Genomic DNA, 72,089 nt, shown 5'->3' with positions numbered 1-72,089 from the left:
CAAGTGCTTCATTTAGAACCATTTACAACCCCTTTAACATGGTCAAGCTGATCCCTGAATAACACTTTAAGGCTAAAGATAAAGTGCTTATAAACTATTGGAGCTGATCTCTGAATAACACTTATAGGGGTTGTAGAGGAAAATCCTGAAGTGGCACATCTGTAGTTGTCCTCAACTTCTACTTTCACAGATACAGTGGGACCTGAACTCTGAGCAAGATACTTTTCAGGAAGTGTAAAAGAAAACCCGTTCTAAAGTAGTAGCAGCAGACACACTTAACCACGTTCACTACTTTTACACAAAAAAAAAACCTCACAGATCGGCTGTTACAATGTGTATGTACAATCTGGTACGACAAAGGGCATTCATTTCACAAGGAAAATTTAAATATGGAGTGTTTCTTCCTGATTGTTTTGTTATGTAGTGTGTGTGTGTGTGTGTGTGTGTGTGTGTGTGTGTGTGTGTGCGTGCGTGCGTGCGTGCGTGCGTGCGTGCGTGCGTGCGTGCGTGCGTGCGTGCGTGCGTGCGTGCGTACGTGCGTGCGTGCGTGCGTGCGTGCGTGCGTGCGTGCGTGCGTGCGTGCGTGCGTGCGTGCGTGCGTGTGTGTGTGTGTGTGTGTGTGTGTGTGTGTCAGTACAGACATGTTTTAGAGTTCCAGCTGATCCTTCAAAGTTTGAACCTTGTGTGGCAGCGCACCTCTACCCACATTGAGCATTACCTGTTGAATGAAGTGGCATGTATGTTTCATGCACTTTGGGTAGTCCAGGTGCAGGGCATAAATCAGACCGAAAAGAACACAGACGGCCTGAGGCACGTCGGCCACCTCCATCGCCACACTCCCTTCCAAGATAATCCCCACTTTGGATGGGCTGAGCTGATGACTTTCCGAATAGAGGGTATGCGCATGCTTAAAGTGAATGGCACGTCGAGTGGCAAATCGAGTGGCAAAGCAACATGTAAAGTGAGTTTAGCATTGTTTAATGTTGTTTAATGCAATCAGATAGGACTTTTCTGTTTGGATGCATGGGTTGTCAACGCCATTAAGTAGTTTTTTGCCACTAGTTTTTTTTGCCACTAGTTTTTTGCATTCCTGCATAACTTCCGGGTTTGATGATGATGTCACGCGCATACCCTCTATTGTTGTAGAGGATTCCCACTGGCATCTCGTTGTATTGAGAAGATTAATTTACATCCTAACAAACACAGAACAAGGACAGGACATATCCATACCATTAGATCATGTTGTGCAAATATATAATGCTGTGAAAATATAGATCTAAAGAATTGCACAATATAAACAGCACATTAATTACTAAAATGACTATAATACTGATAATAAATTCCTGTACATTTCCTGAAATGAGAAATATGGTTCTACAACTTGGCATCCAAAATAATCTGATATTGTTTCTTCTGTTCAAAAAATAACTAAACCTGCATCATTTACAACAAATTATGTTACTTACGGAGCAAGACTTGAAGAAGACAGCCGGATCGTCCCCCAAGATGATTGGCAGTCCGCGAAGACAAAGAGTTCTCACAGCTGTTGGCTCTGTAGTCTTGAAGGCAGGCGGGCAGGCAGTCAGTAGGCAGGGCAGGCAGGGAAGGTAGTCGGTAGGCAGGGCGGGCAGGCAGTAGACAGGGCAGGCAGTAGGCAGGGCAGGTAGTCAGTAGACAGGGCAGGCAGTAGGCAGGGCAGGTAGTCAGTAGACAGGGCAGGCAGGGAGTAGGCAGGGCAGGTAGTCAATAGACAGGGCAGGCAGTAGGCAGGGTGGGCAGGCAGTAGGCAGGGCAGGTAGTCAATAGACAGGGCAGGCAGTAGGCAGGGCAGGTAGTCAGTATCCGAGTATTCCGATCCGTGTTCCGAGTCAGTGTATTCAGAGTCGTGGTACAGTATGCTCAACAATGCGATTTTTTAAATTTGTGCAACAATCTGTACAGTATTTATAGTGTCTTTCAGCCAATCACAATTCTTATCGTAAATAATATTGTGCAATTGTTGTGTGTTATTGTATCTGCTTCTTCTTCTTCTTCTTTTTTGTCTAACGTGTATATCCTTGCAAAACAGACTAAGTGTCAGAGCAGGTGTTTAATCCATTTCCAGCCACAGGCAGGAGTTAAACAGTATTAAGAGCATTTGGTGTATGGTTACAGTCATGTGTCCCGTGTCTGATCACATATCAAAATACTGGTGGATTTATTGCTACAGTTGGGTGCCACCGATATTGTCCCTTATTATTTGACCTATTTAGGCCTGACCTCAAAATTAAAAAAAAATCCTTCTAAATCCTCCAGTTTTCCGAAATAAATATTTTCACGATTCTTCAAAAATAGCAGACCTACAAGCTCGTAGCGCGCCACTCGAGCTTGTATATCTGCTATTTTTCAATAGCTAAATTATAACATAATGTTTAAAACACCAAAAGGGGTTCCTGCCCAAAATGGGTTAACTGTCCTTGTGCGCAGATCACACAAACCTCAGCAAAAAGAAAAGGACAATATCGATGGCCTCCAACTGTATCAAAATACTGGTGGATTTATTGCTATCAACCAAAATTGGAATCATGGGTGCGGAGAAGTGGATCATATCCTAGCTATAGCAGAATCATGGGTGCGGAGAAGTGGATCATATCCTAGCTATAGCAGAATCAAATCCTACGGGGCAAGAGGTGGCCGAAAGGTTGGAGGAGGGCATTTGGTGCCCGCACAGGCAGGAAAATCACATAATTGACACTTTTATGATATCAACAAGAGGACATAATATTCCAGAAGAAGCTCTAAAACAAAATTCAAAAGACAACAAAGTGCATGGTAAATGTTCTTTATTGTACTTTATTGTACTTATTATATATTAAGACTTAGAAAGTAACTTTTCAATGCACATTATGGAGTGCCGGGCTGGCCGGGCTGGCCGGGCTGGCGCTGGCCGGGCTGGCCGGGCTGGCCGGGGTGGCCGGGGTGGCGCTGGCCGGGCTGGCCGGGCTGGCCGGGCTGGCCGGGCTGGCGCTGGCCGGGCTGGCCGGGCTGGCCGGGCTGGCCGGGGTGGCGCTGGCCGGGCTGGCCGGGCTGGCCGGGCTGGCCGGGGTGGCGCTGGCCGGGCTGGCCGGGCTGGCCGGGCTGGCGCTGGCCGGGCTGGCCGGGGTTGCCGGGCTGGCCGGGCTGGCCGGGCTGGCGCTGGCCGGGCTGGCCGGGCTGGCCGGGGTGGCCGGGGTTGCCGGGGTCCCCTTGACATCCTTTGCCGTAGCACGGCTCGCCGGGGGTCCCTACACATCCGGCGCCGCGGCACGGCTCGCCGGGGTCCCCTACACATCCGGCGCCGCGGCACGGAAAGCCGGGGTCCCCTACACACCAGTCGCCGCTGCACGGATCCCCTACACACCCGTCGCCGCGGCACGGATAGCCGGGGTCCCCTACATCCAGTTGCTTTCAGAATAAAAGTGTGGTTAATTAAATGACCTACAGGCCATAAGTACGGGAGCCCCCCAAGGCTGTGTAAGTTCGCCATTTCTGTTCATAGTAAACACAAACCAACTGAGGAATCAGCATCCAAATGATTATATCATAAAGTTTTCGGACGACACAGTAATCCTTAGCTTATTGAAAAAATCCTCTAACATAGACTTATATAAACAAGAGATAGCAGGGGCTGTAAGGTGGTGTGAGGAGCAAAACCTTATTTTAAATGTTACAAAAACAAAGGAGATCATCTTCGACCCAAGGTCTGTGGGGGATCAAAGCCCAATCCTCATCCACGAGGAGAGTGTGGAACAGGTGACCTCATATAAGTACTTGGGCATTTATTTTGATTCTCAGTTAAACTGGGCCAACCAAGTTGACTCCGTCTGTTCTCGAATTAACCAGCGCATGCACTTTCTGAGAAGGCTCAGGGTCCATGGCGTGGCAACAAACATCATGCTACTGTTCTACAGGGCAAACATAGAATCTGTTATCCGTTATGGTTCACCACATGGTTTGGTAACCTGTCCGTCAAACTCAAATCCCAACTTCAAAACCTAGTCAAGAGGGCTGGGAAAATCATAGGCACGCAGCCCCCATGTTCTCTTCAAGAGATATTTGAGAGTATAGTGAAGAAGCAGGGCCTCAAAATCACCCGAGACCCGAACCACATCCTCCATAAGGAATATGAGTTGATGCCATCTGGCAGACGGTACAGATCACCATTTTGCAAGCTAAACAGATATAAATTCTCTTTTGTTCCACTTTCAATCAAAGCACTCAATAGCAGCTACTACTGGGAGAGTGCAATACTGCAATACTTGAACCTTGATATATTTGCACAGTGTGGGTAGGATAATTATTTATTGTACTATGAACTGTATTTTTTGCACTATGAACTGTGTGTGTATGTATGTATGTATGTATGTATGTATGTATGTATGTATGTATGTATGTATGTATGTATGTATGTATGTATGTATGTATGTAATGTATAAACGCTGTCTCTTGGTGCCCAAGACAAATTTCTCCTCGGAGACAATAAAGGCTATTGAATTGAATTGAATTGAATTGAATTGAATTGAATTGAATTGAATTGAATTGAATTGAATTGAATTGAATTGAATTGAATTGAATCCCTAAACAAATTTTTGCCATTTTTTTTACTATTTAAAGGTATATTCAGTGATTTCGCTTCATTCAAATATCACTTATTTATTTATTTTATACTATAGAGTGTGCTGACCATATAAGGAGTTCCTCCCTGTCCCCAGTGAGCCCCTGGGGTCAAAAAACCCTAGTTTCAGTTTTGGTGGCGGGGGGCAAAGCCTTCATCCAATCAGGATGAGAGGGGCTTTCCTCCAATCATGTGTGGGGGCGGGCCTTGGTGCACATGCTGTTGCACTTCCCCCCACTGTAGAGCGTGTGCATGTGCACATTTTGTTACCGGGGCGGACTGGGTGGTTTTCCAAATCACTGAATGCTCCTTTAAAAAAAAACTTTAACCCATTTTGACCTGAGATCAGATTCTAAAAATGTCTTCTACATCCTGACAGTTTTCTGAAAAAGCTATGTTTGTCAGTGGTTCTTCGATTTTTCAAAAATAGCAGACCTACAAGCTCGTAGCGCGCCACTAGGTGGCGCGCTATGAGCTTGTAGATCTGCTATTTTTCAATAGCTAAAAAGCACAACATAATGCTAACACCAAAAGGGGTTCCCGCCCAAAATGGGTTAAAATAGTTAAAATAGCCGATCTACAAGCTCACAATGTCTCGATGTAGATCGGCTGAACTATTTTAAAAGGGTTTTTTTTAAATAGCAAAAGAATGGCAAATTAGTTAGGGATAAGGGTTTCTATACTGACCATTGAAATATCCAGGCCGTCACCGATATCCTGCAGAATAAAAATAAAATTGACATATCATAAATGATATAATACAACATCCATAACATTGCATGTGATACAACCATCCTTTGCACAGAGTATGCAGTCCATAATGTTTACTGACCTCTTCAGTCCCGATGCCAGGAGGAGGAGACATAGCCTTCACAAGCAAAGCAAAGATATTATTATTATTATTATGAACACAATGCAGTATCATAGTGTTATGAATAGGCCTATCTCACAGCATTTCCCCGCCCCCTTTTTACGCCCCCTTTTGTTGATAGTGGTGTTATTTTTTTTGCGGTCCATAGGCTTCCATGTTAAAAGAGGTATTTTCACAAGCCACAAACTACCGTTTTGTAAAGGTAAGGTTTATTCTACTTATTTGAGTTGTTATACCATTGTGTTTTCTTCATATTATTATCGGTCTTTGACATTTTAACATTAGGAAATGTACTTAGATTCTCCAGAGAAAAAAAGTGGTAATGCCTAATGTTAAATGACACCACTATCTACCGGAAGTGGGCGTGGAAAGGGGGCTGTGAGATAGGCCTATTCCAAAATGTCCTTATTGTAATGCATATAATGATACATTGCATTCATATTATTGCCACGTCTTACCAAGCAGCTGGAGAGAAGTGCCAGGAAGACACCAAGGGCAATAGTCTTCACTCCAAATGCCCCCATCTACAGACAGACATAAAACAAATATATATATTCATTCATCTCAATAAAACATGAAAGTACTCAGATTACTTTACTTTATTACATGGCTTGGTTGAATGCTTGATTCTGATTGGTCAATCGCTTAATTCAGCGGTGAGTTATCTCATGATAATGACCGCTCCGCTGTATAATGACCGCTGCCTAATCAAACCCTCTGAGCACCACCAGCTGCGCGGCTGCGCCCGCTTGATTTACTGCCGTTTCCAACATAACAGCCATGTAAACACACACACTACTGACACACAATGTAATTTACAGCTAAACATTGCTCTTAAAAATGTTTTTGAAAACATTTGAGCGAGAAATAGACGAAGCAGCTGGACCCGAAAATGGATTCTATTTGATCAACTCACTTCCTTGTTTTCCGACAGTGCTTCAGCCCTGCAGCTGGGCAGACGCAGCCAGCGCGAAGTTATGGAATACTTTTTTTGTTGTGTTTTGGATCAATGGATTAATTTATGTTAGTTAGCCATGTAATAAGCGGGATAATATCTGGCTAGGTGGTCATTGTCGGGATATAATTCACCTTCAGGGAGTGTAACCACCTCGGCTTCGCCTCGGTGGTTAAACTCCCTGTCGGTGAATTATCTCCCGACAATGACCACCTAGCCAGATATTATCCCTTACATATTCTATTCCTATAACTCCTATTCCGCATCCCCAGCCCGTGTAGGACTATGTGCGCAAACAAACTTGACCCTCCCCGCCCCGGCTGTCCTCCCCCGAACCTAACGCGGCCAATTGCGTCTATAATATGGACGCTCAGCCAAACTGGATGCTTCGTGGTGGATTTAAACCCTCATAGTCTACGGGTTTTCAACCATTTTCATATCGAGGCCCATTATTTATTTGGAATTTCAGCCATGGACCACCTTTGATGAGATTTAGTTTCTCAATATTTTTGTTGTCGTTGTCGCATAGGATTTTGTCCACAATTCCATGCTGTATTAATACAATTGATGTTTGTAAAGGCTACCATTAGGAGACACAACAGGCGTTGATGAAAATAACCATGATTCTACATTATATTATTGTGTAGACCAGGGGTGCCCAAAAGGTATATCGCGATCTACCAGTAGATCACAAAGGCTGTGAAGGTAGATCACATGACATGCCCCTAAATAATATTTGATTTAAATATAAAAAAAACTATTTTTGACATCTGCCACTTGAATAAGGTTGACTTGATTGATTGACATAAAAAAGGGCCTGTAAGCCCATAATGCAATACTTGGTTTTCAAGAGTGTTGCTGCTCACAAATGTCAGTAGAATTACAAATTAAATCCAAAACCCTTACCTATTCAATTTTCTCCCTCTATTTACCATTCCAAGTGCATTCATTGTCTTATACGTAACGCCAGCGCCGCTATTCCAAAGCCGCCGGGCCCCAGGTACATTTTTAAACTACAGTATTTCAGTAATGGAATTATAATTTTTTCGGTGGGTAGATCTTGTTGAACTCGTCATTTTCAAAGTAGCTCTATAGACTATAGACTTCTCAAGGTCAAGGTCAAGTTTATTCATATGTCCCAAACTGGGCACTTCGTTTTACAGCAGATAATAAAAGCTCTCAAAGACATTACAAACAGTACAACATACATAACAACAGACATACGTATACATTATCACAAGATACAGATGTTACATTCAATATAAAGTGCAACCAGGGCTAAAGTGCACCGAGTGTAACTACATCTACCTCCTCCTGCTTCCCTTGTTAATGGCTCGGATGGAGTAGATATGAATGAAAATATGTACCTGTTTGTTTTTGTAACAGGGGTCTTTAGCCATTGGCCGGATGGCAGGAATTCATATTCCCGGTATTTCTGGTAAATTAAGTAATGCAGATGTTTAATTTTACGCTCAGTTAAATATCTAAGTAAAGGTCCATTTGGTTGCCAACTCTCCATCATTTAGCTGGGGACCACCTGGAACTCCCTCAAGGACAACTGGTGGTCCCCGGACCACTGGTTGAGAACCACTGCTCTAGCAGATGTACTGTACAAGCTAGCAGAGAGGTGGCTATTTCTGAATAGTCGACGCAAAAATCGAATCTATTAAAAACAGATGCTTTCCTGATCTTAAATGCGTTAATGGTTACCAGAAAGTATACCTTGATCTTGTTCCGTTCCTAAAAGTCCTTGAAGGAGCTCCTTGCTGCGATGCAGTCGTCAATGCAACACACATTTCCATGACGGTATATATATAGTGACATTCAGCCAATCACAGATATCGTTGAGGATGTTTACAATTGGGGTGTTATACTCGTTGGGTGTTATACTTGACATTGAGTTGTCTGGGTGGAACTGTTGACCGTGCAAAGAACAAATACAAGTTTGAGCAGCTCATTACATCTCATGGAGTTACAAAGAGCAATTAGAAAGGACTGCGTAAACTGTCTGTCATGGTTGGTTGGTTATGCACACCTTGTTGTGACCGACAGGATAATGTTGCCATAAAATAAATAGTGTGGGATAGTATAGTGGCTATAGTATAGTGGCCCGTGCTGCCATTTCAAAACAATGCAACTCTTAACCCCAATAAGTTCAATAAACGTAAAGTTTTAATGGAAAGTGGTTGCACAAACAATTGTTAAGTTATATAATTGAAAAACTTGAGTGATGTTAACTAAAAAATACAAATTCCTGAATTGAAGCAGTCAAGTTAAATAAACTTAAGTCCCTTGTTAACTTAACTTAGAATCCTTTGTACTATAACTAAGAATGTTACATTCATTGCACTTAAAATCCTTTGTACTACAACTAAGAATGTTACGTTCATTGCACTTAACACCCTCCGCGCCATTGCCGACGATTAAAGTCAATTAAACATTAATTTTGATACTGGCGCTTAACGCCATTGCCGACGGCCAACGGCAATTGAGCTTTTATAGCGCGTTTGATTGCTCGAGCCAAAATGCTACTCACGTTAGCCGGTTAGCTAGCTGTGTTGTTAGCACAGCGCTGGATCGCCCATCTTAGATCGTCGTCGCCATAAGCATCCATTCTATCCATTTCTTTCAATCGCCTGTATCTCCTATTCCTTGTCCCAGATGGCATTTTTGGTCAAAACAGCGTTTCTTTGACGGCACAGAGCTGACAATCTAGAACTCTCCGGAGCTCCGGCCTGGATTCACATTGTAAACAAGGCCCATCCAGCTGTGTGAAAACTCCTAACTTAAGACTACCGGTTGTGGACCGGAAATGGCGGCTTTTCAAAATAAGAGCTCAAATTAAAAAAATGCTGGCGTGAATTAGATCCTAATTTTTCAATAAATGATAGCGGTCTAAGTGTTAAAATCATTTGTACTACAACTAAGAATGTTACGTTCATTGCACTTAGGTTGCAAGGTTGATTTAACTTAAATTATTTATAATATACATTTAAATTATTCCACTTCAAAATATTTGCATCAACAATTAAATAAGAAAACACACCATATTACTTTTTGTAAATTTATTCAACCATGAACATTGGTTTCATAATTCCCAGAATCCCTGCATTCACTTACAGAATGTTTCTTTTTTTTCCCTGAACATTTTTTCCCTTTCACTTCACATTTGTGACTATTAGGGGGGATTCACAATATGGTCCCGGATGCACTCTCGGGACCACTTGTCAGATGTTGTGGTTAGTGTGAATGCTGTGTTCCGTTCCCAGGAGCGGATCGCCCAACCATTCCCGGGTCCGACTCGAATACGTTTCGGTGCAATGTGAAAGCATTGAATAGTTGAATGAAAGTGTACTTGGGTGCGGAAGAATCAAGGCCAATGCGAATCATGGCCAGCGGGGACCAGGTAACCGTATTCGGGAACAAACGCACTAAGTGTGAACCCCCCCTATAATGAGTAATGACAAGCACCACATTATGTTTGTCTACTCATATCCTGGGACATTACATTTTCACATAAACATGACAAAGTACACCACATCGTTTAACAAAACGCATTGAACATGAACAGTATTAAAGTCAATATTGCAATGAATCACACTCCATGGTTTGATGACATTGTTGCTAAATCGGATGGATGAATATCAAACCATGGAGTGTATGTGATTCATTGACCCTAATACACAAAAACTAAATGCAGCATTGGTTTGATATGGTTGCCATCGGGTAGAAGCCTCATATATCCAAAATGATTGATTTTTATTATAAAGCTGTTGCTTTTAAAAAGCATTTAAAATAGTGAAAATTGCTGATCTACAAGCGCTGTGAGCTTGTAGATCAGCAATTTTCACTACTTGTGTGACATATTATAAAAAATATGGCCTAAAAAGCGGAAACATTTGCAAAATGCGGATACAAGGATTCTGCCCGACAGCAACAATATGTTACAGATATAAACAGACTGACTGCTCAGCAGACCAGTGACTTAAAATGGAACAATCCTAAGGCTAAAAGTGTAATGGCAGTTTTAGAATGTCAATTATAACTATTAAATATTTAAGTAGTACCTTGTCTTCCATTCAGTCAAATAGGATGGACTATCACAAATACGCATTCGGACTGACCGACAGCTGTCACCTGACAGCTGCCTGACAGCTGAATCAGTTTCCAAGCCAGGCAGCTAGGTGTTACTATTGCCAAATAGATATATACATCTCATCTTTCCATCCTACTGTAAAACACCATGTCAGCAAATATACATTGGGATAGCTATTCCTGTAATTCCTGCCAAAAAGAGACTACCAACACAGCTGTCAGATTTGACAGCTGGAGTTCCCATGCTCACGAAGACCATTGTCAACAAAGGTGTTGCTAGTGGTGTGCTCTCTCATCTTAGCTTGGATGAGAATAGCATGTTGTTTCCTGCTTGCTTAACTCCGACCATAAACGGAGATGTTGTATGACCACCCGTTATTGACTATCTATTTCCTGTATACTGGGGCTTGCTTGACAATAAAAGGGGGTTGTATGTGATTGATGGGGAGAGGAGTGGGAGAGTGCTGCTGGACGGTTAACCATTCTGCTGTACTGAGATGACCTACTGAGATGATGAATAAAGAAAGATGGAGATGCCTGACTCTTTGACGCTGTGTCGTGCCTTCGCCTCTGTCTGCTGATCACAAATGATGAGACCATAGTTCTCCCATAACAAAAGGAACAAAGCTTAAAAGCTTAAAAGATGGACCAAATACAAACCCTTTTATACACATACAGTATGCTGCAGCCTATATGCTCCACCTACAGTCTACAGGAATAAGTGAAGACATGCATAAGTAGTGCGCACACATACCAACGCCAAAATGCATCAATGTGTATGTAACAAGACTGTACTGTATGAGTATATACACTTCGTTTGTACTTGGTGTATAAACAGTGTGTCACTATACATTATATAAAATAAAGCACACTGACAGTTGATGCGTTAATACCGTGAGAGAGTTATCTGATAGTCCAATAAACAGGCAGTAAACATAAGTCATGGAATCATATATTTAATGATTTCCCGGGATACTTATCCCAAAATGAATGGGCATGGGATATGCATATGAACAGCAAAGGCATAGATGATAGCAAATACGACCTGTTATGAAATCATTAAAAAGGGTGGGGAAATGAATTAATATGAATACCAAAAGTTTTAAAAAAAACTCCCGGGATTATGATTGCTGGGATTATGATTACTTATATTGATTAAACATATATGCATATATGTATGCATATATCTATATTTATTTTGTATTTTTCTTTACAGTTTTTGTGCCTTTATTGATTTGTTTTGTTTTTTGTATTTTTGTATTTGTTTTGTCTTCTGTGTATGTGTGTGCTATCCTATTCTCTATATACATTTTGTGCATATATACTCTATCCTTGCATCTGTTTGCTGTCTCTGGACGGGGGGAAGGGGAGGGGGTACAGGGGAGGGGGGAAAAAACGGAACTGTTTTGACTGTCTGTATTAACCTGTAAAAAGAAATAAAAACAAAGTAAACACATACAAAAATAAATCCCAGAGTGAAATTAACAGTGCTTTCACTAGCACATTCACTAGTATTTTGCTCAATATGAAAACCAGACAAGAGACATCAAAATGCATGTTGACATGTTCTTTATTACATTCACAGATGTTAAACAAGTATTGCTTTTTACAAGTCATCACTTCATTGTGCTCCTCTCTATCGCCCACCAGGAGGAGGAGGTGGTGGAGGAGGTGGGGGTGGTGGAGGAGGGGGAGGAGGAGGGGGAGGAGGAGGAGGAGGAGGGGGAGGAGGAGGAGCCGGAGGAAAGAATCGCCGAAACATGAGCAGGCGTAGGAATGATTGCTGGGGGAAAAAAAGAGAAAACAAGATGGGATTATATGACCGCCGACTCAAGCAAAGATGACGTTGATGACATTGTAATGTGATATAGAATCATCCGCGACCACAACTCACCTCTTCGCTTGAACTTGAACGCTTCACGATGACATGACCGGTGTCACCATCGGCCTTTTAAAAAAAAAGAAATATTGTTAAAAAATACAGAAAAGATAAACGGGTTACAGCTCATGAATGCCCTCCCCTTCAGCCCTGAAATCCTCTTGCAAGATTCAAGAATGACCTTAACCCATTTTGACCTGAGGACGATTCTACAAAATCTCCTCTAAATTCTGAAAAAACTCCTGTTTCTATGTCAGTGGTTCTCAACCTTTTGCATGTCAAGGACCCCCAGAATTATCTTTTTGTTATGTTTATCTTATTGTTCCAGGGACCCCTCCAGAAGCAAAGATTTGAGTTAAAAACATTCGCTCTGAAAGAATATATATTCAGATTTGCGCCACATTTTCAAGATTTTTCAAAAATAGCAGATCTACAAGCTCGTAGCGCGGCTTGTAGATCTGCTATTGTTCAATAGCTAAAGTATAACATAAATACATAATGCTTAAAACACCAAAAGGGGTTCCCGTTCGTTAAATCATGGCTCCATCTTCAAACTAACTGGTCATAATAGTTAGATCCCGACTCTGGATACCCCCTCCCTAGCTCCCATAGGTATACCTCTTGTCTTTCATGTATAGCTCCCAGCTTTATGTATAAACCGTGGCAGCGGTGGCCGAACGGATTGCGGAGCGGTCTTGATACCGGAAGGTCGCCAGTTCGAATCAGCGGTCCGACACGTTAAAATTACCACCGCTGAAGTGCCCTTGAACAAGGCATTGAACCACTACGATGAAATGTTCTATGAGCAGGGCCTGGCTGGAAACAAGTTCTTGAGCTTAGCCCAGATACCCTGGGTAAATATAGTAATCATCATCATTCAAGGATCTTTTATTTGTTTCATGGTTGTTTCTGTTTGTACAGTTTGTGTGGTGTTTTATGTCAAAGGATGGACCACAATGGAAACAAGCTTCTGCTTCTTTTTGTGTATAGTCCATGTTGGCGTTTTCTAAATTGATGCCACTTTTGTATTATATTTTGTATCTATATCTATAGCCTATATCATTGTTGTGATGTCTGGCACATTGGGAAAAAGGCTTAGTTAGTTACCTCAGAGCTGGAGAGAAGGATGAGGAAGCTGACAAGAGCGAGTATCTTCACTCCAAACAACTGCATCTAAAACATAAAACAATGACAAAAAACATCATCAAAGAAAACTCTCAAAAAGATAGTTTGGAATGAAACCGATATTATTCAGAGCCTAAACCATAGCTTACCTTCTTGACTGTCGCAGTATAACTCTCCTTTTCAAAGTCCTTTCTGTTGTCATCGATTAATGCAAGTCCAATATTAAGACCAGCATATATATACTGCCGTTCAGCCAATCACAATTCATATTATAAATCAAGTTTATATACAGTATTTTGCAATTTGTTGGCTTGTTGTCTGAGTGCAACATGTAACTGCGTGGTTTTGCAAAACAACATTCAGAGACACTTATTAATCCATGTGTAGCCACATAGAGATGACCATTAAGAGGATTGGTGTACGGTTGCATGCCCGCATGACCAGTTGTGTATCTTCATGTGACCGATAACATTTTAAAAATAGTTGTGGATATGTTGCTCAAAATATTACTGCAGAATGATGTGGGTCCAAAAGTTCCAAACACTGCATCATAATGCCCACAAGCATTATAAGCATGTATACATTACAGTAGGCCTACCAGATAGTCTTAATGTTGACCATGAACAAGTCTGTGAAATAGCTGCGGCCATAATTATTGCTGCACAATTAATTAAATAAGTGTTTTTTTTTGTTTTTAGCACTTTCTAACTTTTAACTGCAGGTTTTTTTCTACTATCAAATTGTTTTTTAAATGTTTACATGGTCATGTTTCACCTTTGTTCTCTGGACTGGTTGATAGACTTCTGAGCTCTGGTAGAGCAACCACACGAACCTCAACAAGTGGTAACTGTATTGTTCCCAGGTGTAACAACAACTCATTCGGACAGTCTGCCTTCTCAGTAAAGGGAGCAAACCTATGGAACTCTTTGCCTACGGTTCTAAAACTAGAGTCGGATGGTAACGTGTTCTACAGAGGACTCAAACTAAAGGTTGAAATCAAATCAACTGTGTATAGCTTGACTGGTTACTAGAGTGATTATGTTTACTTGTGTATTGGAGATTATGTAATGGGTACTGTAATTTTGCTGTAAATATTATTAGAATGTATATTTTTTTGTATTTGATTGGGTGTTTTTTTTAAACTAGTGTCACTGTATTTTTTAGAAAAGTCTCCTGTGGACAAGTGGTGACAACTAGCACATGTGCTAACACACTGTAAACAATGCATCTACAATTTGTACAACTGTGCAATGAGCAATGTAATTGTTATGTCCATATCAAATAAATAAACATAAACATAAACATATACCAACTTTGCAAAGTCTGTGTCTCAAAAATGAACACATCATTTTTGCGCAATTCTTTATTGTACTCAAATAAAGAAACTCATAATGAGATAGACTCATATATCACTTCTTCGAGAACATTTCCGCATCACGCCATTACGTTGTGTTTCCTCTAGCGTCCTGGAGGAGGTAGGGGTGGTGGGGGGGCCCACGCCTGGAGATACGGTTGGCATCACGCCATTACGTTGTGTTTCCTCTAGCGTCCTGGAGGAGGTAGGGGTGGTGGGGGGCCCACGACTGGAGATACGGTTGGTAGTAAAGCATGTGTAGGTATCTGTAGTAGCGCTATAGAGGGGGTGGGGAAAAAACGCCATACGTTTGTAATAGCAAACTACCACAAAAAAACACAAAAAAAGATGCAGCTTTGAGCTTTCAAAGACGTTTAAAACCCATTTTGACCTGAGATCAGATTCTAAAAATGTCTTCTACATCCTGACAGTTTTCTGAAAAAGCTATGTTTCTATCTCAGTCGTTCTTCGATCTTTCAAAAATAGCAGACTTACAAGCTCATAGTGCGCCACTCGGTGGCGCGCTATGAGCTTGTAGATCTGCTATTTTTCAATAGCTAAAGCATAACATAATGCTAACACCAAAAGGGGGTCCCCGCCCAAAATGGATTAAGCAGACTGCACACATTCATAACAATGCTGACCTTGTAACCGGAACGCTTCTCAATGACATGATCGTGGTCACGATCATCGACCGCCTTTAAAAAAACATGCAGAATCAATGAGTTACAATGTGATGCAATCATCCTATCAAGGGTCATCATCACCATATGTTGGCCTGTATATATATGTATAAAATATTTAACCAATGGAAAGTAGTAAAAAAGTGCTTTGGACAAAACCTCTTAACTCCATTGAACCCTCAAAATGTCTGCTAAAGCAACGATAACTCCACCACCTCTCCCCCTCTCATGGAAGTAATTGACAATATATAAAGTCACAACACTATAACTTTGATGAGGCTGTATTGCTTTGTTTTAAAAACATTGTTTATTTCCCGAAAAATGAACATTTTGGAGTTATGAGGTTTCCTCCCGACAGCAGAGATATAGAGCTAGTCTGAAATACATGTCTGAAATTGACATGAATTTAATGCATGTACATGCTGTAACATATAGGTGTAATGTTAGAGTCCACAGAAGTGAACCTTTCAAGCCTGTTCTCTCAACTCGCTGTTTCTCTGCAAGACATCACTCTATAAGCCATATCTCCAAAACTGGTGAACAACCAATATGTCAATTTGAAGCTATGATTCCCTGCTTTCATATGACGTAAAAAAAAAAAAAAACGTAGCCTCGGTCAGAAACGGTCACAAATGTCCTTGTTGTCATGTCCCGTAAGTATCACCTCACAGCTGGTTATGAGGAAGCTAAGTATGAGGAAGCCGACAAGCCGACAAGAGCAAGAATCTTCACTCCAAATAACTGCATCTAAAAAAGAGAAGATTTAGCACAGGCACAATATATCTATTAACAGTATTAGACATAGTAATTTAATGTGGAATATATCTAATATATTATGCTCTCTCTTTCTCTCTCGCTCTCTCTCTCTCTCTCTCTCTCTCTCCTTGTACGACCATACTAATAATAAACAATCTGCAGTCTGATCCTGAAAATGGAACAACCCTGCAAATTATGATATAGAATGAAGTATAATGTCACTAATATATTACCTTCTTTATTATAGCAGTGTCCTGATCTGATTACAAAATCCTTCTATTCAGAGTTTCTGTATACTCAACAATGGAAGTCTTAAGTTTGTCCACAATTATTCTGGACAGCATTTATATAGTGCCTTTCGGCCAATCACATTTATTATTTTATGTGTTATTGTGTTATTTTTTGGCCTTGCAAAACAGACAGATAAGTGTCAAAGTAGCTTTTTAATCCATTTTCAGCCACAAGCAGGAGTTAGAAAGTATTAATACTTTCAGCGCCATTGCCGACGATTAAAGTCAATTGAAGCCTAATTTTGATACTGGCGCTTAACGCCATTGCCGACGGCCTCCGGCAATTGAGCTTTTATAGCGCGTTCGATTGCTCGAGCCAAAATGCTACTCACGTTAGCCGGTTAGCTAGCTGTGTTGTTAGCACAGCATTGGATCGCCCATCTTAGATCGTCGTCGCCATAAGCATCCATTCTATCCATTTCTTTCAATCGCCTGTAACTCCTATTCCTTGTCCCAGATGGCATTTTTGGTCAAAACAGCGTTTCTTTGACGGCACAGAGCTGACAATCTAGAGCTCTCCGGAGCTCCGGCCTGGATTCACAATGTAAACAAGGCCCATCCAGCTGTGTGAAAACTCCTAACGTAGGACTACCGGTTGTGGACCGGAAATGGCGGATTTTCAAAATAAGAGCTCAAATTAAAAAAATGCTGGCGTGAATTAGATCCTAATTTTTCATTAAATGATAGCGGTCTAAGTGTTAAGAGCATTTATGCATTTATGGTTGCATGCCATGTGGATGACCACTCATGTGTCTCGTGACTTATATAACATTTAAAAAATACTGTATTTATTGCTATCAACCAAAATGTAGTTATGGGTGTCACCGGAGAGCTGCATCATAGATCCCTGCAGCGGCCTCGAAAACCTACACATCACTGGAACCTTATAAATAACAGAAATAATTTATATTTTTAATGCTATAAACTGCATTTTATTTCCATTTTCTACATTTGTATCAACGAGATGATGTACAGCATATAATACACCCCCAAAAAAATCTACAAATGCAGACAGACAACAACATAGCTTATCTTAAAAGTTCTTTATTGTACATATTTACTGAAATTCATTATTTGATTCTGATATTAACCCATTCTGGACTGGGGACCCGTTTTGGTGTTTTAACTAAGCATTATGTTATACTTTAGCTATTGAAAAATAGCAGATCTACAAGCTCATAGCACGCCACCGAGTGGCGCGCTACGAGCTTGCAGGTCTGCTATTTTTGAAAAATCGTGAAAATGTGGCACAAATCTTTGAATATATATTCTTTCAGAAGACTTTTTATTTATTTTTCGACGTCAGGCCTAAATTGGTTAAAAATAATGTTTCAACAAAGGTCATGATCATTTCATGCAGAAACTATAGTAAAATACGCACATCACTTCATGGAGGTGCTGGGTTCAAAAAGTAACATAGGAAAAGAGAGGAAGCCGCACACTCATATGCTCCGAAGGATAAGTTTATTGACGACGTTTCGAGCCAAGGCTCTTCATCTGGTCAAACTCAAGATGTCAGTGATCCACCCACTTAAGTAGACACCCACGGGTCACGTTACTAGTGTGGGTGGAACCAACACAACATGGTCATTAGATCAATTAATGAAATATCATTAAATATAGTGTTACACATTTCTCAAATCCACAACCGTGGAATAAGCAAAAGGACATCATGATTATTACAGAATCTAGGATAGTGATTCACATAATCAGGTATTATTACTTAGGCAACAATTCGAATATATACAGTGTACAATAAAGAAATTATAAAAAATGGCTGATGGGGAAGTCCTCGTTCATTCCCTTTGGGGACATTGTATTCAAAGTGTAAATCCAAAAGGATTCACGTTGTAGCAATAGTCTATTTAGATCCCCTCCTCGCCTGGGGCATTTTACATGTTCAATCCCCTGATATGTGTGGCCACAGTATGTTTAGCGGACAAAAAATGCATTGCAACCGGGCTTTTTGGATCTTGGTTGCGAATGCTACTTCTATGCTCGCTCATGCGTGTTTTTAACGCCCTGTTGGTCTTGCCAACATACCCTAGACCACATGGACATTTGAGTAAGTATATAACATTTTTGGTTGTGCATGTTATAGTGCCCTTGATGTCATAGTTTTTACCTGTGAGTGGGTGCGTAAAAGTGTGGCTCTTAGTGGTGAAGTTGCATTGTGCGCAACGGCCGCATTTATAATTACCATCGGGGATTTGAGTCAAAAAGTTAGATTCTGGCGAGATAGGAGTGAGATCTGATTTGACAACAGTTTGCCTAATATTGGGAGGACGTTTGTAAACAACCCTAGGTATTTCTTTAAAAGTATTGGCCAGTTTGGGGTCGCTGCTGATGATGTACCAATGTTTCTTTATAGCACATTCAAATTCTTTTCCCAGGGCTGAGTATTGCACAATGCATAGAGGACCGTTACTTGAGGGGGAGTCCCGTTTGGATTGAAGAACTTCCTCTTGTGTGCAGTCGCTGAATCTGTCGTGTGCCTTTTTTAGCCATTCATCTGGATAGCCTCTGCTTCTGAAGCGCGCATCTAGGAGATCTGCCTGTGTTTTGTAATCTGCGTCTTCACTACAGAGTCTCCTCATGCGGCTATGTTGGCTTATTGGAAGGCTGCGTTTCAGCGGTAGCGGATGGAAACTATCAGCTCGGAGCAAGGCATTACTGTCTGTGGGTTTTCTATAAACATCTGTTTTGAAACCTTTGCCGTTGCGTATGATGCGTATGTCCAGAAAACTGATTTCCTTTTTGTCAAAGGTGATAGTGAATTTCAGTGATTCATTGCAGGAGTTGATATAGTCAAAAAACATTTTTAGATCATGTTCACTGCCGCTCCATAATAAAAGGATGTCATCCACATAGCGTCGCCAAAGTTTTATGTAGGTTAGGAAGGGATTATTGGGCCCAAAGACTGAATCTTGTTCAAAGAGGCCCATATAGAGGCCTGCGTAATTAGGGGCCATACGGCTTCCCATTGCGGTGCCACGTGTTTGGAGATAATAGTAATTCTCAAACATAAAGAAATTCCTTGTTAAAACTAATTCGGCCAGCTCTCTGATGCAGTTTGTACTGGGTGAGGGGTTTTCACGTCGGTTCATATAATAGGTGAGCGCTTGCAATCCCCCTGTGTGTGGTATACAGGTGTATAAGCTCTCAACATCCAAAGTGACCATGATAACTTCTTCAATTTCCCCCACATTCTTTAGGGTGTTAATCATGTCCATGGAGTCTCTTATATAGGCTGGGAGAGAAGTGACACCATGGTTTTAAAAAATGATCACATATGTGGAGATTTTCTCTGTGAGCGACCCGATTGAGGAGACAATGGGTCTGCCTGGAGGCGATTCAAGGCGTTTGTGGATTTTGGGCAGCGTGTATATGACTGGGGTGACAGGGTATTCAACTTTCATGAACTCCAATACATTTTTATCAATTTCCTGATTGTCAAAAAAATGCTGTAGTTTTCCATGTATTTCTGTTTTGAACTGGGCTGTAGGACTGGATGGCAACTTTTTATAGAAAGATAGATCTCCTAGTTGTCTTTTTATTTCATTTTGATAGTCCACCCGGTTCTGAATGACTATAGCGCCGCCTTTAACAGCGGGCTTGACAATCACATGCACATCATTTTTCAAATCAATCAAAGCATCTCTCTGTTCTTTTGGGAGGTTATTCATTGTTTTATATTCCCGTTTTTTATTTAGGATTTGAGTTACATCTTTTTCAACCAATCTACAATAAGTCTCATAGAGAGGCGTTCTTATTCCTGGGTGGACAAAAAGTAGATTTGGCACGGAAGGGATGTTTTGCCCTGGTCACATTTTCACGAGTGTCATCTACCTGTGTGAGCTCATTGGAAGTGTGTTTGGGGCTAAAGAATTCCCTTAGTCTGAGAGTGCGGAAAAACTTGTGAAAATCAATGATGGTGTTAAAGTCATTGCGGCTGTAGCTCAGGAGGTAGAGCAGGTCGTCCAATGATCCATGGGTCGGCGGTTCGAATCCCGGCTCCTCCTGTCTACATGTCGAAGTGTCCTTGGGCAAGACACTGAACCCCAAATTGCTCCCGATGTGCTGGTTGGTACCTTGCATGGCTTCCGCTGCAATCGGTGTATGAATGTGTGTGTGAATGGGTGAATGTAATGCACAATCTATGTAAAGCGCCTTGGATAAAAGCGCTATATAAATGCACCATTTACCATTTACCATTTATTGCATTGTGTGGTAGAGACAAAAGAAAGGCCTTTACTGAGGGCTAACTCACATGGGGTGCTTATGGATTTATTGGACAAATTGATCACATTCAGTGATTCTGGCTGCTGCGTGTCCAGTAGGGGGAAGGTTGCCTTTTTCCTCTTGCTCCTGCGGCATTTTCTCCAGGGACGTTTCTGCCTCGTTGGCCTCGCTGTCCTCTTCGTTGTGGTCTCGACATTCCTCTGCGTCCTGCGCCTCGTCTGTCTAAAAAAGGTCATTTCATGGCCAGTTCAGAGCAGCCGGGGGCAGCTGGGGCAGCCGGAGCAGGGGCAGCCGGGGCCGGAGCCGCGGGGGCTGGAGCTGGTGGATTCAGTCTCTGGTACAAACTCCAGAGATAGAGCATTTGCAGGTAGCTACTGAAGCCCTACACAGAAGGAAAGCAACACAACAACATTATAATACAACAATACAATGTATATAACCTTTGCGTGTGGAATGAATGACCCGTTTAGACCTGAGGCTGCGTCGGTGTCATCATTATTTCAAACCTTAACTGTTTAAAAACAGCAGATCTACAAGCTCATAGCGCGGCACCAAGTGCCGTGCTATGAGCTTGTAGATCTGCTATTTTTGAAAAATCGTGAAAATGTGACACAATCTTTGAATATATTCTTTCAGATCAAACGTTTTTAACTCAAATATTTGCTTCTGGGGGGGGGGGGGGGGGGGAGACAACGTTTTTCAGAAGATTGTCTATTTCGAAGATTTTTTTTTTAGAATCGTCCTCAGGTCGAAATTGGATTAACTCATATATTTGCTTCTGGGGGTGGGTCCCTGGAACAACATATTTTGAGATGGGGGTCGGCGGCCAAATACAGATCATTCTGGGGGTCCTTGACATGAAAAAGGTTGACCACCAGTGACACATAGAAACATGGGTTTTTCAGAAAGCAGTTTTGTAGAATCAGCTCATACGTCTAAATGTGATAAAGATTATCTGTGTGTAATGCAGTCCAAACGACACTGACCTCTTCACTGGAACGCTTCACGATAACATGTTCAGGGTGTGGAGCAGCTTCACGATAACATGTTCAGGGCGTGGAGCAGCCTTCAGAAGAAAAGCAAGGTTTTAGTCACATGAATAAATGCAGCGCGAGCCGTGGTTGTGAATTCCAAAATGTCCTTCACCGGAAGGTCGCCAGTTCGAATCAGCGGTCCGACACGTTAAAATTACCACCGCTGTGGTAAGTGCCCTTGAGCAAGGCATTGAACCACTACCATGAAATGTTCTATGAGCAGGGCCTGGCTGGAAACAAGTTATTGAGCTTAGCCCAGATACCCTGGGTAAATATAGTAACTTTGCTTTGCTTTGCTTTGCTATAATAGTGATGCCTGCGGCTGATACATTAATTGCATTGGACTACCAAGTCCTACCAAGCAGCTGGAGAGAAGTGTCAGTAAGGCAGCAAGGGCTACAGTCTCCTTCACTCCAAATGCTCCCATCTGAGAACGATAAATGCATGAATTCATCTCAATAAAACATTAACCCGTTTAGGCCTGAGGACGATTCTACAAATGCCTTCTAAATTCTGATAGTTTTCTGAAAAAACCCTATGTTTATATGTCAGTGGTTCTCAATATTTCATATCGTCACCTTATTAAACTAATGGCCTAAGTCATTTTTTGCCGAAAATGAGTTTTTGGCCTAAATCAACTCCTGGTGATGCTGGCCACCTCTGGTAAAATCGCCTAAGCCCTAACGTAAAAGGCCTTCCTGTTACACCCTATTAAAAAATGGCCTATGTCAAGAGTGAGACTTAGGCCATTTTATTTTGCCTAAGTCATAATAAAATGTGACTTAGGCCATTTTAACACACCTTTCAAAATGGGAGTGAATGGAAGTGAATGGGAGGTACTGTTACTTTGGGACTGATAGAATGGGACTGAATGGGACTGAATGGGAGGTACTGTACTATGGGACTGATACTATGGGAGTGAATGGGAGTGAATGGGAGGTACTGTTACTATGGGACTGATAGAATGGGAGGTACTGTTACTATGGGACTGATACTATGGGAGTGAATGGGACTGAATGGGAGTGAATGGGACTGAATGGGAGTGAATGGGACTGAATGGGAGTGAATGGGAATGAATGGGAGTGAATGGGACTGAATGGGACTGAATGGGACTGAATGGGAGGCACTGTACTATGGGACTGATACTATGGGAGTGAATGGGAGGTACTGTTACTATGGGACTGATACTATGGGAGTGAATTGGAGTGAATGGGAGTGAATGGGAATGAATGGGAGTGAATGGGAGTGAATGGGACTGAATCGGAGTGAATGGGAGGTACTGTTACTATGGGACTGAATGGGAGTGAATGGGGGCTACTGTTACTATGGGAGTGAACTGGACTTAATGGGACTGAATGGGAGTGAATGGGAGCTACTGTTACTATGGGACTGTCACTCCCATTCATCCCATTCACTCCCATTCAGAGTGAATGGGAGTGAATGGGAGTGAGTGGGAGTGAATGGGAGGTACTGTTAGTATGGGACTGTCACTCCCATTCATCCCATTCACTCCCATTCAGTCCCATTCACTCCCATAGTATCAGTCCCATAGTAACAGTACCTCCCATTCACCCCCATTCAGTCCCATTCACTCCCATTCACTCCCATTCACTCCCATTCAGTCCCATTAAATCCCATTCACTCCCATTCACTCCCATTCAGTATCAAATGTCTTTGTGCTCTGATATTATTTTAAACACTGATACTGATACTATGGGAGTGAATGGGAGTGAATGGGAGGTACTTTTACTATGGGAGTGAATGGGAGTGAATGGGAGTGAATGGGAGTGAACTGGACTGAATGGGAGTGAATGGGAGCTACTGTTACTATGGGACTGTCACTCCCATTCATCCCATTCACTCCCATTCAGAGTGAAAGGGAGTGAATGGGAGTGAGTGGGAGTGAATGGGAGGTACTGTTACTATGGAACTGTCACTCCCATTCATCCCATTCACTCCCATTCAGTCCCATTCACTCCCATAGTATCAGTCCCATAGTAACAGTACCTCCCATTCACTCCCATTCAGTCCCATTCAGTCCCATTCAGTCCCATTCAGTCCCATTCACTCCCGTTCACTCCCATTCACTCCCATTCAGTCCCATTCAGTCCCATTCACTCCCATTCAGTCCCATTCAGTCCCATTCAGTCCCATTCAGTCCCATTCACTCCCGTTCACTCCCATTCACTCCCATTCAGTCCCATTCACTCCCATTCACTCCCATTCACTCCCATTCACTCCCATAGTAACAGTACCTCCCATTCACTCCCATTCAGTCCCATTCAGTCCCATTCACTCCCATAGTAACTACCTCCCATTCAGTCCCATTCAGTCCCATTCAGTCCCATTCAGTCCCATTCACTCCCGTTCACTCCCATTCACTCCCATTCAGTCCCATTCAGTCCCATTCACTCCCATTCACTCCCATTCACTCCCATTCACTCCCATAGTAACAGTACCTCCCATTCCCTCCCATTCAGTCCCATTCCCTCCCATTCAGTCCCATTCCCTCCCATTCAGTCCCATTCAGTCCCATTCCCTCCCATTCAGTCCCATTCAGTCCCATTCCCTCCCATTCAGTCCCATTCACTCCCATTCAGTCCCATTCAGTCCCATTCCCTCCCATTCAGTCCCATTCAGTCCCATTCCCTCCCATTCAGTCCCATTCAGTCCCATTCCCTCCCATTCACTCCCATTCACTCCCATAGTATCAGTCTCATAGTAACAGTACCTCCCATTCACTCCCATTCACTCCCATAGTATCAGTCTCATAGTAACAGTACCTCCCATTCACTCCCATTCACTCCCATAGTATCAGTCTCATAGTAACAGTACCTCCCATTCACTCCCATTCACTCCCATAGTATCAGTCTCATAGTAACAGTACCTCCCATTCACTCCCATAGTATCAGTCTCATAGTACAGTACCTCCCATTCACTCCCATTCACTCCCATAGTAACAGTACCTCCCATTCACTCCCATTCACTCCCATTCAGTCCCATTCACTCCCATTCACTCCCATAGTATCAGTCTCATAGTAACAGTACCTCCCATTCACTCCCATTCAGTATCAAATGTCTTTGTGCTCTGATATTATTTTAAACACTGATACTGATACTATGGGAGTGAATGGGAGTGAATGGGGGATACTGTTACTATGGGAGTGAATGGGAGTGAACTGGACTGAATGGGACTGAATGGGAGTGAATGGGAGTGAATGGGAGGTACTGTTACTATGGGAGTGAATGGGAGTGAACTGGACTGAATGGGAGTGAATGGGAGTGAATGGGAGGTACTGTTACTATGGGAGTGAATGGGAGTGAACTGGACTGAATGGGAGTGAATGGGAGTGAACTGGACTGAATGGGAGTGAATGGGAGCTACTGTTACTATGGGACTGTCACTCCCATTCATCCCATTCACTCCCATTCAGAGTGAAAGGGAGTGAATGGGAGTGAGTGGGAGTGAATGGGAGGTACTGTTACTATGGAACTGTCACTCCCATTCATCCCATTCACTCCCATTCAGTCCCATTCACTCCCATAGTATCAGTCCCATAGTAACAGTACCTCCCATTCACTCCCATTCAGTTCCATTCACTCCCATTCACTCCCATTCACTCCCGTTCACTCCCATTCACTCCCATTCAGTCCCATTCACTCCCATTCACTCCCATTCAGTCCCATTCAGTCCCATTCAGTCCCATTCAGTCCCATAGTAACAGTACCTCCCATTCACTCCCATTCAGTCCAATTCACTCCCATTCAGTCCAATTCACTCCCATAGTATCAGTCCCATAGTAACTGTACCTCCCATTCAGTCCCATTCCCTCCCATTCCCTCCCATTCCCTCCCATTCAGTCCCATTCACTCCCATAGTATCAGTCCCATAGTAACAGTACCTCCCATTCACTCCCATTCAGTCCCATTCACTCCCATTCACTCCCATTCAGTATCAAATGTCTTTGTGCTCTGATATTATTTTAAACACTCTGTGGCTGACCCTAAACCATGGTCTATTCAAAATAATTGGAATAAAAACATTTTGCCTAAGTCACTTACTGCAGAAGTAATTTGGCCTAAATAAGGTTTATAATTGCCTAAGTTAAAATGGCATGTTCAGATATTGGCCTAAGTCATTTTATCCTTACATGTTACATGATTGACATACACCTTTATTTGTATGTCAATAGTCATATTTTTTCATATTTTTTGGAATTGAAATAATTAAGAAATATTATATATTCTACATTTGGCACAGTTTTTTGTGTTTCCTGAAAACCTTGAAAAAATGACTTAGGCAATTAGTTTAATAAGGTGACGATATCAAGGACGCCCAAAAATATATGTAATTGGCCGCCGACCCCCATCCGAACATATGTTGTTCCAGGGACCTCCCCCAGAAGCAAAGATGTGAGTTAAAAACACGCTGAAAGAATATATATTCAAAGATTTGAGGCACATTTTCACGATTTTTCAAAAATAGCAGATCTACAAGTTCATAGCGCGGCACTCGGTGCCGCGCTATGAACTTGTAGATCTGCTATTTTTCAATAGCTAAATTATACCAATGTTTAAAACACCAAAAGGGGTTCCCACCCAAAATGGATTAAAGTACTATTATTGAGCAAAAGCAACAATTCTCTCATTGAATCATACCTTCTTGAATGGTGTGGTATATATATAGTTTCCAAGTCAACTGAATTAATTCTTGCTGTGATATGGTCGTCAATGCAAGACACGTTTTTAATATGGTATATATATACTAGTGTTGTGTATTTCAGCCAATCACAGCCATAATTAATCATATCTTTTGCAATGTAGAGTTATTCATTGAGTTGTCTGGGTGGAACTGCATGTGACCAAACAAATACATGCTTGAGCAGCGTGTATTAAATCTCATGGAGTTACAGAGAGCAATTAAGAATGACTGAATAAATAAACTGACTTGTTGACGGTTGACTGATAAGATTTAGAAATAGTGTGGAAATGTTGCTGTAAAATCTAAATAGACGTGTTATGGGTGTGCACTGCAACGCATGATATTACACATCGTATACCAATAATGATGCCCAGCTTACTCTACCAGCACGCACTCATAGGCAAAGGTATCTGAAATATAGCATCACAACACAGGTGACTGGACGCTGCTCATGCATTTTATCGCTCTATTTTATTTATTTTTATTACAGAAACCTGCATTTATTTACTCTTTTACTGCTGTACAACTCTTATACAGGCAATGGAATATTTTGTTGTAGTTGGGCGGCGGTGGCTCAGGAATAGAGTGGCCGAATGGGAACCGCAAGGTTGCCAGTTTGAACCCACGCTCCCCCAGAGTTAGTGTCGAAGTGTCCTTGAGCAAGACGCTGAACCCCAAAATGCTCCCGGTGTGCTGGTTGGCGCCTTGCATGGTTTCCGCCGCCATCGGTGTATGAATGTGTGTGTGAATCTATGTAAAGCGCCTTGGATAAAGGTAAAGGCGCTATGTTAATGCACCATTTACCATTTATATTTGCAAATGTATTTTTATGTTAGCCAGCTAATTAGGCTATACTGTAAGTTGAACCTTGTTCTCATTGCATTACAGAAAACATGTTTTAAACGCAATGTACAGTTGGAGGCCATCGATATTGTCCTTTCTTTTTGCTGAGGTTTGCGTGATCTGCGCAAAAGGACAGTTAACCCATTTTGGGCAGGAACCCCTTTTGGTGTTTTAAACAATATGTTATAATTTAGCTATTGAAAAATAGCAGATCTACAAGCTCATAGCGCGCCACCAAGTGGCGCGCTACGAGCTTGTAGGTCTGCTATTTTTGAAAAATCGTGAAAATATTTATTTCAGAAAACTGGAGGATTTAGAAGGATTTTTAAAAATGTTGAGGTCAGGCCTAAATGGGTCAAATGATAAGGGACAATATCGGTGGCACCCAACTGTATCATGTTCAGGGCTCAACGGTGAGATTCCTGGAAGTAAAGACCCCAATCAATGTTCTCCATAGATAATTGTATTATCTGCTACTGGACAGGTGGGGCATGCATTCCTAACTTTCCTCCCTCGGGAACGAAGCCAGTGGGGAATACAATACATGCCCCACCTGTTTATGCAATACCTGTTGCATTTGTTTGTCAGCAGCCGTTGTGTCAGTTCTCAAAGTTATACCCAGAACGGTACCCTGCACTACCATACGAAGGATCGTCTAAATAATTGTGGAGATTTTTAGGAAGAATTCAACATTGAGGTGCCCACAATGTGAACATTTTGACACCACAGCAACAATGAAACAGGCATTATGTTATACTTTAGCTATTGAAAAATAGCAGATCTACAAGCTCATAGCGCGGCACCGAGTGCCGCGCTATGAACTTGTAGGTCTGCTATTTTTGAAAAATCTTGAAAATGCGGCGCAAATCTTTGAATATATATTCTTTCAGCGTGTTTTTAACTCAAATCTTTGCTTCTGGGGAGGTCCCTGGAACAACATATGTTCGGATGGGGGTCGGCGGCCAATTACATATATTTTTGGGCGTCCTTGACATGAAACAGCGTTAGCCTGGCATGGCATGCCCAGACAAATACATATCACTGCGCAGATATTAGTCTGGAATCTCTGTGTGGAACTCACTGAATTTTTAAAAATGCCTCTGGTGATAAACCCACCCCATATCTATCTAAATGTATCTATAACGTTCGCCCCACCGACTGACACAAGTGTTCCACACCCCCACATGGAGTGCAGTGCCCGGTGTCGAGTCCCTCGGATCGCCGGTTGTCCAAAACCAGCATAAAAAAAGCCTCTGCCCGCTCGGACTCTGGACTCTGGACAGGGCCCAAATCCAGTTCACCCCTAGATCTCCATATATGGAGCTGCGGTCTGTTCTGACGTCACAATGGTGTTCTGACATCGCCCTTTATTAGCCAATTGATCACACCTGAGCACCCCCCAATGCCAACGGGCACTGTTCTAGTTTGCATAATGGGCCAGGCCCTGATTGGTCCCTCACAGGGAGTGAAAAAAAATTGATTTAATCAAAAGACAGAGAAAGATACAAGAGAGAAATTGAGAGATCGACATTTTTTGTTGAATCAATACATTTTGTGGACAGTTCAATTCTAGAGATAATTCGACGAACGCCTGGTTTCATATTATGGACATGCCAAAAACAACTTTACTACAAGTGGTTTCATTTTATTTGTTATAGCTGAGACTAAAACCTGCAATATGACATTAACATAAAACTCACTCTTACTCAGTTACTGATGTATTAATATACATTTTAAGGACTGACGACATACTTGTAATTTTTACAAATTTTTTATTGCTTGACATCGACTTTTAGATTTCCATAAAAATGTCCAACAAAATGCAATGCGTACTGGATCCCTGACGAGCACAATGAGAGCAGACATGCAGGGCATTATAAATACAAATAAATAAAACACTGATTCAAATGCAACAAAGGTCCCGGAGGGAGGCGTTTCCAGTTTCAAGCATCTCCCCTCGGATCGGTCACGGGGGCAGCTGTGGTGACGACCGGGGCAGCTGTGGTGACGACCGGGGCAGCTGTGGTGACGACCGGGGCAGCTGTGGTGACGACCGGGGCAGCTGTGGTGACGACCGGGGCAGCTGTGGTGACGACCGGGGCAGCTGTGGTGACGACAGGGGCAGCTGTGGTGACGACCGGGGCAGCTGTGGTGACGACCGGGGCAGCTGTGGTGACGACCGGGGCAGCTGTGGTGACGACCGGGGCAGCTGTGGTGACGACAGGGGCAGCTGTGGTGACGACAGGGGCAGCTGTGGTGACGACCGGGGCAGCTGTGGTGACGACAGGGGCAGCTGTGGTGACGACAGGGGCAGCTGTGGTGACGACAGGGGCAGCTGTGGTGACGACCGGGGCAGCTGTGGGTTCAGGCTCCGGGGCTGGAGTAGGTGGGTTTACTGGTGGTGCTGGTGGTGCTGGCCGTGGCCAAAAACCAGGCCAGAAGGGGCGGTAACATTTTGGCACACGGAATCTGTAGGAATCTGTGCTCTATAGTGGGCAAGAGAAAACAAAGAAAGTTACACTTTTACACGTCTTTCCAATTTGTCTTTCTTTATTGTTTTATCCTTTTCACCTCATCACTGTCAGAATTACTTCTATGCACACGTCGACCAGAATTCTGCAACAAAACCAAACGGTTTTACGGGTTCTGATATTTTAGTTTACACTAATCTGACATCATTTTAATTTATTATATAAGAGAGGGCAATAAAGTCTAGAATGATTCCACTTACAGTCGCACAGCAACCAATGAGGACGATCGCCAGCAGCATAAACTTCATCGTGTTCTTGAAACTGAAAAAGAGAATGATAATTCTTTTGAGAATTCCTCATCATTAATCGTTATTTCTCCACTGAAAAACATAGAACACAATACCAAGAATACACAATACGCATGAATACATTTTCACATAATTTACCTTGCAGCTGGTGCTTAATGGAACTCTCTTATGTCTTAACCTTGAAAGTGTGATCTCACAATGTGTCCAGAATCACTCTGTATAAATAATGCAGATGAAGGCGTGAACATTATCCAGCTTACTCACCGGTGTTTCGAAACATCCTGTTCGTAATAGATTTGCAACAGATGCTGACACATGGATGCATTTACCGGGTCACCGTCTCTAATCCTAATATTTCCCCCTCAATGGGGTTGAGCAATTATTGAGCTTGCACATTGACTATTACATGTCATGGGGAAACTTAATTAAACTTAATTAAGCTGCTGTTTATTAGCGTTTATTGAGATACAGAGTTGTACTGGGGCACTTTTTTCACACACACCAGGGGGGGGGCGGCCCGTATTCCGGTGAGCCTTCCCGCGTCCAAAACGGTCGAGAAATGGCAGAGTTATCGCGTGGGGGTCCCCAGGGGGTCCCCCCCAACATCCAGACCCCCAGGAACGTGCCCAGGGGTGGCGGCTCGGGTTCCGGCGATCCTTCCCACGTCCAAAACGGTCGAGAAATGACAGAGTTATCATGTTGGGGTCCCCGGGGCGTCCCCCCAAACATCCAGACCCCCAAGAACGCGCCCAGGGGGGGGGGGGGTGGCCCGGGCTCCGGCAAGCCTTCCCGCGTCCAAAACGGTCGAGAAATTATCGTGTTGCAGCTTTTGTGCTGGGACGCGTACTCGTACACATACATACTGTACATGGGGACACACATAGCTCCGTAATGGAGCAGAGGCACCGCTCAAAAACTTTGCATATCAATATAGTTTGGTATGGAGTATATATATATTATATATATTTGCTAATTTGTGTGTTATGGTATCTCTTTTAACATAATATGCCCTTGCAAAACATAGTGTAGCGCAACTTTATTTTTGTATCTTTATTCAGTCAGAAACAATTAATGTTTTTGTGTGCATACAGTATACGAAACAAAATAAACCCTGTGCACTGTAGCGCAACTTAAGCCATGCAGCCACAGGCCGGAACTAACACAGTATCTAGGCTGCATGTGTATATGTGACTGATAACATAAAACGGGGGTGGGGGGGGGGGGGGAAGAAGATTTCATGAAAAAAATATGAATTTTGGGTGCCAAACTGGATCATATCCAGGGCCGTTTGTAGCATATACAGTATGGGGGGGGGGGGGGGGGGGGGGGGGGGGCGGGTGGGTGGGGGGGGGGCATCCGTGCACACGTCACAGAGCATTTTTTTAGGGGGTCAAATCCCTGTAACCCCCCCGAAATGCATAGAAAACTATACCATCATCAGTTATCTATCTATCTATCTATCTATCTATCTATCTATCTATCTATCTATCTATCTATCTATCTATCTATCTATCTATCTATCTATCTATCTCCTTCTTTGACCAACAGTAACCCAACCCAATTTCCATCAGCACCCTGTCGGTTCACACAGCACGGGATGGCAAAGTGTTCAGGTGGATCTAAACTTCTCTGAAAATGATGCCCATCAGAAATGATAAATGATACAGATACTTTGAGGTATTTTTTTTATATTGGCTAAAAATAAATAATTCCCCATAACTTTTGATTGGGCGGGTCTGGGTACGTGGGCTCTGCTCTAATCGTCCGTTCACACGCACGTGCACACAGACTTTACTAACAGTATGGCTCATAATGCGCCAAAAAGCGATATTCGCGGCTTGTTATAAGACCCCAATTTGAGATCACACGATCAATAATGAATTGCTTTTTTATTTGCATTTTCAATAACGATCAATAACTCAGATCAGATCAGACGACGACGGACACAACGGACGTCTGTGGTGGCACCAAAATGGCCGAAATTTACCTCCGGTTCAAACGGAAGACAACAAGAGCTCGTCGTCTTTGCTTATTTCGTTCATTTGTCTGGAAGTCGGCACCTACCGCCCACTATGGTACCTGGATATAGGGAGTTAATTGCGAATTTGAATCCCTTGACTCCTTCAAAACGGCTCTCAAAGGGCACCTATATTGACGGCTGCAATTCGAAACTGGCCCCCTTAAAATCTGAATCCCCCACCCACCCCCTTTTCCCCCTCACTGTATATGTTTTCTTTTCCCTTTTTACCTCCTTTATGATTATGATTTCCTGTTTTTTTTGCTATATAGAAGTGTATATTTGTATAGGTCTCTAAATGTTATGATGAATTGAACAAGGTCAGGTGGACCCTCTTGTAAACAAGTGTAATGCTTTATTGGGTTGTCCACTCACAGTTAACAGTTTTTTGTAATGAGTTGTGCTTGAACGGTAATTATATACGAACTGTTAATAAACACTTCAATCAATCAATCAATCAATCAATCAATCAATCAATCAATCAACCAATCAACCAATCAATCAATCAATCAAATTTCCAAAAACCTCTCAACTTTATACACAAAGACAACAAAGTGTGTCTTAATATTCTTTATTGTATCCGCTAATATTAAGTTAGTGTTTCACACATTTCCCATGGTGGAGGTGGTGGAGGTGATACAGGGGGTTGGTTGGTGGTGGTGATAGTGATGGTGGATAGTGGTTGTGTTGGGTCTTAACCCAACCACCACCAATAGTAATAATAATACATCCATTCCTACGGAAGAAAAACAAAAACATGAATAAACAATAAATGTATTATAACTTCTAACTCGTGTACTGTACGTGACACAACCATCCTTTGCATGCATATATATACTGCAACCCATAGACTCACCTCACTCGAACGCTTCTCAATGACATGATGTTCGGGGTGTGGAGCAGCCTTCAAAAAAACCAAAGCAAACGCATTGTTACGTCATTGCAGTACCATCATGTTATGATACATTCCAAAATGTCCTCGTTGTAATATATCTGGTACGTTCCATTGACAGTCTTTTTTCTTTTTCCTTTTTACTTTTTTTTTCAAAGAGTATGACATCATATGCAAGTTTCACAGAAAGAAAATACAACTCTTTGTTTTTATATTTTCTCCCACAACTCCTTTCCCAATCCTCCCCACCCACCCACCATCTTTCCCCACGAGGCCAGACATACAAACAACATAAATGATATACAGGTATAAAACCAATAAGTTGAGTACATAACTAAGATACACACAACATATATACATTGGCAGAGTCTTACCAAACAGCTGGAGAGAAGTGCCAGGAAGACAGCAAGAGCAACAATAACCGGTCCAAATGATCCCATGATCCTGGTGGTATAAATGAACCCATATGTCAGTGGTTCTCAAACATTTTCATGTCAAGGACCACCGGAAATATATGTTTTTCGCCGCCAACCCCCATCTGAAAAAACATTCCAGTGACCCCCCCCAGAAGCAAAGGTACGAGTTAAAACCGTTCGCTCTGAAATATATTCAAAGATTTGTGCCACATTTTCACGATTTTTCAAAAATAGCAGACCTACAATTAAGCTTGCGCTATGAGCTTGTAGATCTGCTATTTTTTAAATAGCTAAAGCATAACATAATGCTTAAAACACAAAAAAGGGTTCCCGAACTTCCCGCCCCAAAATGGGTTAAGAATCAGAATCAGCCCAATTATCACATCACAGTTTTACAAAAAACAAAGACAGGGAGATCAAGGCAGGACAAGAAAGAAATAAGTTTGAGCGCTTTTGCCACAAAAAGTACAGGTTTTCTTCTGTGCGGGTCATAGATATTTACAAGCTTTATTTGCTACAAATAGTACAACCAATTTAGCTACAAACTGCAAAGCCGAAACAAAAACAAAACAAAAAGACAACAAAAACATATTTACACATGAGGTGCATAGCAGTGGCTATACTAGCTGTGCAAATAAAGGAATCTCAATAAAACATGAAAGTACTCTAAAATAAATGATTATACCCTGACTGGTATTTAAGGATGATCATACCTTCTTGAATGGTGTCGTGCAACTCAGTTCCCAAGTCTTGAATGTGCTTATTATATATATAGTAGTCATCAATGCAAGTCTCAATACGGTAGCCCATATATATATATACATATACAGTGTCTTTCAGCCAATCAAAGTTTGAATTAATGCGGTTTATATCTTTTGCAATGTAGTAGCTGGGTGTTATAGTGAGTTGTCTGGTTGACACTGCAACCTTGTAAGTAACACAAATAATACTTGAGCAGCTTATTATTACAACCTCATGGAGTTACAAAGAGCAATTAAACATTACAGTATAAGTGCACTGTTCTGGTTGTTATGGGTGCAGAGACACATAACAACGCTGCCCCAGGCATTACAAAACAATGCATGCCGTGTATTGTTTGTGTCCATTTGCATTTTGTACATGTGTAAAGTGCATGTACACTGTAAGTACTAGTATGTAGGAAGCATTTAAACAAATATTCATACCAGGAATTAAATGAAAATAACATAGGCCATAATTCTGTACACCCCCAGAGGTGCTGGACATTATGAAATAATTCATGTGAAAATATCCCATACATAAATGCACCCACAATGGGCATTTATTTTTATTTTTATTTTATTTCCACTGGATCATTCTCACACGTCCCCAGGAATGGGTGGACCAAAGCAGAAGTTCCCATATCCATCCCTGAACACACCCTTTACGTCTGTGTGTTAATTGGTTGAAGTAATGGAAAGTACAAAAAAACGCTTTGGACCATTGGGCCCTCAACGTGTCTGCTAAAGCAACTAACTCCACCACCTCTCGTCCTCTCAAACTGTCTGCTAAAGCAACTAACTCCACCACCTCTCGTCCTCTCAAACTGCCTGCTAAAGCAACTAACTCCACCACCTCTCGTCCTCTCCCCCTCTCAAACTGTCTGCTAAAGCAACTCACTCCACCACCTCTCAAACTGTCTGCTAAAGCAACTAACTCCACCACCTCTCGTCCTCTCAAACTGCCTGCTAAAGCAACTAACTCCACCACCTCTCGTCCTCTCCCCCTCTCAAACTGCCTGCTAAAGCAACTCACTCCACCACCTCTCGTCCTCTCCCTCTCTCAAACTGCCTGCTAAAGCAACTCACTCCACCACCTCTCGTCCTCTCCCCCTCTCAAACTGTCGGCTAAAGCAACTCACTCCACCACCTCTCAAACTGTCTGCTAAAGCAACTAACTCCACCACCTCTCGTCCTCTCAAACTGCCTGCTAAAGCAACTCACTCCACCACCTCTCGTCCTCTCCCTCTCTCAAACTGTCTGCTAAAGCAACTCACTCCACCACCTCTCGTCCTCTCCCCCTCTCAAACTGTCTGCTAAAGCAACTCACTCCACCACCTCTCAAACTGTCTGCTAAAGCAACTAACTCCACCACCTCTCGTCCTCTCCCCTTCTCAAACTGTCTGCTAAAGCAACTCACTCCACCACCTCTCAAACTGTCTGCTAAAGCAACTAACTCCACCACCTCTTCCGCCTCTCCTCGTGCAAGTAATTGACAATGATATAAAGTCACAACACCAACTTTGATGAGGCAGTATGCTTTGTTGTCAAAATATAAGGTTTTATTCATTTCATGAAAAAAAAACATGTATATTCTTTTCATTTTCTGAAAAGAATTAACATTTGGAGTTGTTTGTGTTTGTGTTTTCTTCCCAACAGCAGATATGTGATCATTGCAGTGTATACACACAGCAATTTGCCGACCGCGGCCATGTTTCCATCAGAGTTTGGAAGCACTCGTTTTCAGAAAAGCAATGTCCTGCGGCCTCTAGCATTATTTGCTAATTCAAAACAGGTGGTACATAGGTTAGAAAAGAGAGGTAACAGTAACTATAGGCAAAACACCTCATGATATGTCTTTACTATTGTGGCAGTAGGGCTACTGTATGTATACGATAGACTACAAGGTCCAGCATGCTTTGCATGTATCAGACTTCCGGTGACTAGTAAAGTGTTGTACAAGCTACTAGCTGTGTCCTGTGTCCGTCATTTAACATTGTGGCAGTAGGGCTACTGTATGTATACGATAGACTACAAGGTCCAGCATGCTTTGCATGTATCAGACTTCCGGTGACTAGTAAAGTGTTATTTAACAACTATTAAGTACATTTTATTTAAACAGTAGAGCACATTTCATGCAGACATCAGAGTCACAAATAAGTGCTTCACAACATTAAAAGCAATGTCAACCATAAAACAAAATATAAAGCAAGGAGACTAGAAAACAGAACATGGTGAAAATCTAGAAATCAATACAGGACTATATTTGGTACGTTACAAAGGCCCGTCAGGAACAGGTGGGTCTCAGTGTTATTTTTGGCAGCAAAATTAGATTTTCGTTTCTAACATTTTAGTCTAGTTTTTATTTGTTGTCGAAATCGTCAGTATAGTCTTATAGTTTTAGTCATCATAGCTCAGTTTTCATGTAGTTTCCATTTAGTTTTCGACAGTGGAAAAAGTTAGTCGACGAACATTTTTCGTCTTAGTTTTAGTCGACGAAAACAACACTGGTGGCTGGGTCCCCGACTTAACCCATTCTGGGCAGGAACCCCTTTTGGTGTTTTAAACATTATGTTATAATTTAGCTATTGACAAATAGCAGATCTACAAGCTCATAGCGCGCCACCGAGTGGCGCGCTACGAGCTTGTAGATCTGCTATTTTTTGAAAAGTCGTGAAAATATTTATTTCAGAAAACTGGAGGATTTAGAAGATTGTTTTAAAAATGTTGAGGTCAGGCCTATTGTGCTCCCCAGTCTCTATCTGCCAGGAGGAGGGGGTGGCACCGGTGGAGGAGGAGGCGGAGGAAAGAACATGAGCATGCGTAGGATCGATTGCTGAAAAGAGATAAGATAGTTGTTATGACGACAGGCCAAAGATGTAGCTTCATCGTGACAATGTGATGTTAAACAAATCGAATCAAATCATCCGCAAATGCTGACCTCTTCGCTTGAACTTGAACGCTTCACAATGACATGTGACGCGGCGTCACCATCGGCCTTTTAAAAGAAGCAGAAAGATTTTTTTTTTTAAAAGATTAGCACAGATATTTTACAGTTCCTGTAGCCTGTACAGTTCCTGTTCGTACTGTATGTATGTATGTATGTACAGTGGTGATGTCTGGTATATATTGGCGGTCTCACCTCACAGCTGGACAGAAGTATGAGGAAGCCAACAAGAGCAATAATCTTCACTCCAAATAACTGCATCTAAAAATACAATAATATAAAAAATAATGAACAAAGAAAATGTCATAATTCAAACAATTACAGAAACAAAACAACATAGTATGAAAAATCCTACCTTCTTGACCGTGGCAGTGCTCTCCTTTCAAATAAGTCCTTGATTTCAGTCTGGTGTACAGTAATCAATACAAGTCCAATATTCAGTCCAGTGACAGTCCAGTATTTATATAGCCTTTCGGCCAATCACAACTCATATTATTAATGGGGGGGTTATATTATTTTGCAACTTATTTGTATGTTACTGTGTATACAGCGTGTTGTCTTGAGTGCAACATGTAGCTGCTGTGGCTTTAGCAAAACAAGCTTATCAGAGGAGCTCATTAATCCCACGTTCAGCCACAGAGAGGAGTTAGAAAGCATTAAGAGCATATCGCTGTATGGTTGCATAATTATGCCACGACCATGCAGCCATATGTGTCTTAATGTGACCGGTAACATTTAAAAATAGTTTTTGATATGTTGCTTAAAATTATACTGGAATTATGTGGGTGCCAAACACCGGCATCATAATGTGGCTGCCATTTACCAAAAACAAACAGTACAGTACAGTACAGTACAGTACAGTACAGTACAGTACAGTACAGTACAGTACAGTACAGTACAGTACAGTACAGTACAGTACAGTACAGTACAGTACAGTACAGTACAGTACAGTACAGTACAGTACAGTACAGTACAGTACAGTACAGTACAGTACAATTACACTTCTATGATTGTTTACAACCACCAAGTCTAATTTAAATTTTTATCCCGTGATTTTGTAACCCATTTTTCACCCATGCAGTGCCCAATGCCTAAGCTGTTAACCCTCGGCGCTCTCCCGTCCGTCCAACCTGGGGAGAGCCCCGAACTGACCTCATGAATGCTTCCTTCAATGCAATTCAATTCCTAAACAACCGCCAAGTCTATAGACTTAGAAATAGTTGTGGACATAATGAATTAACGCTTTGTGTGCCCACTTTTTACATTCATTTTTTTGACTTTTTTTTACATATTAAAAAAAATAATAAAGACATTTTTTTTTTGTTGCAAAGACGTCCACAGACGTCTTTGGGCACTACATACGGGACGTTTCCCAGGACGTCAAATATTGCCAAATGTACGTACTAAGCAAAACTAGGTTGTTTACAACAACCATCAGCATAATATCATGACAAGAAACACAGTATACCAACTTTGCAACCAGTGCCTCAAAAAACAACAGACGCCAAAATGCATTTCACGTGTTATTTATTGTAATTCAGCCTATCACTCATTTAGACCTGACGACGCATCTGTGTCACCTTTTATAGCTTTTAACCACTTTAACCATTATTTTAAACTTTCAGCTGAATGAAAAATGTGAAAATGTGTGCAAATCTTTGAATATTATATTATTTCCCAGCAAACATGTTAAACCCATTTTGGGCGGGACCCCCTTTTGGTGTTTTAAACATTATGTTATAATTTAGCTATTGAAAAATAGCAGATCTACAAGCTCATAGCGCGCCACCGAGTGGCGCGCTATGAGCTTGTAGGTCTGCTATTTTTGAAAAATCGTGAAAATATTTATTTCAGAAAACTGGAGGATTTAGAAGATTTTTTTTTAAATTTTGAGGTCAGGCCTAAATGGGCCTAAACTCCAATATTTGCTTCTGGGGGGGGACAACATATTTTCAGATGGGGGGGCCTGTGACCAAATACAGATCTTTCTGGGGGTGTTTGACTGAGTGCACCACTGATACGTTTTTCAGAAACATGTCATGGAGACATTTTGTAGAATGTGGTCTCGGGTCCTAGCTCTATCGTCCTGGTGGTGGAGGGGCCCACGCCCCCCTCAGGTATGGCAGAGAGTACAGCATGCGTAGGTAAGATGAGCCGTAGCCATAGTAGCGCTACAAAGAAGGAATACATGTTTAATTGTAATAGCTAAATATTCAAATACCAAATTACCAGACTGCACAAGTTATCCATCACAACATAGTGAACATACTGACCTCATAGCTCCCATATCCGGACCGCTTCTCAATATGATGGCCATGGTCACCGTCAGCCTTTAAAATCATGCAGAACAGGTTTTACTTTTTATTTTTTTTAAATAGATATTTACAGTTTACATGTCATTGTTGTGATGCCTGGTACCATTTGTTTATCAGGATTTTTATGAGAGAGAGAGAGAGAGAGAGAGAGAGAGAGAGAGAGAGAGAGAGAGAGAGAGAGAGAGAGAGAGAGAGAGAGAGAGAGAGAGAGAGAGCACACTTTCTGAGTACTCCTAGAAGTACTCTATAGGGCTACTAGTAGTGCATTTGTATTAGAGAAATGCTGACCTCATGGCTCAGACGCTTCTCCATGACATGATCATGGCCACGATCAGCCTTTGAAAGCAAGCAGAAAGACTGTTCAGTAACTCAGTGAACAGATCAGCCTTTAAAAGCAAGCAGAAAGACTGTTCAATAACTCAGTGAACAGATATTTACAGGTCCTGGTTGTCATGTCCCGTAAGTCTCACCTCACAGCTGGACAGAAGTATGAGGAAGCCGACAAGAGCAACAATCTTCACTCCAAATAACTGCATCTACAAAAGAGAATGACAGTATATAATAATAATAATAATAATAATAATAATAATAATAATAAGATCAACATTTCTGTCTAAAGTGTTACAGTATATACTGTACAATACCGTTCCCATTTCATGGTCTGACTCTTTTATGCTTATATTAAATGTTTCATGTTTTATATGATGTGATACCTTTTCTCTGATCTTGTTGTACAGTATGTAACTAGTCTGTGTCTAAGAACAAAGCACCAAGTCAAACATCCTTGAATGTGACCAAACCTTGCCAATAAACAGCTCCAGCTCTGATTCCAAAAAATGCAGTAACTATGCAAAAAATACAAAGGTATATAATAATTAACTTCTATATTAATTTACCTTGAAAAGTCGTGTTCCGATCCGTGTTCCGAGTCAGTGTATTCAGAGTCGTGGTACAGTATGCTCAACAATGCGATTTTTTTAATTTGTGCAACAATCTGTACAGTATTTATAGTGTCTTTCAGCCAATCACAATTCTTATCGTAAATAATATTGTGCAATTGTTGTGTGTTATTGTATCTGCTTCTTCTTCTTCTTCTTTTTTGTCTAACGTGTATATCCTTGCAAAACAGACTAAGTGTCAGAGCAGGTGTTTAATCCATTTCCAGCCACAGGCAGGAGTTAAACAGTATTAAGAGCATTTGGTGTATGGTTACAGTCATGTGTCTCGTGACTGATCACATACAGTTGGGTGCCACCGATATTGTCCGTTATCATTTGACCCATTTAGGCCTGACCTCAATTTTTTTTTAAATCCTTCTAAATCCTCATATTTTCACGATTTTAAAAAAATAGCAGACCTACAAGCTCGTAGCGCGCCACTCGGTGGCGCGCTATGAGCTTGTAGATCTGCTATCTTTCAATGGCTAAATTATAACATAATGTTTAAAACACCAAAAGGGGTTCCCGCCCAAAATGGGTTAACTGTCCTTTTGCGCAGATCACGCAAACCTCAGCAAAAAGAAAAGGACAATATCGATGGCCTCCAACTGTATCAAAATACTGGTGGATTTATTGCTATCAACCAAAATTGGATTCATGGGTGCAGAGAAGTGGATCATATCCTAGCTGTAGCAGAATCAAATCCTTCTGGGCAAGAGGTGGCCGAAAGGTTGGAGGAGGGCATTTGGTGCACAGGCAGGACAATCACATAATTGACACTTTTATGATATCAACAAGAGGACATAATATTCCAGCTCTAAAACAAAATTCAAAAGACAACAAAGTGCATGGTAAATGTTCTTTATTGTACTTTATTGTACTTATTATATATTAAGACTTAGAAAGTAACTTTTCAATGCACATTATGGAGAGACGGGGGGGGGGGGGGGGGGTGTACAGTATATGGTGGGGATGGACGGATGCACAGATCTGCACAGGGAGGAGAAGGTGGAGGTGCGGGTGGTGGTGGAGGTCTTTTAAGGAGCTGGTGGTGGTGCAGGTGCAGCTCCAGAGGGTGGAGGCGGTGGAGGTGCGGGCCCAGGGTGGCGCGGCCTAAAGGGTCCCCGGTGCGGAGGTGGCGGGCGTCCGAAGGGTCCGGGTGGAGGTGGCGGAGGTACGAAGGGGCCGGGGTCCGGTTGACATCCGGCGCCGCGGCACGGCTGCGGTACGCCGGGGTGGCCGGGGTTGCCGGGGTTGCCGGGGTTGCCGGCGTGGCCGGGGTGGCCGGGGTGGCCGGGGTGGCCGGGGTGGCCGGGGTGGCCGGGGTGGCCGGGTTGCGGAGGTTGCGGAGGTTGCGGAGGTTGCGGAGGTTGGCCGGGCTGGCCGGGCTGGCCGGGGTGGCCGGGGTGGCCGGGGTGGCCGGGGTGGCCGGGTTGCGGAGGTTGCGGAGGTTGCGGAGGTTGGCCGGGCTGGCCGGGGTGGCCGGGGTGGCCGGGTTGCGGAGGTTGTGGAGGATGATTGTCCACTTGCGGAGGTTGCGGAGGTTGGCCGGGCTGGCCGGGCTGGCCCTGCTGGCCGGGCTGGCCGGGCTCGCCGTGCTGGCCGTGCTGGCCGGGGTTGCCGGGGTCCCCTTGACATCCTCTGCCATAGCACGGCTCGCCGGGGTCCCCTACACATCCGGCGCCGCGGCACGGCTCGCCGGGGTCCCCTACACATCCGGCGCCGCGGCACGGCTGCCCCCTAGGGCTCCGTCTTTTTGACAAATCTAGAGCTTCCTGTTTGAGAGATAGAGAGATGAACTGTATTTTTTGCACTATGAACTGTGTGTGTATGTATGTATGTATAAACGCTGTCTCTTGGTGCCCAAGACAAATTTCTCCTCGGAGACAATAAAGGCTATTGAATTGAATTGAATTGAATTGAATTGAATTGAATTGAATTGAATTGAATTGAATTGAATTGAATTGAATTGAATTGAATCCCTAAACTAATTTTTGCCATTTTTTTACTATTTAAAGGTATATTCAGTGATTTCGCTTCATTCAAATATCACTTATTTTTTCTTTTTATTTGGATAATCCTCCATACTATAGAGTGTGCTGACCATATAAGGAGTTCCTCCCTGTCCCCAGTGAGCCCCTGGGGTCAAAAAACCCTAGTTTCAGTTTTGGTGGTGGGTGGCAAAGCCTTCATCCAATCAGGATGAGAGGGGCCTTCCTCCAATCATGTGTGGGGGCGGGCCTTGGTGCACATGCTGTTGCACTTCCCCCCACTGTAGAGCGTGTGCATGTGCACATTTTGTTACCGGGGCGGACTGGGTGGTTTTCCAAATCACCCAAATCACTGAATGCTCCTTTAAAAAAACCCTTTAACCCATTTTGACCTGAGATCAGATTCTAAAAATGTCTTCTACATCCTGACAGTTTTCTGAAAAAGCTATGTTTGTCAGTGGTTCTTCGATTTTTCAAAAATAGCAGACCTACAAGCTCGTAGCGCGCCACTCGGTGGCGCGCTATGAGCTTGTAGATCTGCTATTTTTCAATAGCTAAAAAGCACAACATAATGCTAACACCAAAAGGGGTTCCCGCCCAAAATGGGTTAAAATAGTTCAATTAGCCGATCTACAAGCTCACAATGTCTCGATGTAGATCGGCTAGTTGAACTATTTTAAAAGGTTTTTTTTTAAATAGCAAAAAAATGGCAAATTAGTTAGGGATAAGGGATAAGGGGTGGCACAAGATGGAGCCCACAGTCCCTATACTGACCTCATCATACATCTCGTCATCCCGGAAGTACACACCATCATCCTGCAGAATAAAAATAAAATTGACATATCATATAAATGATATAATACAACATCCATAACATTGCATGTGATACAACCATCCTTTGCACAGAGTATGCAGTCCATAATGTACACTGACCTCGTCCAGGAAGCCATGAGCAAACATAGGGGGTACGAAGAGTCCTCCGGGTAGAGGTGGCCGGGGTCCGAAGGGAGGAGGAGACGCCATTGTCCCCATGTCTCCTGTGTTCTATACAGAAGAAAAACAAAAACATTTTCATGTATGTAACGCTGCATGTGATACAACCTCCTTCGCATGCGTTTACAGGGATATATCTTGCGCCACCCCTTAACCCTTATCCCTAAACTAATTTGCCATTGTTTTACTATTTAAAAAAAACCTTTAACCCATTTTGACCTGAGATCAGATTCTAAAAATGTCTTCTACATCCTGACAGTTTTCTGAAAAAGCTATGTTTCTATGTCAGTGGTTCTTCGATTTTTCAATAGCTAAAGCACAACATAATGCTAACACCAAAAGGGGTTCCCGCCCCAAATGGGTTAAAATAGTTAAAATAGCCGATCTACAAGCTCACAATGTCTCGATGTAGATCGGCTAGTTGAACTATTTTAAAAGGTTTTTTTTTTAAATAGTAAAAAAATTGCAAAATTAGTTTAATGCAGTAGCATAGTGTTATGAATTCCAAAATGTCCTTATTGTAATGCCTATAATGATACATTGCATTCATATTATTGCCACGTCTTACCAAGCAGCTGGAGAGAAGTGCCAGGAAGACACCAAGGGCAATAGTCTTCACTCCAAATGCCCCCATCTACAGACAGACATAAAACTAATTTATTCATCTCAATAAAACATGAAAGTACTCAAATTACTTTACTACATTCTATTCCTATAACTCCTATTCCGCATTCCCAGCCCGTGTAGGAATATGTGCGCAAACACACTTGACCCTCCCCGCCCCGGCTGTCCTCCCCCGAACCTAACGCGGCCAATTGCGTCTATAATATGGACGCTCAGCCAAACTGGATGCTTTGTGGTGGATTTAAGCCCTCATAGTCTACGGGTTTTCAACCATTTTCATATCGAGGCCCATTATTTATTTGGAATTTCAGCCATGGACCACCTTTTGAAGAGATTTAGTTTCTCAATATTTTTGTTGTCGATTTTGTCCACAATTCCATGCTGTATTAATACAATTAATGTTTGTAAAGGCTACCATTAGGAGACACAACAGGCGTTGATGAAAATAACCATGATTCTACATTCTATTATTGTGTAGACCAGGGGTGCCCAAAAGGTATATCGCGATCTACCAGTAGATCACAAAGGCTGTGCAGGTAGATCACATGACATGCCCCTAAATAATATTTTATTTAAATATAAAAAAAACTATTTTTGACATCTGCCACTTGAATAAGGTTGACTTGATTGATTGACATAAAAAAGGGCCTGTCAGCCCATAATGCAATACTTAGTTTTCAAGAGTGTTGCTGCTCACAAATGTCAGTAGAATTACAAATTAAATCCAAAACCCTTCCTTTACCTATTCCATTTTCTCCCTCTATTTACCATTCCAAGTGAATTCATTGTCTTATACGTAACGCCAGCGCCGCTATTCCAAAGCCGCCGGGCCCCAGGTACATTTTTAAACTACAGTATTTCAGCAATGGAATTATAATTTTTTCGGTGGGTAGATCTTGTTGAACTCGTCATTTTCAAAGTAGCTCTATAGACTATAGACTTCTCAAGGTCAAGGTCAAGTTTATTCATATGTCCCAAACTGGGCACTTCGTTTTACAGCAGATAATAAAAGCTCTCAAAGACATTACAAACAGTACAACATACATAACAACAGACATACGTATACATTATCACAAGATACAGCTTGTTACATTAAATATAAAGTGCAACCAGGGCTAAAGTGCACCGAGTGTAACTACATCTACCTCCTCCTGCTTCCCTTGTTAATGGCTCGGATGGAGGTAGGTATGAATGAAAATTTGTACCCGTTTGTTTTTGTAACAGGGGTCTTTAGCCATTGGCCAGATGGCAGGAATTCATATTCCCGGTATTTCTGGTAAATTAAGTAATGCAGATGTTTCATGTTACTCTCCCAAGAGTTAAATATCTAAGTAAAGGTCCATTTGGTTGCCAACTCTCCATCATTTAGCTGGGGACCACCTGGAACTCCCTCAAGGACAACTGGTGGTCCCCGGACCACTGGTTGAGAACCACTGCTCTAGCAGATGTACTGTACAAGCTCGCAGAGAGGTGACTATTTCTGAATAAATCGAATCTATTAAAAACAGATGCTTTCCTGATCTTAAATGCGTCAATGGTTACCAGAAAGTATACCTTGATCTTGTTCCGTTCCTAGAAGTCCTTGAAGGAGCTCCTTGCTGCGATGCAGTCGTCAATGCAACACACATTTCCATGAAGGTATATATATAGTGACATTCAGCCAATCACAGATATCGTTGAGGATGTTTACAATTGGGGTGTTATACTCATTGGGTGTTATACTTGACATTGAGTTGTCTGGGTGGAACTGTTGACCGTGCAAAGAACAAATAGAAGTTTGAGCAGCTCATTACATCTCATGGAGTTACAAAGAGCAATTAGAAAGGACTGCGTAAACTGTCTGTCATGGTTGGTTGGTTATGCACACCTTGTTGTGACCGACAGGATAATGTTGCCATAAAATAAATAGTGTGGGATAGTATAGTGGCTATAGTATAGTGGCCCGTGCTGCCATTTCAAAACAATGCAACTCTTAACCACAATAAGTTCAATAAACGTAAAGTTTTAATGGAAAGTGGTTGCACAAACAATTGTTAAGTTATATAATTGAAAAACTTGAGCGATGTTAACTAAAAAATACAAATTCCTGAATTGAAGCAGTCAAGTTAAATAAACTTAAGTCCTTTGTTAACTTAACTTAAAATCCTTTGTACTATAACTAAGAATGTTACATTCATTGCACTTAAAATCCTTTGTACTACAACTAAGAATGTTACGTTCATTGCACTTATAGGTTGCAAGGTTGATTTAACTTAAATTATTTATAATATAAATTTAAATTATTCCACTTCAAAATATTTGCATCAACAATTAAATAAGAAAACACACCATATTACTTTTTGTAAATGTATTCAACCATGAACATTGGTTTCATAATTCCCAGAATCCCTGCATTAACTTACAGAACGTTTATTTTTTTTCCCTGAACATTTTTTCCCTTTCACTTCACATTTGTGACTATTAGGGGGGATTCACAATATGGTCCCGGATGCACTCTCGGGGCCACTTGTCAGATGTTGTGGTTAGTGTGAATGCTGTGTTCCGTTCCCAGGAGCGGATCACCCAACCGTTCCCGGGTCCGACTCGAATACGTCTCGGTGCAATGTGAAAGCATTGAATAGTTGAATGAAGTGTACTTGGGTGCGGAAGAATCAAGGCCAATGCGAATCATGGCCAGCGGGGACCAGGTAACCGTATTCGGGAACAAACGCACTAAGTGTGAACCCCCCCTATAATGAGTAATGACAAGCACCACATTATGTTTGTCTACTCATATCCTGGGACATTACATTTTCACATAAACATGACAAAGTACATCACATCGTTTAACAAAACGCATTGAACATGAACAGTATTAAAGTCAATATTTCAATGAATCACTACACTCCATGGGTTGATGACATTGTTGCTAAATCGGATGGAAGAATATCAAACCATGGAGTGTATGTGATTAATTGACCCTAATACACAAAAACTAAATGCAGCATTGGTTTGATATGGTTGCCATCGGGTAGAAGCCTCATATATCCAAAATGATTGATTTGTATTATAAAGCTGTTGCTTTTAAAAAGCATTTAAAATAGTGAAAATTGCTGATCTACAAGCGCTGTGAGCTTGTAGATCAGCAATTTTCACTACTTGTGTGACATATTATAAAAAATATGGCCTAAAAACGGAAACATTTGCAAAATGCGGATACAAGGATTCTGCCCGACAGCAACAATATGTTACAGATATAAACAGACTGACTGCTCAGCAGACCAGTGACTTAAAATGGAACAATCCTAAGGCTAAAAGGAACAAAGCTTAAAAGCTTAAAAGATGGACGAAATACAAACCCTTTTATACACATACAGTATGCTGCAGCCTATATGCTCCACCTACAGTCTACAGGAATAAGTGAAGACATGCATAAGTAGTGCGCACACATACCAACGCCAAAATGCATCAATGTGTATGTAACAGACTGTACTGTATGAGTATATACACTTCGTTTGTACTTGGTGTATAAACAGTGTGTCACTGTTTATATACATTATATAAAATAAAGCACACTGACAGTTGATGCGTTAATACCGTGAGAGAGTTATCTGATAGTCCAATAAACAGGCAGTAGACATAAGTCATGGAATCATATATTTAATGATTTCCCGGGATACTTATCCCAAAATGAATGGTCATGTGATATGCATATGAACAGCAAAGGCATAGATGATAGCAAATACGACCTGTTACATCAGATTCGCTCATATCAGTCCGTTAATCGGGGCGCCCCTGGAAGCAGAACAGAAGGCTTGTCTATCTCTACTTTTTCAGACACTATATAGAAATCTTTCTGTCGCTCTGTGACCTTGCTTGAGCACAGCTAGGGTGCACACTCTCATAAGTGATGGTAACTGCTTAAAGGTCTACTTTATCCCAACACAGTACAGCAATAAACGCTTAACAGTATACAGTACTACTGCTAAAGATAAAGTGCTTCATTCAGAACTATTTACAACCCCTTTAACATGATCAGCTGATCACTGAATAACACTTTTAAGGCTAAAGATAAAGTGCTTCATTCAGAACTATTTATAAGCCCTTTTACATGGTCAAGCTGATCCCTGAATAACACTTAAGGCTAAAGATAAAGTGCTTATAAACTATTGGAGCTGATCTCTGAATAACACTTATAGGGGTTAGCCCTGAATAATATCTTTAGCCCTGAATAAGGCTAAAGATAAAGTGCTTATAAACTATTGGAGCTGATCTCTGAATAACACTTATAGGGGTTGTAGAGGAAAAGCCTGAAGTGGCACATCTGTAGTTGTCCTCAACTTCTACTTTCACAGATACAGTGGGACCTGAACTCTGAGCAAGATACTTTTCAGGAAGTGTAAAAGAAAACCGGTCTAAAGTAGTAGCAGCAGACACACTTAATCACGTTCACTACTTTTACACAAAAAAAAAACCTCACAGATCGGCTGTGTGTGTACAATCTGGTACGACAAAGGGCATTCATTTCACAAGGAAAATTAAGGAAAATTAATATTTGGAGTGTTTCTTCCTGATTGTTTTGTTATGTAGTGTGTGTGTGTGTGTGTGTGTGTGTGTGTGTGTGTGTGTGTGTGTGTGTGTGTGTGTGTGTGTGTGTGTGTGTGTGTGTGTGTGTGTGTGTCAGTACAGACATGTTTTAGAGTTCCAGCTGATCCTTCAAAGTTTGAACCTTGTGTGGCAGCGCACCTCTACCCACATTGAGCATTACCTGTTGAATGAAGTGGCAGGTATGTTTCATGCACTTTGGGTAGTCCAGGTGCAGGGCATAAATCAGACCGAAAAGAACACAGACGGCCTGAGGCACGTCGGCCACCTCCATCGCCACACTCCCTTCTAAGATAATCCCCACTTTGGATGGGCTGAGCTGAGGACTTTCCGAATTGTTGTAGAGGATTCCCACTGGCATCTCGTTGTATTGAGAAGATTAATTTACATCCTAACAAACACAGAACAAGGACAGCCATACCATTAGATCATGTTGTGCAAATATATATAATGCTGTGAAAATATAGATCTAACGAATTGCACAACATAATTAAACAGCACATTAATTACTAAAATGACTATAATACTGATAACTAGAAAAAGTGCCCCTCGGGGCACAGGTCTCCACCAAGACAGGTCAGGTTGTGGCCTCCTGGTGGCGCTATAATAGGCCAATGTTAAAAGGGTGACATTTCTTCATACGCCTTTGATGGCAGTTGGATGATTTGAGGCATTTTGTTCCAAAAAAATTGTTTTGCAAAAATCAACCTGTTGGTGGCGCTATAACAGGCCAATGTGAAAAGGGTGGGACATATTCCTCAGCCTAGTAAGAAAATGTGTGAAAGATTTCACGTAAATTGCACGCTGCGTTCATGATTTGAGGCTTTTGTTCAAAACGGGGCAATCTTGCAAACGGTGAAAGCCAATTATAGCCAATTAGGATGGAATATGAAATAAAGTTTGGCATCGACCGGGTTAACGGTGCCGGAGATTAGCTGTACACAGACGGACGGAAGGACGGACACACACACACACACACGGACGGAGTGCAAAACATACTCTCTCCCCATGCCTTCGGCCTGGTGGAGACAATAAATTCCTGTAAATTTCCTGAAATGAGAAATATGGTTCTACAACTTGGCATCCAAAATAATCTGATATTTTTCTTCTGTTCAAAAAAAAACTACACCTGCATCATTTACAACAAATTATGTTACTTACGGAGCAAGACTTGAAGAAGACAGCCGGATCGTCCCCCAAGATGATTGCCAGTCCGCGAAGACAAAGAGTTCTCACAGCTGTTGGCTCTGTAGTCTGGAAGGCAGGCGGGCAGGCAGTCAGTAGGCAGGGCAGGCAGGGAAGGTAGTCGGTAGGCAGGGCGGGCAGGCAGTAGACAGGGCAGGCAGTAGGCAGGGCGGGCAGGCAGTAGGCAGGGCAGGTAGTCAGTAGGCAGGGCGGGCAGGCAGTAGGCAGGGCAGGTAGTCAGTAGACAGGGCAGGCAGGGAGTAGGCAGGGCAGGTAGTCAATAGACAGGGCAGGCAGTAGGCAGGGCGGGCAGGCAGTAGGCAGGGCAGGTATAGTCAGTAGACAGGGCAGGCAGTAGGCAGGGCAGGTAGTCAGTATCCGAGTATTCCGATCCGTGTTGGTTACGGTCATGTGTCCCGTGGCCGTGACTGATCACATATCAAAATACTGGTGGATTTGTTGCACCAGAATTTGGATTCATGGGTGCAGAGAAGTGGATCATATCCTAGCTATAGCAGAATCAAATCCTTCGGGGCAAGAGGTGGCCGAAAGGTTGGAGGAGGGCATTTGGTGCCCGCACAGGCAGGACAATCACATAATTGACACTTTTATGATATCAACAAGAGGACATAATATTCCAGAAGAAGCTCTAAAACAAAATTCAAAAGACAACAAAGTGCATGGTAAATGTTCTTTATTGTACTTGCTGATATAGAAAGTAACTTCAATGCACATTATCACTCATGGAGAGATGGGGGGGGGGTTACAGTAAGTGGGGATGGACGGATGCACAGATCTGCACAGGGAGGAGAAGGTGGAGGTGCGGGTGGTGATGGAGGTCTTTTAAGGAGCTGGTGGTGGTGCCGGTGCAGCTCCAGAGGGTGGAGGTGGTGGAGGCGGTGGAGGTGCGGGCCCAGGGTGGCGCGGCCTAAAGGGTCCCCGACGCGGAGGTGGCGGGCGTCCGAAGGGTCCGGGTGGAGGTGGCGGGGGTCCGAAGGGTCCTCCGGCTGGAGGTGGCGGGGGTCCGAAGGGGCCTCCGGGTGGAGGTGGTGGGGGTCCGAAGGGTCCAAAGGGTGGAGGTGGTGGAGGTCCAAAGGGTCCGGGTGGAGGAGGTGGATATGGATATTCCCCACCAGGTGCCAACACACGGAATAAATCGTGGACCTTTTCTACGATTCTCCAGAGCATTTCCATGGCCATGGCCGTGTTCTATACAGAAGAAAAACAAAAAAAACATTTATTGTGTATAACGCTGCATGTGATACAACCTCCTTCGCATGCGTTTACAGGGATATATCTTGCGCCACCTCTTAACCCTTATCCCTAAACTAATATGCAATTTTTTTACTATTTAAAAAAAACGTTTAAAATAGTTAAAATAGCCGATCTACAAGCTCACAATGTCTCAATGTATTTAAAGGTGTAATGCAACGGAAATGGTGGACATTTTATTTTGAAGTTTCAAACGGTTTCAAGTTGAAACACCGGTCTGAAGTTTCTGAACCAATCAGAGCGTCGCATCCCTTCAGGCGATGGGACGGTAGCTAGGGTCGGTAGCTATGCTATACCAGCGCATGCTGTGTGTTTGTTTACAATTCAGATAGACGGCCAGCTGTACCAGTTTACTGTTATGTGGCTTATTTCTACCCTATAATGTTTTCAGATAGATATTTTAGCGTGATGATTAAGTTGAAACCGAGTAATACACTCTCTGGATGTTATCTTGAATGGGAAAAAAAACAGAGGATTTCTGTAATCAGTAGCAGCTGTGTTTGCCTGTTTGGACGGATGCAGAGATATGTGGAATTAAACGGGTGAGCTTCATTTTTATTGGCTTTTATCGATGTGGGCCTCGACACGTCATCACACAGCACGTTTTCGTTTTCAGGAAGTAATAAAAAATATATTTTATGGACTTTTGATATAAAAACATACAAAAATTAGATTATTTTTTTGGCATCCATTGTTAGGTATGCCCATAATGACCACGGAGATGGTCTAAAAGTGTGAAAAACGTATTTTTCAATTCACTACACCTTTAACTATTTTAAAAGGTTTTTTTAAATGGTAAAAAATGGCAAATTAGTGTAGGGATAAGGGATAAGGGGTGGCACAAGATGGAGCCCACGTAGTCCCTATACTGACCTCTGGATTCTCCAGGCCGTCACCGATATCCTGCAGAATAAAAATAAAATTGACATATCATATAAATGATATAATACAACATCCATAACATTGCATGTGATACAAACATCCTTTGCACAGAGTATGCAGTCCATAATATACACTGACCTCTTCAGTCCCCATGCCAGGATCGGGAATAGGAGGAGACATAGCCTTCACAAGCAAAGCAAAGATATTATTATTATTATGAACACAATGCAGTATCATAGTGTTATGAATTCCAAAATGTGACCAGATTTGACTGAGAGACTGCCATCGCGCAAATTCCAGCTTTTCACCAGAGGAGAAACACTTTTTTTTCCAAAATTAGTTTATAGCACATGTCTGAAATAAGTGTCAGAGCTGAAATCGACATGTAAATATGAAATAAATGCTTAAACATGTAACTAGGTGTAATGCTAGAGACCACAGAAGTGAACCTTTCAAGCCTGTTTTCTCAATTTGCTGTTTTCTGTAAGACATTACTCTATAAGCCATATCTCTAAAACTGGTGGGTCAAACTGAAAAACCAATATGTCAATTTGAAGCTATGATTCCCTGCTTTCATATGACGTGAAAAAACAAAAAATCAAAAAATCCAATGGCAGCCCCTCAGTCAAATTTAGTCACAAATGTCCTTATTGTAATTCCTAATGATACATTGCATTCATATTATTGCCACGTCTTACCAAGCAGCTGGAGAGAAGTGCCAGGAAGACACCAAGGGCAATAGTCTTCACTCCAAATGCCCCCATCTACAGACAGACATAAAACAAATATATATATTTATTCATCTCAATAAAACATGAAAGTACTCAGATTACTTTACTATATTCTATTCCTATAACTCCTATTCCGCATCCCCAGCCCGTGTAGGACTATGTGCGCAAACACACTTGACCCTCCCCGCCCCGGCTGTCCTCCCCCGAACCTAACGCGGCCAATTGCGTCTATAATATGGACGCTCAGCCAAACTGGATGCTTTGTGGTGGATTTAAACCCTCATAGTCTACGGGTTTTCAACCATTTTCATATCGAGGCCCATCATTTATTTGGCATTTCAGCCATGGACCACCTTTTGATGAGATTTAGTTTCTCAATATTTTTGTTGTCGTTGTCGCAAACCCATAATGCAATACTTTGTTTTCAAGAGTGTTGCTGCTCACAAATGTCAGTAGAATTACAAATTAAATCCAAAACCCTTACCTATTCCATTATCTCCCTCTATTTACCATTCCAAGTGTCTTATACGTAACGTCAGCGCCGCTATTCCAAATTCCGCCCCAGGTACATTTTTAAACAGTATTTCAGCAATGGAATTATAATTTTTCCGGTGGGTAGATCTTGTTGAACTGGTCATTTTCAAAGTAGCTCTCAAGTCAAAACAGTGTGGGCACCCCTGGTGTAGACTATAGACTTCTGGTAAATGAAGTAATGCAGATGTTTCATTTTACTCTCCCAAGAGTTAAATATCTAAGTAAAGGTCCATTTGGTTGCCAACTCTCCATCATTTAGCTGGGGACCACCTGGAAGTCCCTCAAGGACAACTGGTGGTCCCCGGACCACTGGTTGAGAACCACTGCTCTAGCAGATGTACTGTACAAGCTCGCAAAAATCTAATCTATTAAAAACAGATGCTTTCCTGATCTTAAATGCGTTAATGGTTACCAGAAAGTATACCTTGATCTTGTTCCGTTCCTAAAAGTCCTTGAAGGAGTCCTTTGCTGCGATGCAGTCGTCAATGCAACACACATTTCCATGCCGGTATATATATAGTGACATTCAGCCAATCACAGATATCGTTGAGGACGTTTACAATCTTTTGCAATGTTGGGTGTTATACTTGACATTGAGTTGTCTGGGTGGAACTGTTGACCGTGCAAAGAACAAATACAAGTTTGAGCAGCTCATTAAATCTCATGGAGTTACAAAGAGCAATTAGAAATGACTGCGTAAACTGTCTGTCATGGCTGGTTGGTTATGCACACCTTGTTGTGACCGATTAAGATTTAGAAATTGTGAGGATAATGTTGCCATAAAATAAATATGTGAAATACTATGGGAGTGTGGGAACTAATAGTGGCCCGTGCTGCCATTTCAAAACAATGCAACCCACTAGCTGTAACTGTCTGTCCTAAACATGCAAACTGCACCAATACCGTGTGTGTGTGTGTGTGTGTGTGTGTGTGTGTGTGTGTGTGTGTGTGTGTGTGTGTGTGTGTGTGTGTGTGTGTGTGTGTGTGTGTGTGTGTCTGTGTGTGTGTGTGTGTGTGTGCGTGTGCGTGCGCGCGTGTGTGTGTGTGTGCGTGTGCGCGTGTGTGCGTGCGCGTGCACTTTTTTCTGGACTGCCTAAGAAAACAACTGACAAATTACAACTTGTCTAAAATGCAGCAGCCAGAGTTTTAATAGAACTAAGATGAGAGAAGATATTACTCCAGTTTTGGCTTCATTGCACTGGCTTCTGGTTGTTTTTAGGATTGATTTTAAAATTATTCTACTTGTTTATAAAGCTCTCAATGGTCTCGCACCTTCCTACCTACATGACTGCCTGCCTAAATATGTCCCAAACCGCCCCCTAAGGTCTTCCACTGCTGGCCTGCTCGCTTTGCCTAAAAAAAATGGCAACTAAAAAATACGGGGAAGCAGCTTTTTGCTTCTACGGGCCGACGGCGTGGAACAAACTCCCACTGTACCTTCGACAGGCAGCCTCTGTAGACATTTTTAAAGCACAGCTCAAGACCCACTTCTACACCCTTGCTTTTAATTGATTTTTTTTTCATTTTTTATTCATGTCCTCACTGTATTGCATTACTGCTCTTGTTTTTTAATGTGTCAATCATAACTTTCGGGCATGATGATGATGAATTATTATTATTACCAGGTCCATTATTCTATTTCAGCTACAGTAACACCAGGCAGTAAGACGCCCTGAAGGTCGAGGTCGTGCTGAAACACACAGCTTATTAATACGCCACAGCTAATAAGCAGTTAAACTATTAATCAGCAGTTCAACTATTAACCCATTTTGACCTGAGGCCGGTTCTAAAAAAAAATCTTCTAACAATATTCTGAAAAACCTATGTTTCTATTTCTAACTATTTCATGTCAAGGACAAGGTCAAGTGCCATATATGGAGCGTGTCTTGAGTGTACTACAGGGTTTGATGAGGTCAGATCAACATATGGAAGGTCAGAGAACAGGTCAGCTCCATATGGATATGTAAGGGTTTGACGAGGTTAGATCAACATATGGAATTTCATTCTGTACTGGCCATATATAGAGTGTGTCTTGAGTGTACAGGGTTTGATGAGGTCAGATCTACATATGCAATGAATTATGTATTGGCCATATATGGAGCGTGTCACGGGGGTGACGGACGTGAGATGCAGGTTTTCATAGTAAACCACGACCTATACGGTCACGATTAGACTTATAACCAACTGTAACAGTGCTGAGTAATACGTTCAAGGTTGTACTTTATTGTTACATCTTGTGTACAGGTACATAAGAGTACAACTTATTTTTGTTTGGCTTCCTTACAGACAAAGCAGCAGCATTAGATTGTCATGATCTGTACCGTGAACTGTGTACTGTATACCATTATTTTGTAGCGATGATGTCACCACATTTTGGTGGTCAAATGCGGAAGTGCAACCGAGCGCTCAATGCTGCTGAGTCCTTGGGACTGCAGTCCCTCCTCTTACCACTAGGGCAGAGCACCTCAACGTTGGAGAGCCTCACTGGGGCCTTGGTCTTGTCTCACCTTATTCCCAGTTACACACCTGTCTCCATTCTCTCATTAGCCCTGCAGTTGCCTGATGACACTCACCTGTGTTCACTTCACTAATCAGCCTGTAGTCTTTAAATACTGGACTCATTCTGCTCTCACACTGCCAGATCCAAGTTTGTTAGTTTGATGTTATGTTATGTGTGTTGTGTCCCTGCCTGTTTTGTGCTGCTGTTGCCTCCTCATGTGATGTAAGCTATTGAGTGTTCTTTTATTGTTTAATAAATACTGTACTTGACCTGCCTGCCTGCTTGTTCTGCTTCTGGGTCCTCAGCTGACACACACCGTGACATAGATAGCAATAGCATTCAAACAACAAAAACACGGCAAGCACAGCAAACAAAGGGACATAATAAGAGTGCAAGAAAGAGCATTCGAAGAGTAAAAAATGAAATAAAATAGTAACATGTGATGGATTTATAATTAAGATAAAACCCATTTAGTTGCATATAAAATGCAAAAGGGACCAAAGATATAAAGGACTGTATTATACTGAATTACTGAGCTACACAGGGCTATAACTATAAAATACTTCTAAGAAAGTATTTAAAGAGTACTGATGAATACTCAGCACCACAACAGGTTAACAATTAGTTTTAACAGGACTACTTTAAGCAGGAAATACTCTTTTAGACAAATACCTTGTACCCAATTAAAAGATGAAACCACCAGGAAGAAGGATTGTCCAGTCAGCAGTATATGATTAATGTCTATTCATTTTCAGATCAGAGAGACAGAACAGATCCGCATACAGCCAAATTACTCTCCCCTGTACCACCAAAAGGGCACAGGGTAGTCTCTCACGAACAATTCATTTCAAAGGCATTAATACTGTAGAATATAATTGTTGATACACATTTCATTGGCGGACTACTCAGTTAATTTCCACTATGCCACGCTGGCACTGCTCATTGGACCAGCACATAGCTGATGAGACTGATATTGGGACAACTTCCTTAGTTCCGTCATTGAAAGCCATAGGCCGGGAAAGCACTGAGGCTGGCGTTGCTAGGGCAACCTGAAGATAACATTTCTTCCCGGCTAGCTATGAACTCTTACCAGAGAGAAATCCTCCCTGAGCCGCTATCTCTTTTCTCACTAGGCATCAAGGTCAAATACATGCAGTGTTTATCCAAATAGACCTCTCAATATGCCAGCTAACTTTTGTGGCTACAGGCAGACAGTAAATCTTAACTTGGCGTCAGGCAACCCATAATATAATATGATATAATAATATAACGGATAATATAGGTCTGAGATGATTAGGCCTGTGGAGGGTGACATGACATAAATAGGATAAGGAGAACACAGTCGGGGCCAAAAGGAAACATTGACACCAGTCCACAAAAATACCCAAAATAGCAGATCTACCAGATCTATCAACATGTACATGTGAATGTTTTCCCTGTAGTAGCAAAGTTAGGTAAACTTTATATGTTCCATATATAGACCTATAGAACACAATTTCGTTTTTTTTTTGTCAAATACGTTTTTATTGAGAACAGATTATAAATGGTTACACAAACATTATGATATGAAATACATTTTTCTTTTATAGAAAACAAAAAAAATGAAAGAAAAATACAAAGACAAAAAGAGAAAGAAAACACAATTTAGTTTTTAAGATGGTGCAATTTGAGGTTATGTTTACGTGGTTAATAACATGCTCTCATATATTGGTTTGTTTGTTTTTGTTGGAACTTTATTATTGAATTAAACAAGAACAACCAATTCCAAAAAAAAAAAAAACGTTTCTCTTTCTGTTGTTCCCAATTCATTAACCTCCATCTTGATCAAAGGGCATGTCCCATATAGGCCTACTGTACGCTCTAACACAGGGGTTCTCAACGTTTTTGGCCGGGGACCCCCGGAAATGCTTTGGCAATGTCTCGGGACCCCCGCCCCGCCCCCTCCCGACCCCCAATATAAATTGACTGCTACAATAACCTTAAACCATTTTGGGCGGGTACCCCTTTTGGTGTTTTAAGCATTGTTATAATTTAGCTATTGAAAAATAGCAGATCTACAAGCTCATAGCGCGCGCGCTATGAACTTGTAGGTCTGCTATTTTTGAAAAATCGTGAAAATAAAATTTTAAAAAGACCTTTTTTTTTTTTTTTTTTTTGAAAATATTTTGGGGACCCCCCAAAATAATTTGGCGACCCCCCGAGGGGTCGCGACCCACGGGTTGAGAACCCCTGCTCTGTGCAAGAGAGGCCAACTTAATTTGCTTTACTTCCCGTATCTGCGTGAGGTGGGCGGTAACATTATTAGGAGACGGGAAGAATGTTGGAGTCTATTCATTTCCAATGGGAGAGTGAACGTGAACACAGCTTCTGAACCATTCCTTAACTCCATGGTCACTGAACTAAATACTGGACCAAATCATCACAAGGCACACAATATTTACAAGATATGCATAGTAAAATGGCTTCTTTTAGCGAGACAAATCAGGAGAAAATCTACTTTTGTTAATTACATTTCTTTATCCCAGCAACAAACTCTCGCGAGATTTCGAGAGGTCGGGGAGAAGCAAACCATGTGTACCACATCGCCTATAGTGGCTCCAATGAAGTTGTCCCATCTTCATAAATAGACCATCTTTGGTCATACGTACCTCCCCCTCTCCACCCTATAGTCAAACTCACAGACCTCATTATTTGTCTGGCCATAGGGTGCAAATTTCAAATTGTACTACTGTTAACTACTACATTATGTTGTAGGCTACTTTAGCTGTTGAAAAATAGCAGATCTATGCTTGTAGAAAGTGCCCTTTCTCTAAAAAAAATTATAATTATTATTATTTTTTTTTAATATTTTTTATTTTTTGAGGGAAAGGGCAAAAAAACTTTTCTTTTTTTCCCTTTTTTTTTTGCCACATAAGGACATGTGGGGGGGGATGTGGTGTGGGGGGCCAATACGAGCTTATGTGGGGGCCAATAAGGGCTTGTGGGGGGCCAATAAGGGCTTATGTGGGGGACCAATAAGGGCTTGTGTGGGGGGAAAACAAGGGCTTATTTGGGGGGCAAATAAGGGCTTGTGTTGGGGGGCAATAAGGGCTTATGTGGGGGCCAAAAAGGGCTTGTGTGGTGGGGCCAATAAGGGCTTGTGTGGGGGGCCAATAAGGGCTTGTGTGGGGGCCAATAAGGGCTTGTGTGGGGAGGCCAAAAAAAGATTATGTGGGGGGCCAATAAGGGCTTGTGTGGGGGGCAAATAAGGGCTTATGTGTGGGGGCAAATAAGGGCTTATGTGGGGGCCAATAAGGGCTTGTGTGGGGGGGAAATAAGGGCTTGTGTGGGGGGGGGGGGGGAATAATGGTGGTCATATTGTCATTATCATTTTGTTAACAGTGCATATATAGGTACCCGAAATCCATCATAAACCCGCCAAAAAAAGCATCAATAACCGCAGATTTACTTGGAGTTGGAGGTACTTGGAGTGACAAATAAAATCTGAGGTGGTACTTGGTGTAAAAAGGTTGAGAACCACTGGGTTAACCCATTTTGGGCGGGAACCCCTTTTGGTGTTTTAAAGCATTATGTTATGCTTTAGCTGTTGAAAAATAGCAGATCTACAAGTTCATGAACGTGTAGGTCTGCTATTTTTGAAAAATCGTGAAAATGTGCCTGAAATCATTGAATATATATTCTTTCAGAGTTTCAGTTTTTAACTCAAATCTTTGCTTCTGGGGTGTCCCTGGAACAACATATTTTCAGATGGGGGTCGGTGGCATATTACATAATAATTTGTGGGGTCCTTGACATGAAATATTGAGAACCACTGATATAGAAACATTTTCAACATTTTTCAGAAAAAAATACATTTTAAAAAGACATTTTTTTAGGGCCTAAATGGGTTAATTATCTCCTCTTGGGGGGACGACGGGCGGTGGCATCGGGCCTGGAGGGGGAACAGGCCCTGGAGCCGGCCACGGCCACAGCCCAGGAAGGAGAGGCCAGAGGGGGAAGGGAAGCTGCTGAGGTGGCCGCCGCGGGAATGTTGGGTAGATGTAGACTATCTGTGGCAATAAGAGAACAATATATGATATGACCTTTATGCTGTATGTCCATAGTTCAGTGGTTTTCAACCAGTGGTCCTTGAGGGGGTTCCAGGTGGTCCCCGTGCAGCTAAATGATGGAGAGTTGGTATTACCCTTAAATGGACCCTTATTAGAAATGTTACCATTATATATCTTTAACTCTTGAGAGCGCAAAATGAAACCAAATGGACCCTTTTATGGGTCCACTTAATTTACAAGAAGTCTACACAATTAGAAAATGTAGAAGAATTGTTATTTCGATCAATGTTTGGCCTGTTATCTCTCCTAATGGTACCAAATACAGCATGGAATTGTGGACAAAATCATATCTAACGACAACAAAATATATGTTTTGGGTCTGAGAGGCTAAATGTCATCAAATGGTGGTTTCCGTGGCTCAAATGCAGAATAAATAATAATATATAAATAATAATATAATATAATAATATAATAATAAATAATAATATAATATATATAAATAATAATATATAAAGGGTTGAAAACCACTGGCATATGGTTTTGTTTGTTTGCTTGTATCTTTGTTTTGTTACCTCGTCACTGTGAGAATCACTACTGCTACGTACATGTCGACCAGAATTCTGCAACAAAATCATAGGCCTGTAAGCATTTATAGCTATACTCTGACATTGAACAATAACATATTTAGATGAGATCTCAGATATAAGGCCAGAGTTATATGTTACTTACAGTCACACAGCAATCAAGTAAGACAATCATCGCCAGAATAAACTTAATCATTTTCTTGAAACTGAAAATACAAATTATTATTATTTTTATTTTCCAATGAGAAAAACATATAATATCGTTGCTGTTGGGAGGAAACCTCATAACTCCATTTTTGAGGTTTTTGAAAAATATTGAACCAATGGACAGTAGTAAAAAGTGCTTTGGACAAAACCTCTTAACTCCATAGGACCCTCAAAATTCCTCAAAACTCCACCACCTTTCCCCCTCTCATGGACGTAATTGACAATGACAATATATAAAGTTACAACACCAACTTTGATGAGGCAGTATTGCTTTGTTTTAAAAATATACGGTTTTCTTAATTTCCTGAAAAAATTATATTTTTCATTTTCCTGAAAAATGAACATTTTGGAGTTATGTGGTTTCCTCCCCACAGCAGAGATATAAAATACAGTATGAATACAGTAAAATGTCAATTTAGAGTTTATGTATACTTTACCTTGCAGCTGCAGCTATAGTCCTTGACAGAAACTAGAGAATATGAGCTAGATTCCGTGCTCTGACCTTCACAGTGTGTTACAGTACGTCAATCGTCATCGTGTCAGATGTGGCTGGACTGGGCTCACCACAACCTCTGTGTCCAAACCGTACATGATCCAGACGGGCGGGAACATAATCCACTTTAATGGTGGCATTTTGAAACATATCCTGTTCATAATCCTTGGTAGATTTGCAACAGATTCTGGCACATACGAATGCTGGGTGTTCAAATGACTAATAACGGCAGAGACCATTTTTGCAGGAGATTTACACTCATGCACACATCATGGCACACTTGCGCGCACGCACACATGCAAATACACGCACAAGCGCGCGCACGCACGCACGCACGCACACACCTCACACAAATTTACCAGCTAAGATCATTGGCACAGAATTACAACTTCATCAAATGCAGTACAACAACACCACTCGCTGAAAAATGGAAGCCCAAGACACCATGAGAGCACTAAACTTGCTGATGTTTGGTCCTTCTATCTAAAAGAAGAAGACAAAATAAAATTACATTATAATCACACATCTCAGCTGTGGACATCCCAATTTTTCCTATACTAGACCTTTGACACCCACAGTCTGAGGATTGTGCCACCTTCACTTAACGCGGCGCGCAGGTTAATATCAGAATACTGATATATTATTGATTTCAGCTGTTACAATTCCAAACATGCAAACATGACCCGCTTTAATATTACTTCAGTCAGAGGCATTTTGTTATAGCCAATCAGGATGGAATATGAAAAATCGGACAGATTTGTCACTCTGTATGCCACAACAAAGTAAGAAATAAACAACTTTTGGCATCTACCACCTTGCCTTTTTCCACCATAACCACCCTGGACTCGGTGAGCCGTTACACTCTTACCTCCGTAACCTTTTCATAATTAATGCCCTACTTCTATTCTAGCAAAAAATAGCAGATCTACAAGCTCAAAACGCGTCACACTGCGACGCATTTTGAGCTTGTAGATCTGCAATTTTTGCATTTTTTTTTGTTGCTATTTCTGCTATTTTTTGCAAATTTATTATTATTAGTTATTTCTTTATTGGAATTGAAATGAAAAGTAAAAATGTTATTTAAGTTCAAATGCATTTAGTTATATTTATGTTAACCGTATTAACTTAAATACAAATACATTGGACATAAAAAAAGACAATACCATTTTAATACTAGTCATTAAGCTACCAATATAGACTAGAGTAGTAATTCAAGCGGGGGAATGTTTGCATGTTTGGAATTGTAACAGCTGAAATCAATAATATGTCAGTATTCTGATATTATGCTGAGGGGCCACAGCAGAGGAAGCAGAAACGTTGAGGATGCAGTTGATGCTGCTCTCCTCCAGGGGTCGTCAGATACCCGTGGCAGGAGGAGACCGGAACATACACTGTGTGCTTTTGTTAATGACCTGCCCATGTTTATTCAACATGATACTCAGTGGGTAGGCAGCTTATGCAGTCGCACACACACACACACACACACACACACACACACACACACACACACACACGCATGTGCACGCACGCGCACACGCACGTGTGCACGCAAGACATTCAGGCCTAAATGGGTTAAAGTAAAACTTTGTAGTCTTTATTTTATCATCGGTGTACGCCAGACATGACAGTGGCAGCTTTCAGTTATGGGGTCCTTGAAAAATACAATTTTAATGTGTGAGAACTATAGTGTACTCCTGTAATATGCCATAGTGTCATAATAGTAAATCAGTGTCATGTATATATTCTGAAGAAAACCTGGAGACTGACATTCTGTAATCAAAATCTCAATAAGAACATTTTAATGTTTTAATGAAAAACTAAATGAAGATTTTGCCATGGACAAGGACGAGTCTTGCACGTCCAGTATGGACACGTTGATGACACTTGACAAAATTGACAAACCCGTAACGATAACCACGATGTAAAGAACACACATTTGAACACGAGCACACTAACAAAAAATATATTTAAAGCAGCACTACGCAACTTTATTTTTCTATATATTTTTTGTTTTACCCAGGCCAGGATGAAATGACTATATGCACTGGATGCAGTCGAACATTTCGAGGGTGCCCCTGCACTGTGCACACTAAGTGTTGTTATTTTATGTTTTCATACAGCTATTGCATTGTTAACTCAAACAGCTAGGGTGAAAACTGTACAGGACAGGTGCCTCTTCAATTCGCCTTGTCATGGCATTTTCAGAGAAACTTTGTGTTTTGGCAATACTGTAGTGTTAAATGCTTATACCTTTACCTATAGGGCCAATTGAATTGAATTGAATTGAATTGAATTGAATTGAATTGAATTGAATTGAATTGAATTGAATTGAATTGAATTGAATTGAATTGAGGGAGATGGAGGATACAGCCATTTCAATTTAAACTCGATTTAAATTATTCATATACAATAGTGCAAAGTAGTCCGTTAAAAAAAGTATAGCCTATAAAATAAACAGACTTTTTAACACTCCAACAGTTATTCACTGATTTATCAAGCAAATTGTTACAGCTGTTATCAATATCACATTGACGACAATACAGAGAACTTGTTTACCCCCGGCATCTTGGCAAAGATTGGCCAGCAGTAATGGCAGTATCAGCAGATGGAAGCAAATCCTACATTATGCTCACACACCTTATATATATATCTCATATTTACATTATGTATGTTTCTTTATTTATATTACTTTGTAGCAAAGCTTGTAAATAAGCTGACAGACCTTTTTGGTTGTATCAGAATCATCTTTATTGTCACATCACAGTTTTAAAAAAGTAAAAAAAGTGGGTGAAATTCGTTTTTGTGAGGGAGGAAGAGAGGAGGGGAGGAGATCAAGGCAGGAAAGAAGAACATTTGAGTGCTTTTGCCACAGAAAGTATACAAGTAAACTTCCTTCCTGGACTACAATTCCCATAATGCTTTGGTGCACTGCTCCTCCTTGTGGATATAGGGGGAGGGCTGTCTTAGGGTCTGGGCAGTGGGCACACCTAAGATTCCATGCCAAAGGAAGCTGTCTGCCATGGTCTCTTCCGGGTTTTAAGACAGCTGGTGGATGGAAATGAAGCTCCACCTAATGCCGCGACGGCCAGATTCCCGGAAAAGCTTGCCCCAGCGGCATTCTGCATGGAAGTTCAGGTGTGCCCAGCCTGTCACTGAGACAACATGTAGTCCAAGGTTAATTATTATTTTTAAGACCACACAGAAGAAAACCCTTTAACTGTACTTGTTTTGTGGCACATTAAGCGCTCAAACTTTCTTTATTAAGCTGATTCTGCACATTATATTACAGCTCATTGACTATCATGGACGTTTCAACCAATTTACAATTTACTGGTTTTCAACCCTTTTTACATCGAGGTCCATTATTTATTCTGCATTTGAGCCACGGAACCACCATTTAATGACCAAAAACTATATGGAACATTTAGTTGTCGTTGTCGTCGATTTTGGGCTCCATTTTCGTCACCGCTAAACCCCTTATCCCTAAACTTCTTCTTTTTTTTTTACTATTTTGCAAAACATTTTTTAATGGTTAGTCTACAGGCCAGTCTACAAGCTCACAACGTGTCAATATAGATTGGCTAGTTGAACTATTCAAAAATGTTTGTTTTTTTTAAAAGTAAAAAACAAAACAAAAAAAAAATGCAATGAAGTTTAGGGGTAAGGGGTTTAGCGGTGACGAAAATGGAGCCCACTTTGTCTCACAATAAGAGACAACAGGCAAACATTGCTCAAAATAACAATTCTTCTACATTCTCTAATTGTGTAGACTTCTTGTAAATGAAGTAATGCAGATGTTTAACAAATAATTTAACTCTTGAGAGCGTACCATGAAACCAAATGGACCCATACGGGTCCATTTGGTTTCATTTTACGCTCTCAAGAGTTAAAGAATAATAATTATTATTATAATTATTATCTCATAATAATAAGCTTGGCTGACAACACTGCAGAGCTCAAGAACCTGACGTTGGATAGGAAACTGTGGAGGGCAGCGATCCAGGAATCCCGAGTCGGTGTTGGCTGTAGACCTCACTCTCGCAGCAACTACTCTAATAATAAGGGTCCATTTTGGTCACAACTCTCCATCATTGAGCTATAGGGACCACCTGGAACCCCCCTCCTCAAGGACCACTGGTTTACAACACATGCACGTGGCTGCTCTCATCCGAGGCGCTGCGCCAGCAGGATTGGAAGCAGGCCTGTCAGCAGCGTCATCATGTCGTTGTTAGTGTCGGTCGGTGGTGGTGGAGGATAGAAGGGTTGTTGTTGCTGTGGTGGTTGTGGAGGATAGAAGGGTTGTTGTTGCTGTGGTGGTTGTGGTTGTGGTTGAGGAGGAGCAGGGAGGTATCTTACAATGACCCTCTATGGAACGCAAAGATTAAAGAGAGAAATTAAAATGACGTGATGTTGTTTGAAATTTATTTTAATTTTTTTCTAAATCATGACAATTTTCTGAAAGATTTGAGGCACATTTTAACGATTTTTCAAAAATAGCAGACCTACAAGTTCGTGGTGCGCTATGAGCTTGTAGATCTGCTATTTTTCAATAGCTAAATTATTATTATTGTTTTGTAAACGCCATTGACAATGAAGGGAACATTTACGTCATAATGTGCCTCATTACGTCATATTGTCTCTTTGTTGTTAATGGCGTTTAATGTTTGTGTTGTCACCGTTTGTTTTACATCACCATTAAATCACCATATCAACATGAGTTAGACTTTAATATATTAGCGCCTCTCACTTCACACGGGTGTGATTTTTTTCCAACCAACATTCAATAGATCCCGAGATCTTTGGTGGCCAGATGTAATTTCCTGGGGTCTAGTAGGACTATAGTAAATAATAATAATAAAGAAATCACAGAAAAATAAATACATATTTAGCCATCTGTTCGAATGTCTGTGCCCCCATGTCAAAAATAGCTGAAATCGCTAAAACGAAAGAAAGCAGCAAATGAAAAAATGTAGACACTCATCTTTTACTTTCTCTAATAACAACCTAAAATATGAACCTTGGTTGTAAAAAAAACAAAGTTGTTTTTTAATGATTATTGCATGCGAGTGATTTGTCTGTCTGTCTGTCTGTCTGTCTGTCTGTCTGTCTGTCTGTCTGTCTGTCTGTCTGTCTGCCTGCCTGCCTGCCTGCCTGCCTGCCTGCCTGCCTGCCTGCCTGCCTGCGTGCGTGCGTGCGTGCGTGCGTGCGTGACACTGACCTCATTACTGCTTGAGCGTTTCACTCTGTCATTGTCCTCAGACACCTACAGAAGAAATAATGTCACGTGAATTATGAACACATTACAAACATTACAGCACAAAACAGCCTCTATATTAGTTGATGTGGAGACTTACAGGCAAGGAGGAACTAAGTGCTAGTAAGCACACCACCACGACTAGCAGTTTCATCGCCGCCGACATTCAAAATAAGATCTGGGAAGAAAAGTTTTACGCAATTATTATTTTTTAAACGGTAGACTTTTCATACAGTTCAAGCACTTGAACCACAGCATGCCTATTATTAGTCGGAGAACATTTGCCAAAAAACGGGTGGGTACCGTCCTAAAGTCGGCTCTTCGGTGCTACTGAAAATTTATGACGAGCCGAAATCCGAAAGTCGGCTCTTCGGTGCTACTGAAAATTTCTGACGAGCCGAAATCCGAAACAGCGGTAAAATAGGAGTATGAATCAGTCCTTAGTCAGTCGTTCTTCGATCTTTCAAAAATAGCAGACCTACAAGCTCTGTGGATCTGCTATTTTTCAATAGCTAAAGCATAACATAATGCTAACACCAAAAGGGGTTCCCGCCCAAAATGGGTTAAAAGCAAATATGCTGTAAATCTTACCTTAGATTAAATAATAATGGTTGGTTACTATATCGGTGACCAGCGTGACAAGTCCGTCAGTGCAGCATACATGTGTCCTTTTTAAAGGACATTTCAGCCCCCAGTCGTCCAATCAGCTTTCAAAAGGTGTTTTGTACTTTTGTCCTATTTGTGTGGAATGTTATGAAATGATGTATTTTGGTGGTTCTTGGCTGTACATTAGGCTACTAAGCATCCTATAGCACACATAAGCCCCATATGGGCTTGGGAAACTGTGGGGGGAGATGTTGAAACTATGGACTGTAATGCATGTATACGGTATTACAGTATATGCATCCTTCAACTTGAATTCAAACTCACAGGGTTATACAGGCAGGCACATGCAGAGAGTGTTCCCATAAGAGGGCTGCACTTTTGGCCCAACATAGCGAAAATAGCAGATCTACAAGCTCACAACGCGTCGTGCTGTGACGCGTTGATAGCTTGTAGATCAGCTATTTTTGGTATAGGTGTTCGGTATAGGTGCAGAGAGTGTTCCCATAAGAGGGCTGCACCTTTGGCCCATCATAGCGAAAATAGCAGATCTACAAGCTCACAACGCGTCGCGCAGCGACGCGTTGAGAGCTTGTAGATCTGCTATTTCCGGGGCGCAACCCAGCACTCTTTATCCAATGGAGATGCAGGTGTGTACGACATGGATTTCGAAACAAATTAGTTCAATGCAAAATGCTGCGTTCAAGTTCAGGAGACTATAACTAAAAACAATTCTCCTGGATGCTGCCTTCCGGCATGGCATGGAAAGGAGAGGGAGGGCATGTGCATTTCTTTCACCATGTAGTAAATGCTGCATTCGTGGTCTGGAGAGTTGTTTTACAGACGGGTAAAAGGGCAGGGGCTGAAGCCCCCTTTGATGTCTATGTGTGCACTTCCCTGGTTACAGGTGTAAAAAATTAAATCACACGTGCGTGAAGTGAGGGGCGCCCGCTGGATTTATATCGGCCGCACGTACGTACATGACGTCTTCCGTCGTCGTTTAGTGCCCACACAAACATCAAAGTCCATAGACTTTGGCTGTCAAACGATTTACGTCATAAACAAACATTGTAATATCACCAGGTCCATATAGACTTCGGCTATAGCTGCCATATGAAATAATCTTCAAAAGCCATGTTGCGTTATCTCCTCAAAAAGAAGTGCATGGAATTCTCATCGTTTGCACTTTTCACCTGCAAATCTGTTCTAAAAACTATAGTACTGTATAGCTTCAAATATGTGACCAGGTCTAGCAAAATGGTCCTCATCTCGCCTATAATGAAAAGGCAGAAAATCTAAAATAAACTTGATTTTCTTTTTTTTGTGATTTTCATATTAACACAGCTTGAATGTTGAAGAAGGTTTTCATTCCAACAGATTATTGATTTGGGCAAATTAAATATATACATTTATAAGTCAAAGTAGGCTAGCCAGCTCTAAAGGGATTTTCTCAGCTTTGGGTAAAACGGCACAATCATTTTAAAATGGTCATATCTCCTTCAAATATTTTCCAATTTCATTGAATGATACATCAAAGCTTACATTCTGTACTTTAATAATCTGTAAAAAACTGAAAAATGACTCTGGTCGAGATGAGGGCCTATTTGCCAGACCCGGTCACATATGATATAATGCTGCAGTGGAATGTTACGAAATGACATATTGCCGGTTCCTACATGTCTGCAGTCCTGGTGAGATGTACTGTATACTGTACACATAAGCTCATGGAGTTTGGAAACTGATGTTGAAACGGCATGAATCACATAGTGCTTTACGTTGCGTGTACACTGTACATGTATGATGATGATGATTGATGATTGTTTATTTATTTTCGTGTCATGCACAGCTTGTGCCCAACCCTCATGGGTTTATAAGACACCATTTCACAGTTGCAATTACAGCATGTTTTACATTACATCATTTATGCATTTACAGCATGTTTACATTACATAATTCAGTGTATTACACCTCAGATGTAATTCTGCCTTCTTTCCCAAGCTTGACAGATAAAATCTGCTACAACGAAAGTCCCTTTGACAAAACATAACTCCATTTTTACATAATCATTTAAATCTGTATGTATGCAATGCATGCTTCAGATGGGCAACATGTGGCCCGGGGGCCACATGTTCACTCAATGCGGCCCTCATGCGGCCCTCATGCGGCCCTCAGGGTTGATATCAGAATACTGTTATGATGTTATTGATTTCGGACTGTTACAATTCCAAACATGACCCGCTTTAATTACTTGTATTTGTACGGTGAAGTTAACATAACTGTAATTTGAAAAGGCATTTGAAATTAAGGATGTTACTTTTCAGCATTACAATTCAAAAATGGAAAGCAATTTTCAGGATTTAAATTCAAATATAGCAAAAATAGCCGATCTACAAGCGCAAAACGCATCGCAGTGCAGAGCTTGTAGATCGGCTATTTTTGCTCCGACCTGTATACAATGTGGCCCTCTGGAATGACTTTGGAAATAATAGTGGCCCAGCTGTCCATGGTCAAAGTTGCCCACCCCTGCGTTCAGATCATCCGACAAAGGTCCCCTCATCACTATAAAATGGATCAAATCTAAATCAGGTTATGGTGCTTTTAGTCATTATGGGCCTACTCTGTGGAATTCTCTACCAAATAAGGTTTGCTGCCACAATGTCTTTGCTTAAAAGCTAAATACAAACCTACCTATTTTCATTAGCTTTCAGCTAGACTGTGAAATATGTAGTCATTTTTGTATTTTAGTCATATGTAATTGTTTTCATCTTTATTGATTTCTGTATTTTCTTATTCTTACATGTATGGTATTTCATTGAAGCACATTGAGTCCTCCTCGCTTGTGATGTGAAATGTGCTATAGCTATGAATAAACTTGACTTGACGTTATTTGCCTTTTGATGTTTATGAACTTGAAAAAATGATTCTCAGTTTGTCTTCATATAAGTTGCAAATCCTCAAAATTAGATAATTATTAAACAACCAGCTTCAGATTGGATAAACATGATACAATATCCTACTATTATGTTGTCTGTGTGTACGTGTGTGTGTGTGTTTGTGCGCGCGTGTGTGTGTGTGTGTGTGTGTGTGTGTGTGTGTGTGTGTGTGCGCGCGTACACGCACGCACGCACGCACGCACGCACGCACGCACGCACGCACGCACGCACGTCTGTAATCCACGTAACTCGAGAACCGTTCGCCCCACCGACTTCAAATTTGACACACACGTTCCACACCCCCACAGGGGGTGCAGTTCGGCCTTGAGTCGGTTGGGATACACCACCACTAAAGGCTCTGGTCAGGCTCTGCCAGTGGACCTAATGAGCCAAAGTCCCCTCACCTGCCTCTGCCTCAGCCAATTGCAGTCTGTATGTACAGTAGCTGTTGCATCCTGTATATATACGTATATATGCTTGGTTTTCGTATGTGTAGTCCCTCTGGTGTGTACTGTGGGTGCATGACGTAATCGGCTGCATATAACGAGCGGCCTGGAGGACAATTTCCCATAGACGTTTCAGAAAAGCTAAATCTATTTAAAGACCTTTATCTACTATAAATACTATATTAACATTGAGTGGTGGTGAAACATGCCTCTTCAAGTGCATACAGCAGTGCTACTCAACCCGCGGCCCGCATGCGGCCCTGCTAAATGTATCTGCAGCACATCATTGTTCATATACCAATAGTTATTTTCATTGTTTTTAACAAGATTGTAGGTGCTGTATTGTTTGTTCCAAGAGAAAGTGATGTGGCCTGATGTCAGAGTATTATTAATCACTTGCTTATTTATTCACCTGTGATAATCTGCTCATTATAATTATGTTCTCTTCACATGTTGTGAATGAAGACTAATTTTGTAACTTTATCATTAATCACAATGCTTTTGTTCATTGACGTTTGGCCTTGTAGAAATGTGGCTTTTTACTGTGTTTCCTTAATTGTTAGACTAGTCGTGTAGTCTGTTACAAAATACATTTGTAAACGTTTCAAAATAATATTTGTTACCTTAAATTGAGTAAAGTATAGTAAAGTCACATTTATGATTTTTTTATGATAACCAAGGCTGTGAATTTCAAGACTTGGAAATAGTTGTGGACATAATTATCGCTACACAAGATAAAACAACAGGTTCAAGGACCTGAATAATAACTAATTGTTTACATACACTTCCTAACTCACATGATGAAATGCACATTATTATTTAAAAGGCAAGCACGTGTCAACTAGGAAATATAACCAACTGTGTGCGGTCAGAACCCAGTCTCAAAGACAACAAAATACATATTTTTTTCACATGTTCTTTATTGTATACTCAGAGTTTACTCATGCATTATAAAGGATTACTCCTATAAGTAAACCTTCGTGAACAACACATTGTGAGACGTTGTGTTGTCTCCTCTCTCAGTTTCATCCAGCTGCAGGTGCAGCAGTAGTGGTAGTCGGGGCAGGGGTCAGCAGAGTGGCCAGCAGGAATGGCAGCAGCGTCATGAAGATGTCGTTAAACGGCTGCTGCTGTGGTGGTTGTGGTGGTCGTCCGTATCCATACCCCGGGATGAACCCCTGAAGAGACAATATAAAACATTCAACTAAATGAGAAAAAGAGGTTGCGCATCAGCAATGGTTTTCAGTGGAGTGCCAGACCCAAATCCAGTATACATAAAAAAAACAGGAATTTAAAAAATTCCAAAAAGGTAGCACATCCACAAATTCAACAAGCGGTGGACAAAGTACTCACATTTCCATTTCTTTATTGGCACACACCAAAAAGGAACGCTTACGCGTTTCGGCTATGCAGCCTGATTAAACGTTTTACCAGAGAGAGAGAGAGAGAGAGAGAGAGAGAGAGAGAGAGAGAGAGAGAGAGAGAGAGAGAGATTCTAGCCAAATTTCAATACCCTAATATCTCGGCCACTCACTCACTCACACTCACTCACTCACACTTTATTTTGTAAGTTATATGTGAAGTCCACAAGATGGTCACATATTTGCGCAGGCCACCAATTTACCTGTAACACCGCCATGCTGGAGTGAGTGGCCGAGATTTCGGGTATTGGAATTTGGCGAGAGAGAGAGAGAGAGAGAGAGATTCTAGCCAAATTTCAA

General features: G+C 41.6%; 2 protein-coding genes and 4 long non-coding RNA genes across 9 annotated transcripts; all 6 read right to left on the bottom strand.

The window, feature by feature from the left end:
* Positions 1–15,141: 15,141 nt before the first annotated feature.
* LOC306921461 lies at positions 15,142–17,185 on the bottom strand. Its single transcript, XR_013789769.1, has 3 exons — positions 16,974–17,185; positions 15,557–15,610; positions 15,142–15,189 (listed from the first exon to the last, which is right to left on the bottom strand). It is a non-coding gene; the product is annotated as an uncharacterized lncRNA (long non-coding RNA).
* Positions 17,186–21,915: 4,730 nt separating this feature from the next.
* Positions 21,916–26,663, bottom strand: LOC306921454. The gene is made up of 3 exons (XR_013789762.1): positions 26,577–26,663; positions 22,276–22,344; positions 21,916–21,949 (listed from the first exon to the last, which is right to left on the bottom strand). It is a non-coding gene; the product is annotated as an uncharacterized lncRNA (long non-coding RNA).
* A 2,664-nt stretch (positions 26,664–29,327) lies between these two features.
* LOC306921443 (uncharacterized protein) lies at positions 29,328–30,408 on the bottom strand. Of its 4 annotated transcripts, XM_079498576.1 has the most exons (5): positions 30,380–30,408; positions 30,194–30,254; positions 30,034–30,078; positions 29,843–29,948; positions 29,328–29,734 (listed from the first exon to the last, which is right to left on the bottom strand). In XM_079498576.1, exons 2-5 carry the CDS (start codon positions 30,239–30,241, stop codon positions 29,406–29,408), a joined length of 528 nt encoding a protein of 175 aa, XP_079354702.1. In that variant the 5' UTR covers positions 30,242–30,254; positions 30,380–30,408; the 3' UTR covers positions 29,328–29,405. The 4 variants fall into 4 exon arrangements, with proteins under 4 accessions (XP_079354702.1, XP_079354700.1, XP_079354703.1 ...); XM_079498574.1 differs by having other exon boundaries at positions 29,328–29,948; XM_079498577.1 differs by lacking the exon at positions 30,034–30,078.
* A 2,526-nt stretch (positions 30,409–32,934) lies between these two features.
* LOC306921455 lies at positions 32,935–34,326 on the bottom strand. The gene is made up of 4 exons (XR_013789763.1): positions 34,280–34,326; positions 33,525–33,594; positions 33,115–33,162; positions 32,935–32,994 (listed from the first exon to the last, which is right to left on the bottom strand). It is a non-coding gene; the product is annotated as an uncharacterized lncRNA (long non-coding RNA).
* A 2,719-nt stretch (positions 34,327–37,045) lies between these two features.
* Positions 37,046–37,679, bottom strand: LOC306921460. The gene is made up of 4 exons (XR_013789768.1): positions 37,606–37,679; positions 37,446–37,511; positions 37,245–37,301; positions 37,046–37,139 (listed from the first exon to the last, which is right to left on the bottom strand). It is a non-coding gene; the product is annotated as an uncharacterized lncRNA (long non-coding RNA).
* A 12,932-nt stretch (positions 37,680–50,611) lies between these two features.
* LOC306921445 (uncharacterized protein) lies at positions 50,612–53,783 on the bottom strand. The gene is made up of 5 exons (XM_079498579.1): positions 53,729–53,783; positions 52,733–52,800; positions 52,173–52,217; positions 52,026–52,055; positions 50,612–51,089 (listed from the first exon to the last, which is right to left on the bottom strand). Exons 2-5 carry the CDS (start codon positions 52,796–52,798, stop codon positions 50,724–50,726), a joined length of 507 nt encoding a protein of 168 aa, XP_079354705.1. The 5' UTR covers positions 52,799–52,800; positions 53,729–53,783; the 3' UTR covers positions 50,612–50,723.
* Between the last annotated feature and the right edge of the window lie 18,306 nt (positions 53,784–72,089).

This window comes from Electrona antarctica, assembly GCF_951216825.1.
Source record: "Electrona antarctica genome assembly, chromosome: 4".
Taxonomy (NCBI): Eukaryota; Metazoa; Chordata; class Actinopteri; order Myctophiformes; family Myctophidae; genus Electrona; species Electrona antarctica.
Note: the sequence above shows the minus strand (reverse complement) of the source record. Positions and strands in the feature narration are given on the sequence as shown.

Bases quoted from the DNA above. Each gene is read 5' to 3' on its own strand.
- LOC306921443 (XM_079498574.1), bottom strand. From the start codon at position 30,241: ATGAAGTTTATGCTGCTGGCGATCGTCCTCATTGGTTGCTGTGCGACT. The intron at 30,079-30,193 runs GTAAGTGGAATC...GTTTTGTTGCAG, and splicing joins TCATTGGTTGCTGTGCGACT to AATTCTGGTCGACGTGTGCA. The intron at 29,949-30,033 runs GTGAAAAGGATA...TGCCCACTATAG, and splicing joins GTAATTCTGACAGTGATGAG to AGCACAGATTCCTACAGATT.
- LOC306921445 (XM_079498579.1), bottom strand. From the start codon at position 52,798: ATGGGGGCATTTGGAGTGAAGACTATTGCCCTTGGTGTCTTCCTGGCA. The intron at 52,218-52,732 runs GTAAGACGTGGC...TTGCTTGTGAAG, and splicing joins CACTTCTCTCCAGCTGCTTG to GCTATGTCTCCTCCTATTCC. The intron at 51,090-52,025 runs GTCAGTATAGGG...TCTTCTGTATAG, and splicing joins ACGGCCTGGAGAATCCAGAG to AACACGGCCATGGCCATGGA.